Consider the following 59,635-nt stretch of genomic DNA (forward strand, 5'->3'; position numbering starts at 1 on the left):
CCATGGGGTGGCCGCCCACCAGGGGCGTATGTGGCCCTCTACGGACTCCTGGGAGGCTCCCGCAGTCACCACTCGCGGGGTGCCCGAGAGCCCTATGCCCCATGGCATGGCAGGCAGAGCGCGCAGCGAGCGGCCCTTTGATGATGCCACTCTGTCAGAGTGCGCAATGGGCCCCCCTAACCGATGCTCGCTTGCAGAGCACACAGCAGGTCATCCCCTATGCCCCTACCACTGCTGCTCGGACAGAGCGCGCAGCGGGCCACCCCCTTGATGCCACTCTGCAGAGCGCGCAGCGGGTCATCCCCCTGATACCATTTGCAGAGCGCGCAGCGGGTCGCCCTCGTTGCGATCGCTCACGGGGCCGCTCATTGCTGTGCCCCGGAGCGATAATGCAGAGCGTGAAGCTCACCCCCCAGAAAGGCTACCCACTGCCACAATGATGGGAGCCTGCAAGCACGGGTCCCCGTGCTTCAAACCCCGTCGTGGGACAGCCTCTCTCCTGCTCCCGGAAAAGCGACCTACTTGGTCGCTTCCAGGAATGGAACTGAGCCGGGTCTAGCGCCTGCGCGCTAGATCAGGCTCAGTCGCCCTGCCCCCCAGTGCTAGCCAGCCAATCATCTGGCAGCAAAGCCCTGCTGCTGGCTGATAGGGGGGGTTAGCTTGGCAATCATTGCTAGCGTGCCCATACAGGCACGCTAGCTGCCTTAATGCCTTCTCTTTTGGTTCAGGCATCTAATCCAGTGAAGACAGTAAAGCACTCTCCATTCCTTTTCTGGGTCCTCCCAGAAGGGGCACAGAAGGGGGGAAGTGCCCCTTCTGGGCACTTTTGGACACTCCCACCCTATCTACTCTTTATGCCAAGTCCTAAGTGTCCAAGCTGTACTGTACCTCTGCCCCAAAGCCAGAGAGCCTTTGAGGATGACATTGAAAGCCAAACCTGAAAGATCACCAGCTAATCTCCACCAGCAAGTCTCCAGGCTCTATCAATCAGTGCATGCCCACTGACTTTTGCTTACCCCAGACTGCATGCTAAAATCTGTCCCCTGGCCCACACAAAGCACGACACATGGAAGGGCTAGTCTAGTGCCATGGTGTAGGTCAGCCAAGAAAATATGAGAAGATAATATGAGAAGCCCTTTACGGCTTGGGTCCGGGGTATTTGAGGGACCGCCTCCTTCCCTACAATCCTGCCCGTGCTCTTAGATCATCTGGGGGGGCCCTTTTGACTGTGCCGCCACGAAGAGATGTGAGAGGGGCGGCGGCCAGGTAGAGGGCCTTCTCGGTGGTGGCCCCCGAACTGTGGAATACCCTCCCCTTAGAACTGAGAACTGCTCCATCGTTGCTAACGTTTCGGCATGGACTGAAGACCTTTTTATTTCAAAAAGCATTTAAATGTTGACTGGCTGGCAGGCGGTCTTGCTTCTTGCTTTTTATATGAAAATCCACGGGGTTTGTTTGTTATTAGATTTTTTAATTATTGTAAATTGTTTTTAATGATTGTTTATAATGTTGTATTTTTAAAGTCTGTATAAGCTGCCTTGTGTGCCCGTTGGGCAGAAAGGGGGGGTATAAATTATTATTATTATTATTATTATTATTATTATTATTATTGACACCCAAGAAGAGTGTGCTCTGAGTGGCTGGATGGGTGAAAACCACCCCACTAGCCTCAACCTCCTCCCTCCCTGTTCACTTTATATCTCATTCTCTCTATCCCAGTATAATCACACTAACTCCCTGCCAAGCTTTACACTGCAACAGATCTGATCAGCTAATTCACAGTTAAAGGTACAAAGGTTCTGGGTTAAAGTGTCTTTAACCTCAAAGACAAACCAGTCTTCTGGCAGACAGCATTCTCTCAAACGTGAATTAATAATAGGGGAATGCTCACTGAAATTGCAAACCAAAGACAACAGCTGGTTCCAAAGCCTGGTGTCTATCTTGCTATCCCAGCTGACTCTGGTCACATCACCCAACCCAAGCTGAGTGCCCATGCTGTTGTCCTTTGCTCTCTTGGGGGCCCAAACAATGAGGGATTTGTCTGCAAACAAGCACACTCATCAGCTCTGTCCAGCAGCAACCAGCACCAAAGCACAAGGATTCACCCTCGCGATGTGAAAACCACCATAAAAGACAACTACCCTCCAATATGACAGCATATTTAGAAAGACAAGCCATTTCACCACCAAGCATCAGTGTAAATCTACAGACCCACTCAGTTCATCCCCCTGACAGCAGATGCAACATGGTCTCCCTACCTGCCAACTTGCATATTTGTCTATGAGGTCTTATATCCTTGGGAACAGGGCCGACTTTGAGGCAAGTGAGGAGATTTCGCCCAATTGGGTCCTGCACTGCACATAGGGTTACTCCTATTGTGAAAGCCAACAACTGGAGAATAACTTGTGCCTCACTCACTTCCCTCTTGCTTTGCTTTCTCTGCTCCCTGCTCTTCATTGGCAGGCCTGAGACAGTGACCTGCCTTCTCCGTCAAACACTGTTTGGCATCATCTTCTCTGTTGCAGTTTCTTGCGTGTTGGACAAAACCATCACTGTTGTTTTGGCCTTCGTGGCTACAAAGCCAGGAAATAGGATAAGAAAATGGGTGGAGAAGAGGCTGGCTGGGTCAGTGATTGTTTTCTGTTCAGTTATTCAGGCTGGCATACATGCCATGTGGCTGGCAACCTCCCCCCCTTTCCCAGAGTTTGATGTGCACTCCCAGATTGGACAAATTATTGTGCAAAGCAACAAAGTCATCCTTATGTTCTATATAGTCCTGGGCTACTTGGGACTTCTGGCCATGATCAGCTTCACTGTGGCTTTTCTGGCAAGAAGGTTGCCAGACAGTTACAATGAAGTCCAGCTGATCACCTTCAGCATGTTGGTCTTTTGTAGTGTTTGGGTGTCGTTTGTCCCAACCCACCTGAGCACCAGGGGGAAGTACATGGTGGCCATGGAGATCTTCTCCATCTTAAGTTCAAGTGCTAGGTTGTTGAGTTGCATCTTTCTTCCCAAATTTTACATCCTTATACTGAGGCCTGAACTGAACACTAGAGAACAGCTAGTACACAAAAAGGCTATGTGTTCATGACAGATATCCTCTATTCTCTCTTACCTTTTTCTCCCCCATCCCATTATGCCTTCCCTAGTTTGAGCGTGTTAAGTCCGTGGAGAAGGGTTTTCATTTTTTATTATGTCTGTAAAGCATGTTGCAGGTTTCAAGCACTGAACTTGAACTCATAGTCACTGATGAAATGTCTTTTGAGACATGTTCATTGCAGGTTCATTTCCCTACTGGTGGTAATGAAGGACGTTCCATTGTTTTCTTCCCAAAGTGGAGGGGAAGAAAAATTTGACAAGATCTTTTGGCACTGAGCATGATACATTTTAGAGGAGTTGTTTAACAGGTGATTCCTTTTTGGATGCCATATGGACTTTTCATGGATGCCTGTGTCAGGGACCCCCAACCCAACCAGGGCCCTGATTCACCTTGAGGGGGTGCTCCTGGAAGGGCAAGCCGGCTAGCTGGTCTGAAGGGGAGCCCCAAAGACTCAATGGGGGAGGGCTGCCACCATCAAACACGTCCCTGCGAGACCCCAACAGGGACGAAAGGGGGGCAACCCCAGGTAGAGGGGGAGAGCAGAGCAACTGGGGCAGGGGCTTGGATTGAGGCGCAAGAGGCGCCGGGCAACCCCTCACCTGAAAGGCAGGCTGAGTGGTATGGGGGAAAGAGGATGCTGGCCATCGAACTGGTCGGGGCCAGGGGATTTCCCTTTAAGCCTCACCAGGAAGCGAGAGGCGGGGACAGGGAAATCAGAGCTGGCCCTATAAACAGGGAGAAGGGCAGTGATGAGCTGGCTGGCTGGACGGAGGCAGGAGGTGGTGTTTCTCCCCACCCTTGCCCAAGACCAGAGCTACAGCCACAACAGGGAGCAGGACCAGGGTGACACAAACTCCCTCCCCCTTCTACTATCTGAGGCCTTGCCCCAGGGATGCTCTGGGATCCACCCCGCTGAACCCAAACACCCCCACAGCCAGCACTGCATCCATGGTAACGTCAGACCAATCTGGCAGTGCCACACTTACATGGCATGTATGATCAGAGCATCATCATCTGTGTGATGGGGTATTTGTGACAGTTTGTGTGTGTTTGCTTATGTACATGTCTTGAGTGCTTGTTTAAATGGATTTGTATGCCAAGTTTCTCTCACCCATTTCCTACTCTCAGCCTGATTCTATGGTGCCTGTTTGTGCATTGTGAGCATCTTGAACGAGTACTACAAGATACTTTGACATGCATATTTATCCACATTATAAATGCTAGATAGAAATGCACATTGCTGTGTCATTAAAAAACATGCTTTTTAACAAAAGAGTCCATTATTATAAGAGCTGCTACAAAGACATTACAAATCGATGGTAAGGGCACACCTGGAGTATTGTGTCCAGTTCTGGTCACCGCATCTCAAAAAAGACATAGTGGAAAAGGAAAAGGTGCAAAAGAGAGTGTCTAAGATGATTGCTGGGCAGGGGCACCTTCCTTATGAGGAAAGGCTCTTGGGCTTTTTCAGCCTAGAAAAGAGACGCCTGAGGGGGGACATGATTGAGACATACAAAATTATGCAGGGGATGGACAGAGTGGATAGGGAGATGCTCTTTACACTCTCACATAACACCAGAACCAGGGGACATCCACTAAAATTGAGTGTTGGGAGAGTTAGGACAGACAAAAGAAAATATTTATATACTCAGCATGTGGTTGGTCTGTGGAACTCCTTGCCACAGGATGTGGTGATGGCATCTGGCCTGGATGCCTTTAAAAGGGGTTTGGACAAGTTTCTGGAGGAAAAATCAATTACGGGTTACAAGCCATGATGTGCATGTGCAACCTCCTGATTTTAGAAATGGGCTATGTCAGAATGCCAGATGCAAGGGAGGGCACCAGGATGAGGTCTCTTGTTATCTGTTGTGCTCCCTGGGGCATTTGGTGGGGCCGCTGTGAGATACAGCTCTCTCTCCAATTTCCAGGTACCCACAATGCCCTCTCTGCCCCTCCCCCCGCATCCTCCATTTTACTCAGCACAGCTCTCTCTCCAATTTCCGGTACCCACAGAGCAATCTCTGCCCCTCCCCCCGCATCCTCCGTTTCACTCAGCACAGCTCTCTCTCCAAGTTCCAGGTACCCACATGCGCTGCCTCCGACGCATTCTCGGCATCACCTGGCAGGACAAAGTTCCTAACAACACAGTCCTGGAAGGTGCTGGAATCCCTAGCATGTATGCACTGCTGAAACAGAGACACCTGCGTTGGCTTGGTCATGTCGTGAGAATGGATGATGGGCGGATCCGAAAGGATCTCCTCTATGGTCAACTTGTGCAAGGAAAGCGCCCTACAGGTAGACCACAGCTGCGATACAAGGACATCTGCAAGAGGGATCTGAAGGCCTTAGGAATGGACCTCAACAAGTGGGAAACCCTGGCCTCTGAGTGGCCCGCTTGGAGGCAGGCTGTGCAGCATGGCCTTTCCCAGTTTGAAGAGACACTTTGCCAACAGTCTGAGGCAAAGAGGCAAAGAAGGAAGGCCCATAGCCAGGGAGACAGACCAGGGACAGACTGCACTTGCTCCCGGTGTGGAAGGGATTGTCACTCCCGAATTGGCCTTTTCAGCCACACTAGACGCTGTGCCAGAACCACGTTTCAGAGCGCGATACCATAGTCTTTCGAGACTGAAGGTTGCCAATACAATGTGAGATACAGCAAGCTGGACTAGATCCAGTGGGGCTGATTTTATATTTTTATGACCCTGATAGATTTTACTAGCTAGCACAGATTTTTACCCTTTTCTTCCCAAGGTTGCATATTCAGAACAGCGGCCAAATGTATACAGCTGTGGGCCAGGTAGAAATGGATTGAAGCTGGTGGAAGAAATCATACTATGTCACACACCAGCTGGCCTCCTCTCAGTTAACCTCAATACCCAACATGCATTTCATTCATTTCATTTGCCTCAATGCAAAAGTAGGCAACTCATTGCAGATCATGAGGACATATTTTTTCTAACTTTGCAAAAGGTTGAACTTGTTGAGAAGGATGTAATGAAGGCTCTGTTCTCATGTTCTACGTAGTCCTGGGCTGCTTAGGACTTCTGGCTATGATCGACTTCACTGTGCCTTTTCTGACAAGAAGGTTGCCAAACTGTTTCAATGAAGCCAAGCTGATCACCTTCAGCATGTTGATCTTTTGCTGAGTTAGAGTGTCCTTTGTCCTAACCAACCTGAGCACCAAGGGAAAGTTGAGGTTTCCCATTATTCCGCTCCCAGAACTCAAGTGGATGGCAAAAAACACATTAAAGCAAATCAATTTAAATAACAAAGTCCTTTTGCTCAGGTGATTTAAAAACAGCCTTGCTGACCTTGAGTCATTAGGCAGACAATCCATCAATCAGTCTCTCTCCAGGCAGCTTCAGCCAGCGACCCCTCCCTTCACCCACAGCAAAGTGATCTTTCTTTCATGTGCTCAGGGGGAAGGGATGGGTTACAGGCTGAAGCTGCCTGGAGAGAGAATGACTGATGGATTATCAGCCAACTGCTCTCTCTCACATTAACAAGGCTATTGTTAAAGGACTGTTTTCCTTTAATTTAAAGGGCCCTTCTCATCAAGTTGAGATAGAAAAATTTGTTGAATCTGTGGATAATTAGGTTATATCTGCAATCCCTTGCATGACTCTCTCTACAATAGTGAGAAGAGCAGTTTTTAAACTGTGATTTTAAAGGGGTGCATTTTTCCCCTTCTCCAGGGATCAGCACATTCCTTCCCGTTTGCAGTGGCCATTCATGTTAAGTCAAATCCTTGTATAAAAAATCCGTGTATAACAAGGTTGGACCTGTATATGGTAGCCGTGGAGATTTTCTCCATTTTGGCTTCTAGTGCTGGATTGTTGAGATGCATCTGCCAAATTTTTACATTCTTATACTGAGGCCTGAGCTGAACACTAAAGAGCTGCTGGTATGGAAAAAGGCTACATATTCATGACAATTGTCCTCTATTCTCTTTCACTTTTTCTCCCCCATCCCATTGTTGCTGGCCTAATGTGATAATGTAAGTCTGTGGACAAAGGTTTTGTTCGTGTTTCATGTCTGTAAAAGCATGTTGCAGATTCCAAGCACTCAGCTCATAGTCACTGTCTTTTGAGATACATCCATTGTTGATTCATTTTCCTACCAGTGGTAATGAAGGACGTTCCTTTGTTTTCTTCCCAAAGTGGAGGGGAAGACAAATCTGGTAATTAAGATCTTTCAGCATCGAAGCATGTTATCTTTTAGAGGAGTTGACTTGACAACAAAAGTCGGCACACTTTTGTAACAAAAGTGTCTTATTATAAGTTGCTACAAAGACCTTGTAGTGACAAGGACAGCTAGGACAGCTCTTAGAACTGGTATAAGGAACTATACCACGTCATATACCAGTTGACCTCCACTCAGACAGTTATCATCAATACCCAATATGCATTTCATTCTTTCATTGACTCTTTGCAAAGTAAGTAATTGGTTAATGGATCAAGTAGGCCTATTTTTCTCCCTTTGCAAAAGGTTGAAATTGTTGAGAGGGATGATTATGGGACCAGTAATTATCATCATCACTGTTATCAAGAGGTGGAAGCCCCATGGCTAAAACAAAGCCTCCTTGGCATTTGAAATGCTCCCGTGCTGATTGTGGAGCTGACAAAATGCTCAGTGACATCAATAAAGACTCAATTCAGAAGAGTATCTGTCACACTGTTCTGCTTTCAGCATGACATATGGATGAAAAGTTTGACACCTACTGACGATCTTAACTAATAGATGAAGGCTGATGATTCCACCTGCTGAGTACATGTCACAATGTATGGGATTATTTGGGATTGGGGCCAAAGGGTCTTAGTCCTACTGATGCATTTGCTGCTGCAGCTGCCTTACGTTTGCAGCAATAATTGCAACCCAAGGTGGGGTGACCTGCCTAAATCTAATACGGAATTTCAGGACTCTGCAGATATCTTCATTGGTGAATATGTCTCTTTCCTCACTATGAAACTGAATGAGCGTTCTTTTATTCAAGGGTCAGATCTCACGTCCCACACATTGTAAGTTTCACTTTTATTGTTTTACATTCTACCTTTGTTCAAATGATAATTCTGATTAATAGGATATTAGTCTGAATACTGGCAAGTGTTTTGTTGTCCAGGATCTTCACAGCATCCTTACCCTTGAAGATCCTGATTTGAGTCAGGATATGATTTGTTTTGCAGAGATCTTTTCTGGAGAAAATGTGATTTTCCAAAGGTCCTGATTTTTTTATAGCAGAGGTGGGTGTCTCGACTTGTAAGACTTGAACTTGAGTCACCAAACGCTTGTTTCCTGAGCTTGTGTGGACACAAGACACACGTGTTGAGTCACAAGTGACTCAGGACTCAGAAGTTTTTCTCTGAGTGGATTGAAACAAGTGGAGACACGTGGAGTGGAAGAAGTGGAGACAAGTGAACGGAGGTGGGTGGGTTCGCTGCCGGGGTTCGTAAGGAACTGACTGGCACTTTCTGCACTGCTGCACCCACTCTAAAAACAGCAGAGCTTTTGTTTACAGATGGGATGGGGACATCAGGGGACTGTTAAATGAGAACTCTCTTACACACTCACAGCTCTCTCTCTCTCTCTCTCTCTCTCTCTCTCTCTCTCTCTCTCTCTCTCACTCACTCACTCACCCAACCATTCTCTGTTCTCCCGTTCCCCCATTTCAGCGGCTCTGTTTTTTTCCTGTGGAGCTGCACCTAATTCATTTAAAGACTCTGACTCATATAGAGTCAGTCCAGAAAAGGCTCCCATCCCTGTTAGATAGTAGCTACTTGCAAAATAGTCTCATTTTTGTTTAAAAAAAAGATGGTTAATCTAATGAAACTGTCATTGCAGTGCAATATCTAAAAGCTACCACCAAGTCCTTGCATTTGTGTTTGCAATGAAGGAGATCAACAAGAATGCTCACCTTCTACCCAACAAGACACTGGGGTATAGTATCCTAGACATTTCATCCAATACAATGGGCAACTGTTTGGGTACTATGGATTTCCTTTTCCCAGGACAGAGGAATCCTCTTAATTACCACTGTGGCAGGAAAAAAAGGCTCCTGGCCATCATTGGAGGACTGACATCCCATAATGCCAACCAGATGCCCCACATTTTAAGGGTCTACAAGATTCCGCAGGTATGTGTGTCCAGCTGTAGATGTCGGTATGCTCACAGCTAGAATTGATGAAGAACAGATGCATTTGTGATCATCTTTGCCGCTCCCTTTCCAAAGCGCAAAGAAGGAGGCAGAAGAACAGCAACCACCTCCAACATGCAAGGGAGACATTTGCAGCATGGAAAGATAATCATCCCCTTCCCTCCACTGCTCCTATGTTCCAAAATGTCTTTTGCACCAATTGCTTTTGCCTCTATGTCCCACCTCCACAGAGCAGGAGACAAGACCATTTGAAATAAAATTGAGCCATCAATTTCAATAAATGTCAATCAAATGCTTATAACATCTTGCACTTGGAGCTCTTCCTCAAAGAGTTGCTCAGTTCACTGAAGGGTAATTCCTAATGAAAGAGTAACGATGTATAAAGATTGGCCCACACTGATCCGGTGACCTAAAAGTGATGGTGCAGCTTATAAATGTCTGCCTTGGCATCACACAGTCGCCTCCACAAAGCCGTACCACAACTTTCCAGTGGCAACAGAGCATCAGTGACCACCTGTCACTTGCACACTTCCTCCAGGGCTTTGCAGCGGAACACTGGAGCGCATGCCACTCAGGCACCCTGAGCCTTTCAGTGGTGGATCATGAGAACTGGGCATCAAATAGGGAAGGGCTTCTCAGACTCTCTGAGTTTGAGCCCTGAGGGAAGTCTTTGCACTAGGAGTGGGTTGCGATAGCGATTTTTGCTTTCTACAAAATGCAGGGAGCCCTGCAGAGGGCTCTGTGGTGCTCCAAACCCCTCTTGGACCCCAGCAGCAGGAAGGGGACGTTAGCCAAAGCCCCCTCTTCCCCCACAGAAGAATGATTCTGGGGATCATGTTGCTGCCTTCCCCCTTTCCCCAACCCTTAAGGGGGCAGAGGCTGAGGTTCTCAGACTGAGGCATTGCGATGTCAGTTTCCAAACACAAAGAGTTCATTCTTTGGGGGAAAAATGACATTGAGGTGATTGATTTGCATATTCAGTAAACACGTAATTAGAATTTTGGCCATCTTCATATTGAATCAAAAAGATTTCAGTCAACAGACTACAGCTTGAAGAATAAGATACAATGAGTTCAATATATCCTGCAAGATCTTTGAAAGACTTTAGGAATTCTGACAGTTCTGTAGCAAAACAATATTTTTTCCTTTTAGTCCACTGAGGGATTTTTGACTCTTCATTGAGTGATATAATTCAATTCCCTTCTTTCTACCAGATAGTTCCAAATGAAATTCCTCCATATGATGGGATTATTAAGCTACTGAAGCATTTTGGGTGGACCTGGATCGGAGCCATAGTTTCGGATGACGATGGCGGAGAAATCTTCCTGCGCACCCTGAGGCCCCGGCTCCTTCAAGACAGTATCTGCTTTGCTTTTCAAGAAATTATTCCAACACTAGAACAACCCTGGAGTCAGCTAAAGATCCTTGATGAGGAACTACAAAGAATGCATTCTGTTCTCTCCCGGACTGAAAGTAACGTGATCCTTGTTCATGGGGAGTCCCGGTCCATGGAAGGTTTGCGAATGGTTCTATACTTCAGAGAAGTTGCCCAGAAGTGTCCACTAGAGAAAGTTTGGATCACCACAGCTCAGTGGGACATTGCAAGTGTAAAGCGACCAATTGCATTCACACCTCAGTCTTTGAATGGCACCTTGTCTTTTGCACACCACACAACTGACATGAAGCACTATGAAAAGTTTCTGGAGACTATCAATCCATATCAGTCTGAACTTCCTTACATTCATTTGTTCTGGTTCTTCTCATTCTTATGTAAATTCTCGAGGGTGAGTTTTTCTCTGCCTGGCATGAGAAACTGCACTGGGGAGGAAAAGCTGAGCAACCTCCCTGCATCAATGTTTGTCATGCAAATGCCTGGTCAGAGCTACAGTATCTATAATGCTGCTTATGCTGTGGCACATGCGCTCCATGCAGTGTATTCATCAAGGTTCAAGCAGAAAGCCATGAAGGACACAGGCACCTGGTACTCTCAGCATGTTCACCCATGGCAGGTAGGATGGCTATTTCTTGTCCTTCCTTACAGTTAAGGGACTTGAGTGGAGCTAGGACAAAATGCTTCCTCCTGGTGGGATTCAGAATCCTTGTTCCAGTGTTGCTGCTAATTGAGTTTTATTCCAGTCAGAAACGTATTTGTGCCACAGCATGCCCGAAACCAAATTCCTCTGAGAGACCCCACCAGCCCAGAATGTACTGTGCCACCAGCAGAGCTGTGAGTGGGAGGGGATTAAGTGACTGAGGAGAGCTAAGTAAAAATAACTTTTCACTTAGCTCTCTGTAGGGTCCGGCTTCCAGTGGGTCTCCTCAGACCTATATCAGCTGTTTACTGAGCTTAGGTCCAAGGAGACTCCTGGGTCAGATTAAAAGTGGGAAGGGAAAAGGGTCTCAGCGGCTGTGTATGCTGAGTTCCCTCCCTCCTGTCCCTGAACCGCCTCTGGCACAGCTCACTCCTTGCCCTGATCCACTCAAGAGCCTCCCTTGTACCACCTTCTCTGCTGAACTATTGGCAGCAACAGGGGTTGGAGGAGGTTCTGCAGGCCAGCGTCACCTGAACGGTAGAGCTTTAAATAGTTTTTAAATGAGTGGAAAAACTGTCCTGTCCCAGAAAAGAGGAGGGTAGAGGGGACCCTCTGACATCACAATGGCTACCAGCAGTAGAGAAAATTGTAGGCCGCAAGAGTTGAACAGAAATGTCCGGTCACTCATTGCTTGCTGAAAGTAGTCTCTGGGTCCACCACACAGACTATTATGGGGGAGGGAAGAACCAGGTTGTGTGGTATGAAAAATCTGGTTATGGTTTGTTTGTTTGTTGTTGCATTCTAGATTTCCAGTTCTGGAATTTTTGATAATTGATACTGATAACTATGCCCCCTACAGAGTGGTTTTATAGATGCAGTGCAGGGTACTTTGTGAGGCTTCTGAAGCCATCCATCCTTCTCTTGAATGGTAATGGTAAGGAACTAGGTGAAAATAAAATGGGATATTCCTGTGGGGAGAGGGGGAGAGAACTCTGTCAAGTTTCATGTTTTCATCTTTTCATCTGCCAAGTTTCATCATCTTTGTCAAGTTTTGACTCGAGTTTGAAATTCTATTTGTCCCTCATGTACGCACCAAACCAAGGTCAATGTGGATTTGGAAGACGTCTGCTGCATTTTTGAAAAGGACAGCTTTTTGAGGGGCAACTCCTTGTTTCTGGGAGGTTCAGGATGTTAGGTCTGCATGAGCAGTTTACAGACAGCAGCAGGCCTCCATTGGTTGTAGATGGTGGTTGCTTTTCCACTTTGCCTCTCCTCTTTTTCTGCTATGTTTATCCTTTGCTCTCCAAGTATAGTTGGGGGAGGCCTTACTTCATCTCCAGCACAACAGATAAGCTTAGCAATAAGGACATGTGAAAGTGTCCTTGCAAAGGGGCGTTGCACGACTATAGGACAACTCCACAGCTGACGGGGGGTTGAATGAGCCATTTATCCAGCACCACTTGTTCCCTCTTCATTGACTGGTTTCCTTCTCCAAACTAGCTTCACATCTTTCTTAGAAACATCTGCTTCAATAACAGTGCTGGGGAAGAAATATTTTTGGATGAAGATGGGAAGTTTCCACCTGGCTATGATATAATGAACACCATCACGTTCCGTAACAAGTCTTACCGTCAAGTGCGTGTTGGAAGGGTGGACCCACATGGTCCTATAGGATCCAAATTCACCATTAGTGGAAGTGACATTGTGTGGAATCACAAGTTTGATCAGGTAGGGGATGGTTCTTGGGAGGAAGTGTGTGAAATGTTTGGAAGTCCTGAAATCATCCCATTCGTTCCATCCATTGTTTATTCCTGGACATAAGATAGGAGATAAGGCACTGGGCTATAATAGGCCAGATTATGTTTTAACAATAAAGATGAGCTTACAGTGAAACTTAACACTCCTGCCAAATCCTACCCTAAATCTTTCAGTGCTGTTTCTGATGTGGAGGGAAATAACTCTCCTTCCCAATCTATATTTTCCACCTTCCTGTAGGTGTTCCTTCTCTGATTCCAAACTGTAGCACATCCCACACTAGAAAATGAGTGCCAGCGCTAGAAAGCGACAAGGCAACTGATGGCACAATCTTAGGCATGTCTACTCAGAGGTGAGCCCCATTGATTTCAATAGGTCTTACTGCCAAGTAACTGTAGGATTGTAGGCCATGCTTGGCATCATCCATCCAAAGCCAATTTGCTTTCAAGGTAGTCTTTGCATCCATTTCCTAATGGACCAAAAAGAGCCTCTTGGATGCTGAATGGGATCCGAAGCCACTGATGACTGGTCTTATCAGGACTGGCCTACCCGGGGGGGGGGGGGGTGCTGAAGTGGTTGCCTCAAGCAGCAGGCTGGCAGGGGGTGCCCATCTCCATCCACCTACTCTCCTCCACTTGTCTTCCTTGCCTCCCCACATCCTGGATTGAAAAGGGAAGTTACTTGCATGGAGTCAGTTATCCTGAACTTACTGGAGTCTAATAGCACTGTTCTATCTGAGCCTTCCACTGACGGAATTCACATTCTGTCAATGGAAGGCCTGGACCGCTGGCACAGCATCCACAGTGATGGTGTGAGGAATGGGATGGCAGCATGAATGGTTGGTGAGTACTCACTAGTACCACTAAAGAACCCAGCCCTTGCTGCTGCCAGTAAGTTGGATAGGGGGTGGGCCGTGGATGGGGAGGGTGGGATCAGGGCTGCCTGGGGAATGTTGATGGAGGATAGGGGGTAGATATCCACAGCAGCAGCACTGCTGATATCCTTTGCTCCCATTCTGGCCTTTGTATGACCTCAATACACTCCCTGACCCAGGAAAAGAAATTGTTAGCCCAACAAAAGAAGTATCACCAACCCTACTTGTTCTCAATAATTCCATGGCTAAACTCAATCAAGGAGACATGCTAATGAACCAGTGAGTCTACCACATCACCAGCCTTGAGGTTTAGTTTTGAGACTCTGTGCTATCGTCCCACCCCCCCTTGAACTTTCCCCCTCTCCTTTCATGGCTGTGGAATGGAAAGTGGGCAGGAAAGTGGGGCTGAAGGAACAAAGAAAAATTTATATGTGCGGAAATGAATTGAACCTTTGTTGGCGATTGACCAGATCCAAACAAAATCTAGAGAGAACAAAACAGTACTGTCAATTGTTTCTTCGCTTGTTTATTCACATGATTGCTGTACTGCTTTTCCAGTGCTCAGTATGTTTCACAACATAAAATATAACATAAAATTTAATAGGTGGCATGGTGCCACCACTAAAAAAGCCCTGCATCTTGGCTTCCAACAGCAGTGGGATCTTTCTTATGAAGACTTACTGCTCGTGCCTGAAGGAAAGCATATCCAAATATGAATTGTAAATATCTCAGAGAAGAGAACTGTCATCCTGTTACGTGGGTGTTGAGCCTCACTCTCGTCCTTCCACTTCTTCTTAGGGGCTGCCCAGATCCACGTGTGTTGAGAGTTGCCATCCTGGACAGAGCAGGATTGTTCCTCAGGGAAAGCAGATTTGTTGCTATGCTTGTGCTCCATGTTCTGAAGGGAGGATTTCAAACCAGAGAGGTAAGCAACAGAATGCAGAGCAACAAGGGGAAGACTTTATACACATTTGTCAAAGGTATTTGGATGTCGAAGAGTCTGGCTCACGTCTGTTTTTATTTCTTGATGAGTCTCATGTGATGACTTGCATGTGCTAATGGACCACCACAAATGGAGCATGACAGATAGAATGAAATGATCATATGAAAGGGGGACAGAATTAACTCATCCATATTTACAATGTAGCGGCTATAGAGTGCAATCCTGTGATGTGCATGCATGTTTGAATTATGTTGAGGTCTCTTCAACTTTGTTATAAACTGCAGGTGTGATTTTTCGGTGATAACAAAATAAAAACTCATAACACTGCTTTCTGCACTTCTGATTTCTGTTTATTATATATAAAGAGGGAACCCAGTGGGTTAGCACTGGGTATCTCCTTAAGGAAAGGGAATGTCTGCTTCCTTACCGCCATGTAATGCAGTCACAAGGCCATTGGGTCTCCTCAGATCTGTGCCCACATTTGAGTGGGCATAGGCAAAAGGAGGTTTGTTTCAGGATGCCCATTCCAGTAGGCAGGTTAGGATTCAGTGGTAGAGCCTACCACTGTCTCTGCCCCCTTCCTTCAGGGCCGAATCCTCCCCTCCCCTCCCATCCTTCACTCTAATCTGTTCCACCAACTCCATTTGTTCCCCTTGCCCTGAAAATACCACCAGCCAGTGCTGTAGGAGTGACATCTGCCCAGCACTGGCAGCTGCTCCTCTCCAGGTGCCGCAAACATGCTTTACATGCTTTACGAGACTTTGCGACACCCGGTGCTGAAGAGCAGCACAGGCACTCTGAGCCCTCCGGATTGGCATCTGATTCTCCCATTCCTTTACGGTTCTATGGATACACTTCATCATGTATTGCATCTCACCCAGAGTTTTCATATCACTAAACTTGTGGCCCAAACGGATTCAAGTGATTTGTTCGTGGATCTCGCAGTGTTCTAGTGTGGCATTTCTCAATGTGTGCACCTCAGAGCCCTGAGGCTCGCCGAGACTATTATTAGGAGTGGAAAGACTCCGGAGACCAAAACATTTGAGAACCCCTGCTCTAGTGTACTCTGTGAGCTGCCATTGCAAGAGATGTTCCACCAGTCTGAGGCTGGCTACAGACAATGCAGCAGCCACTAAATTATGCACTGTGAACAGCAGTCCTGGAGTGGAAGCCAGTTGGTTTTTTCAGATATGGATAAAATCCAGGAGTTTAGTTATGTTGTTTATCTTTTCAGAACTTTCCATAGATTGGAAGAAAAAGAGCTGTGCTAGCATCCTCTTCTCTTCTCCATCCAGCTATTATGGATTGATGCTATCTTGTTTGAGAGGACAAATGCCACTTCTGTCAAATATTAAGACTTTGCTTCTTTTCCTCAGATGCAGAAGATTGTCACACATGCCCTGAGGATCAGTATCCAAACATGAACCAGGATCGGTGCATCCCCAAACTTGTAACTTTCCTATCATACGAAGAGCCCTTGGGAATATCTTTGACTGCCATTGCCCTTTTCTTCTCGCTGATCACAGTTTTGGTGATGTGGACCTTCGTTAAGCATCGGGACACTCCTATTGTCAAAGCCAACAACTGGAGCGTCACCTGTGCCTTACTCACTTCCCTCTTGTTTTGCTTTCTCTGCTCCTTCCTCTTCATGGGCCGGCCAGAGAGAGTGAGCTGCCTTCTCCGTCACACTGTGTTTGGCATCGTCTTCTCTGTTGCGGTTTCTTGTGTGTTGGCCAAAACCTTCACTGTTGTTTTGGCCTTCATGGCTACAAAGCCAGGAAACAGCATGAGAAAGTGGGTGGGGAAGCGGCTGGCAGTCTCCGTCGTCATTCTGTATTCTCTCATTCAAGCTGGCCTCTGTGCTGTGTGGCTGGCAGCCTCTCCCCCTTTCCCAGAGTTGGACATGCACTCCTACATTGACCAAATCATTGTGCAATGTAATGAAGGCTCTGTTCTCATGTTCCACATAGTCCTGGGCTACATGGGGCTTCTGGCCATGATCAGCTTCACTGTGGCTTTTCTGGCAAGAAGGTTGCCAGACAGTTTCAATGAAGCCAAGCTGATCACTTTCAGTATGTTGATCTTTTGTAGTGTTTGGGTGTCGTTTGTCCCAGCCTACCTGAGCACCAAAGGGAAGTACATGGTGGCCGTGGAGATCTTCTCCATCTTGGCTTCTAGTGCTGGGTTGTTGAGTTGCATCTTTCTTCCCAAATTTTATATCCTTATTCTGAGACCTGAGCTGAATACTAGAGAGCAGCTAGTACGGAAAAAGGCTGTTAGTACATGACCAATGTCATTGATCTTCTCTCACTTTCCCTCCCCTTTTGTGTCTGGTCTAATTTGATAATGTAACTTTGTGGATCAGATTTTGATGATGTTATATGTTTGTAAAGCATTTTGCAAACACTGAACTCATAATCACTGATGATGGAATAACTCTTCAGGTATGTTTGTGGTTGATCCTTTCCCCTCCCAGTCAACTGAATCCTAATTAAATTCCTGTGCAAGGATGCAGAGGTGCCAGGCAGACTCCGCTGCTTAGGACTCCGCTGTTTTTGACTGCTTAAGTTCTCTTCTGCGTAAGGAGATGTTTGCATTCCCCAGCAGTCATGATGGGTCAACTTGGACCTGTGCTATCATTATCAATGGTGCAAGTCCAAATTTATCTATGTTGGCAGATCAGGCCTGGGAAGGGGGATAAGATATGGAAGGCACCAGCTCTGCTGATCCAACTGCAACCCAGGCGCAATCTGCCCACCCCACTCACTCACTGCCGCACCCCATTCTGTGCCCTCCCGCACCGTCCTCTGCCCCATGCCAGATTTACCTGGTCTGGTGGGGGTTCCCAGGAGTGTCAGCATACAGGGGAGGCTTTGGGGTTCCCACTAGTGTGCTGGCTAGAAGCTATGCAGCAAAGTGCTACCCTTGAGACAGTGTACACTGGGAAAACACTGTTATGCAGGTGTTCGGAATAACATAGGATTGCACCAAGTGAGAATGAGAGAGTTCCTTTGATTTCTTCCTAAAGTGGAGAGTAGGACAAATTAAGATCTGTCAATACTCAAGTATGTGATTAATGTTTCGGGGGGTGATCTAAATACCAGTGGCGTGACTGGGGTTTGCAACCCCCAGTGTGGGAGGCCAGAGCATCACCTCTGTAATGGACATCCTTCCATGCAGTGGGTGGGGCAATGCCCCAGGCGGTCGGCATGGTGATGTACCATTGCCCTGCCCCTCTGGGTTTTTGGCTACAGTTTTTGATAGAATAGAGCTATTTCAACGTGGTTTGTTTCATTGCATTCTGCACGAAATTGCACATCAAATGATATATAACATGATGGTATTATTCAAAAATAACAAGATGTAAAAAAATTTGGTGAGCAGTGGTGTCAGTCCTCCTTGTGCATGTCACTCGGTGTGGCCCGCACTGGCATTCCACTATGTCAGATATTGTAAATTTGTCAAATAGTCATCCTACACCCATAGGAATCCCGTGGATCTAAAACTCAAGAAATGCTGCTTTTCAGCACCAAACCCTATGAGTTCCACTGCAGCTCCACCCCCTGAGAGGGAAAGGCCATGTTCTCAGCCACCATGATCCTGCCCCAAGTGGCACCACCGTATGTGCATTTGCCGTGCATTTCCAATAAACACATGAGACTAGATGCTTGGAAAATAAGTAGGGCAACTTTTCTGGAAAGCCAATCTCAAAATTAAGTCACCTTCCAGGAGGCCAGTCATCAGAATGCCTTCTCCTTTGGTTCAGGTATCCAATCCAGTGAAGACAGTAAAGCACTCTCCATTCCTTTTCTGGGTCCTCCCAGAAGGGGCGCAGAAGGGGGGGGAGTGCCCCTTCTGTGCACTTTTGGACACTCCCTCCCTACCTACTCTTTATGCCAAGTCCTAAGTGTCCAAGCTGTACTGTACCTCCTCCCCAAAGCCAGAGAGCCTTTGAGGATGACTTTGAAAGCCGAGCCTGAAAGATCACCAGCTAATCTCCACCAGCAAGTCTCCAGGCTCTAGCAATCAGTGCATGCCCACTGACTTTTGCTTACCCCAGACTGCATGCTAAAATCTGTCCCCTGGCCCACACAAAGCGTGACACATGGAAGGGCTAGCCTAGAGCCATGGTGTAGGTCAGCCATGAAAATAGGAGAAGATAATTGACACCCAAGAAGAGTGTGCTCTGAGTGGCTTGATGGGTGAAAACCACCCCACTAGCCTCAACCTCCTCCCTTCCTCTGTTCACTTCATATCTCAATGTAATGGAAGATCAGAAGATCATCAGGTGGATGATGTGGTGTTGATAGTGATCCTATGTTTTGACAGCTGTTTGATAGCTTTGGGAAGGGCAGGGCTGGCTCCACAGCTGTAATCAATCAAAACCAATGGAGACCTGGTTGGACACCTTGACCTTGATGGAGCTTTGAATGAGCTAAGGAGGTAGCTCACAACTGAGCTGCCTTTGCACTTAATGGGACACAAAGGATAAAAAGCAGCTGCAGAAGGACCAAAGGGGCCGGAAGCTGGACGCTGACCCAGAGGGAGAGCCGGAAGCGGGACGCTGACCCAGAAGGAGAGCCGGGAGAGCCGGATTCTGACCCAGAGGGAGAGCCGGAAGCGGGACGCTGACCCAGAGGGAAACCCAAACCCTGACCCAGAGGGAGATGCTACCTGACCTGGAGGGAACAAGAGGGCTATCTGACCCAGACCTACAGGAGAAGGGGACTGCCAGGACTCTGCTGGAAGACACAGAAGACTGGACTGTGCTTTGTAGACCAGATTGGACTTGAATTGGAGGCTTCAGACCTTTACCCACTGAGTTAAGTGGAGTTTTGGGGAGGCAAAGCCTCTGGACAACAGGACTTGCAGGGAGGGTCTGTATTCATAGCAATAAATTTGGGTAGTTGCTCTAGATAAGGAGTTTTGTGCTCATTCCTTTGCACACCACAGCGGTTGTTCTAGAGATAAAGAGGGTTTTTATTAGCCAAAAAGTGGGAATTAGAAGTGAGTTCAGATAATTGGACGGGACACTCATTCTCTCTATCCCAGTATAATCACACTAACTCCCTGCCAAGCCTTACACTGCAACAGATCTGATCAGCTAATTCAAAGTTAAAGGTACAAAGGTTCTGGGTTAAAGTGTCTTTAACCTCAAGGGCAAACCAGTCTTCTGGCAGACGGCATTCTCTCGAACGTGAATTAGTAATAGGGGAATGCTCACTGAAATTGCAAACCAAAGGCAACAGCTGGTTCCAAAGCCTGGTGTCTATCTTGCTATCCCAGCTGACTCTGGTCACATCACCCAACCCAAGCTGAGTGCCCATGCTGTTGTTCTTTGCTCTCTTGGGGTCCCAAACAATCATGAATTTGTCTGCAAACAAGCACACTCATCAGCTCTGTCCAGCAGCAACCTGCAGCAAAGCACCAGGATTCACCCTCGCGCTGTGAAAACCACCGCAAAAGACAACTACCCTCCAATATGATGGCATATTTAGAAAGACAAGCCATTTTACCAGTAAGCACCAGTGCAAATCTACAAACCCACTCAGTTCACCCCCCTGACAGCAGAAGCAGCATGGTCTTCCTACCTGCCAACTTGCATTTTTGTCTATGAGGTCTTTTATCCTTGGGAACAGGACCAGCTTTGAGGCAATTGAGGAGATTTCGCCCAGTTGGGGCCTGCACTGCACTTCCGCCCACCTTTGCTTCCACTTGGCCTGAAATTGGGTCACTTTGGAAGCAGATCCCACCCACCACTACTGGCCTGAAATTGGAGTCATGCAGGTGGCAGCATGTGTACCTCCCTCTTTCCCCACTCTCACAGCTCCTGGCTCCATCCCCTCCCCTGTCTTGCTCTGGAGTGGGGTGGAATGGATGGGGCAGCGATAGGCAAGAGTTGGGGAGTGCTGCGCACTCCCTCCTCTCTCCAGCTGACCTCCCAGGTGTCTATTCTGCACAACCAATAAAAGTTCAGGAGTCCTATCCACTTGCAGAGAAGTAACAGATTTTTTTTTCTTGGTCTGACTCCATTCACAGCAAGAGCTAAAAAAATAGTAGAGGGGGCCCCGCAAAAGTGTTTCCAGTTGGGCCTTGCAGCTCCTAGGACAGGCTCTGCCTGGAAAATGAATAAGGATGAGTAGAGGAGCTGTGATCTTGAGGTTGAACTGCCACCTTGCCTGAAGAAATGAAGCAGGATCAGCCTCAGTCTTCCTTTGGATGGGCAACTGGGCTGCTGCTGCGGAAGCTGACAGAGCTTTGTGAAAAAATGTGGTGTAGACTGTGGAGGTGTCAACTGGCAAAAAATGGATAACATCTTGAGAACCTGTCTGAGGCTTGATTTGCAGCCTTCTCTGGAAGCTTTGATGTTAATGAGCTGTACAGTCAGAATGATAGCTGCACTAAGAAGGGAAACATCTGGAGAAGTAGAGGGTGCTATGAGTTTATCTCATAGAATAACACTTGTAAAAAGCCAGTTTGATAAAAATGGGATTTATGGTCAGCCTGCCTTTGTACACTATGAGTCTCATAAGAACATAAGAACAGCCTCACTGGATCAGGCCATAGGCCCATCTAGTCCAGCTTCCTGTATCTCCCTGTAGCCCACCAAATGCCCCAAGGAGCACACCAGGTAACAAGAGATCTGCATCCTGGTGCCCTCCCTTGCACCTGGCATTCTGACATAGCCCATTTCTAAAATCAGGAGTTTGCACATACACATCATGGCTTGTAACCTGTAATGGATTTTTCCTCCAGAAACTCATCCAATTCCCTTTTAAAGGCATCCAGGCCAGATGCCATCACCATATCCTGTGGCAAGGAGTTCCACAGACCACACGCTGAGTAAGAAAACTATGAGTTTCTTTCTGAGTAAAGAAACTATTCACTATGAGTCTATGAGAAAAGTAGTACAGTGGTGCCTCACATAACGAAATTAATTCGTTCCGCTAGTCCTTTCGTTACGCGAGTTTTTCGTTTTGCGAAGCGCGTTTTCCCATAGGAATGCATTGAAATTTAATTAATGCGTTCCTATGGGCAAGAAAAGTCAGAACAAAGTCAAATTTGGTTTACAAAGTGTTTATTAAGTGCTCTTTAAAGGCATACATACAGTACTGAGGATTTCAAAAACGGGGGGATGCTGAGTGGGGAGCTTGAAGGCTGTAATCCTGTGCACACTTTCCTGGGAGAAGCACAATGGGACTTACTTACATAAACTGACATGAAGATCCTCCCATTACTAGGGTGAACGGGATCATAAACTGACATTAAGATCCTCCCCTTACTAGGGTGGACGGGATCATAAACTGACATGAAGATCCTCCCCTTACTAGGTGAAGGGGATCATAAACTGACATGAAGATCCGCCCCTTACTAGGGTGGAAGGGAAACATAAACGGACATGAAGATCCTCCCCTTCCTAGGGTGAAGGGGATCATAAACTGACATGAAGATCTGCCCCTTACTAGGGTGAAGGGGATCATAAACTGACATGAAGATCCTCCCCTTACTAGGGTGAAGGGGATCATAAACTGACATGAAGATCTGCCCCTTACTAGGGTGAAGGGGATCATAAACTGACATGAAGATCCTCCCCTTAAAACAAACCAAACCAAAACAAAACAAAAAATTCGTCTTGCGAAGCAAGGGTCATAAAAATTTGTTGTGCGAGTTACCAAACTTCGCAAAACGCTTTCGGTCTGCAAGTTTTTCGCTGCGCGTGGCATTCGTTATGCGAGGTACCACTGTATATAAAAACAGCAATAAATAACTCAAATAAATTACAATTTATTCTTGAAAAAGATAGTAAGCAAAGTGAGGATTCAACCATATTACCAGAAATTGGATAGTTGCTTCCCCCCATTCAATATATCACACACATAAATTTGGACTCATTTAGAAAATGACAATATCCCCAAGTGGCTTTTGTAGATTTTCTGCCTGTGACTAGAAAATGTTCAGATAAAAAACATCCCCTCATATTCTTTGGTATTAATTTAAGAATTAATCATAACTTAACTTTGTTTGATGTACTGCAGTCGCCTGTGAGTTGCTCAGCTTTACACATGAGTAGTATGAGTTCGTGGGAATGAGAGTAAATTACACTGACCAATGAGAGGTACTTGAGCCCATTGCAGTTCTCAGTAGTCTAAGATCTCCATCTACTTCATTTCCTTGATAATGCTAATTATTCTGTAGTCAGTAATTAGGGGTGCTGTTTCAGCAGATATCCCTGGGGAGAAGGGAGTTTGCAAACAGAGATTCACAGGGAATATTCCAGAGGTGGTATTCCTAAGATGGCATTGTAGACCTGCTATCAAGTAAGGAACAAAGGTTTCTGATGTTCTCCAACATTATATAAGGAGCCTCTGGATGCAATATTGCTAGCTTTCCATTTCTCTACAGACTAAAAATAACACGGGCACACTGCTGCTCATAATTACTTTCTTACACTGGGTCAATCAGTGTTTCTACATTTCATGCAAATAAATGTGCATTTTTGTGGGGATAGGAAGGCTGCAATCCTAACCACACTTTCCTGAGGGTAAGCCCCATTGAACAAAATAGGACTTACTTCTGAGTAGACCTGGTTAGGCTGTGCCCAAAATTATCTGTCTTTCTGGATCTTCTCTGAGAACAGGTAAAAGAACAACATTGCTTAAATGTCTTGTTTGAAACAATGCTTTTAACAAGCAGTTACATTTTCTTTAATTGTGTATTTATTTTGCTGCCGTCTTATTATCTTTCCAAAGAGCTGAAAGAAACATATCTGAGATCATCTTCCCCCCCCCCCAAAAAAAGTCATGTGTGACTGATATGTTGATGGCAACCCAGCAAGAAGCAGAGCCAAGAAGTGATTTGAGTCATCCCTCTACATACAGAGAAGAGCCAGACATAAGGAAGTTGGTGAGATCTCATTGAACAAGGCCAAGCAGCAGATGGAAATGGTGGTGTCAGCAGAGGAAGACAATTTTAGTGATGAGATGATGGCTGTGCTGTTGTCTATTGATTGGAACTCTCTAGATGCTGCTATGCATCTTCTGTGAGAAACTAGGAAAGAATTTGCAAAAAGAAGAAAGACTACTTCAGGAGTTTGTGGGCAATCATTGTCCACTGCAGGGCCAGGTAAGAACTAATGTTCTCTCATTGTACATATTCAGGATGCCATACAATTTTTTAAAAAATGAGGAATTGCGTTGTTAAATTAGACCAAAAATAACACATTGTGGAATTCAAAATTGTGTCCGAAAGTACTGACAGAGCTTTGCACTAGTTTCTAAGTAACTTGAAATCACTATTTTTTTCTGAGAATTTGTTCCACCTGCATCTTATTGTATATGAATCTATCACAATAGAATTTCATTGGTAAGGATGGCAAGAAAAATTTCACATATATGTATAGGTGTATGTATTCCTTCCTAGCTTCACCTAGTACATATCAGAATAAGGATGCAATCCTAACCAACATTCCAGCACTGGCATAGCTGCGCCAGTGGGACATATGCCATATCCTGCAGTTGGGTGACAGTCACAGAGGCCTCCTCAAGGTAAGGCAATGGTTGTTCCCTTACCTCGGAGTTGTATTGCCCTTACTCAGTGCTGGAAAGTTAGTTAGGATTGCATCCTGAGTGAGTGAGGCAGTCTGTGACTTAGTATTTGAGAGTATTTAATTACATGCTTCAGTGCTGCTTGAACATGACTATTTGTGGATTGGGACATGTATCTTAGGATTTGGAGTTTCTCAAAGAGGTGCTTCAGAAGGTTGTGAATAAATTATAAAGCATATTTGGTGAAGCTACTGCATTGACATAAATTAATCTTTGATTTTATAAACATTGGATTAAAAAAAATCACACCTTTCCCAGGTTTTTTGACATGTTTATGGAATTCCTCATGTGTACAACCAAGCATGTGCAGATGACCTACGATAAATGTCTGTGTGGTGGAAGGAAGCCACCACCACAAGCAAATTTCATCAAACATCTGCAATATACCTACACAGGACATTTTTCTAATGGAACACGGCGGGGAGAGGACGGAGTTCCGGCACCTTTTTGCAGGGGCCCCTCCCCTTCGGAGGCATTCCAGGAGGGAGAGGGAGCAAAACAGAGGCATTCGCTGTGTGGGTGCTGGGTGGGTGCAGGGTGGGCGGGCGCCTGGCCCCTGCCTGACCGCACAAAGATCCCCTCTTGCCCCCATCTCCAAGCTCTCGCCTGAGCCCAGCCCGCCTCCCCTCCCCCCTCCGCACTCTGCTTCCCAGCCATTGGAGGGCATGGGGGACACACGTTGACACAGAGGAGGAGGACGGATAGCCAGCCAGCCAGCCAGGGAGACAGGCTGCGGCACCCACAGAACGCCCAGGTACTGGCTTGGCAGAGGAGGAGGGGAAGGAAGCTGGCTGGTGCAGCCCCCATGCCAATCTGCAGCACGAGCCTAGGTGTGTCTACTCAGAAGTAAGTCTCATTATGCTCAATGGGGCTTGCTCCTGGGAAAGGGTGCATAGCCTTGCAGCCTGAGAGCCCAAGCTTATGCATGTCTACTCAGAAGTAAGTCTCATTGTGTTCAATGGGGCTTACTCCTGGGAAAGTGTCATAGCATTGCAGCCTGAGTAGACAGGCAGAGGAGGGGCTCTGAGGCTGCAGTCCTCTCCACACTTTCCTGGGAGGAAGCCCCACTGCCTCTAATGGGACTGACTTCTGAGGAGACAAGCAGAGGAGGGGCTCTGAGGCTGCAGTCCTCTCCACACTTTCTTGGGAGGAAGCCCCACTGCCTCTAGTGGGACTGACTTCTGAGGAGACAGTCACAAGCTTTGGCTCTGAGGCTGCAGTCCTCTCCACACTTTCCTGGGAGGAAGCCCCATTGACTCTAATGGGACTGACTTCTGAATAGACAGGCACAGGATTGGGCCCTGAGGCTGCCATCCTATCCACAGTAAGCCCCATTCACTAAAGTGGACTTCTGAGTAGGCATGCATAGGATTGGGCTCTTAGGCTGCAATCCTAGGCACTTTCCTGGGAGTAAGCTCCATTGACTAGAACGAGACTTACTTCAGAGTAGACATACCTAGGATTGGGCTCTTAATCCTGGCAGAGATATATATCTGCACCCTTTTTCACATGCTAAGGGCAGGTGAAAAGGGATTCTACGTGTGTACAATGTGCTGTCCAGCCTTGCCAGAGATCCTCCTCATCCTTCCCCCACAAACATGCCAGTGCTTGCAGCTCCTCTCCAGCAATGCACAGCAGCTGCTCAGGGCAGCAGAGAACATACAATTGCATGCCAAGCGCCTTCCCAAAGACACAGAGTATTCTGATACCTGAATTAAACCATATTTAATTGCTTGTTTGCAAACGTAGCTGTTTCTGTGTGCACCTAAGGACCCCTCTCGTGTAAGAATTCCTTTTTTGTTCTTACTCCCACAGTTGCTTAGAGTAATTTTACTACATGGAACTCATGTAAGCCATTTTTTGGAATCCATTCACTGCTTCCTCTCCTCGAAGTAGTGCCACACTACATACTACACGCTACAAGTACACCTGTACAGTATTTTTCCCCATGTGTAGAAAAAGTAGCTAGGGGGAAGGGGATGTGGAGATTGACAGCCCAATCCTATGCATGTCTACTCAGACGTAAGTTCATCTTTAGGGGGGAAGCACATAAAAAATATTTTATTTCTCCAATAAAAAATGGTTTAAAAATAAATAAATAAATAAATAAATAAATAGATTAACAAGTTGTGAGTTCCTGCACCTTTCCTTTTACAAAAGAAGCACTGTACCTACATGAGTTCCAGTTTATTTGTGTTAGCATCTCTTCAGGACCCTGAAGAAAGAAAGAATTTTCATTCATTCATTTAAAGCATTTTATCCTGCTTTTTATTCAATTAGGGATTAGCAAAAGCTTGAATATGCCCACCCAAGAAAACTGAAATCCACTACTTCAAAAAGTTTGCAAAGGTTTGGGTACACTGGACTCTGTTTCCTTGTACTAGTGTGCCTCTAGCCATTACAAGTCTAGTGTTCTGTGCTTCCTTTTCTAAAAAAAACTTCCTTTAGCTTTGCAAACACATGTTTGCAAACAAACTGCACACTTAAGTACTGTATAGCTTTTGCTACTATCTGTGGTTTTGGGTGTTCGCAATAGCAGCAGGAATGTATCCCCCAGGCATGCAGGGAAGACGCCTGTAGATTTACATTCTCACTTTGGCTATTTGAACACTTTGTCTTGTAATTCCAACCATGATTTACAACTGCAATGTAGTGCTACCATGAAAGTTTCTCTAGACCAGTATTTCTCAACCAGTGGTACTTGAGGTGGTGTCTGGTGGTACTCGCAGGACCCCCAGACCCCTGCTGCCTGGCAGCGAGACCTGGAATGTGACATAACAAACTGCGCTAGGAGACTCCAAAACATGCTATTCTGCACTTGAAGAAGCCCTCCCATCCACCCTGAACCTCTTACTGGTGTTTGTTGCATCACATCTGATTTCCCAACCCAGGAGTAACTGGCAATGACGTCATCACCAGTTACTTCCTGTGGTACAAATAAGTTGACCATGTGAAGTGGTTTGGTGGAGAACATATATTGAGAAACACTGGTCTAGACTTAAATAAGAAGAAATTCTACTAATAAAGAAAGACTTCTACTCCTAATATTAATCTGCAATTACAATTCTGTACACTTTTCATAATTGTGCTTTTAATTTTTCAACCCTAGCCTTGAAGAATGACCTGGCTCAATCAGACGATGGTCAGTGAGTTCATCCTTTTGGGGTTCTCCGACCTAGGTGAGCTCCAGGTCCTCCTCTTTATGGTGTTTCTGCTTATCTACATGCTAACGGTGACGGGCAACTTCCTCATCATCTTGCTAACCAAAATGGATGCGGCTTTGCATAGCCCCATGTACTTCTTTCTCCGGAACCTCTCCTTTGCAGACCTTGGCTTTGTATCATGCATTATTCCTAAGATGCTCGTGAACCTCCTCTCAAAGGAGAAGACCATCTCCTTGTCAGGGTGCCGGACACAGATGTACTTTGCTTTCTTCTTTGGAGCCACAGAATGCTTCATCCTGATAGTCATGGCCTACGACCGCTTTGTAGCCATTTGCCATCCTCTGCGCTATACAGTCATAATGAACAGCCGGTTATGTGCCTGGCTGCTGATAGTAGTGTGGAGTGCAGGACTCCCCTTAGCGATTATAAACAGTACCTGGCTCTTTACGTTCCCATTCTGTAAGTCCAATGTCGTTTCCCATTTCTACTGTGATTTTCCACCAGTCTTCCAGTTGGCCTGTGGAAACACCTCCACATTTGAGTTATTTTCCATCGTAGGAACTTTTATAGTTATACTGTTTCCTTTCTCACTTATCCTCATCTCCTACGTCCATATTATCTCCACCATCTTCAGGATGCCTACAACTGAAGGGAGACGGAAAGCCTTCTCAACGTGTTCCTCACACATCACAGCAGTGACTCTATTCTATGGCACGGCGGGTTTGAATTACGTGCAGCCCAGGTCAAGCTACTCCCCAGAAAGCAAATACCTGCTTTCTGTCTCCTATATTGTCATCACCCCCATGCTCAATCCCATCATTTATAGCCTGAGGAACAGGGAGGTGAAAGGAGCCTTATGGAGGTTCTTCGGCAGAAAAAAATATTGACTCTGATGATGTCTAAACAGGGTTTCAAAATTGAAGGAATCGTGGCTGTGATTGTGAGAAATAGAATATTTTGTGGCATTTAACCATCTGATACTGAGGGCAGTAATATTCAGACCTGGTTTTGGGGGCATACCCATAGGATAATGAGAAGGGCAGTATCTTATAGCTATCCTGCGAACAATGAAACAATGTTGTCCATAACTCCAAGGGCAAGAGAAATATACATACTTTTTTTTCAGTAGAAGACTGAAAATATTGAAATTTGGGTCTTAGTAGTATGTCATTTCATAAATGCTTTCTTTTATCATGTATGGGGGTGTTTGCTCTCGTTTTGGATCATCTTGTCTTAAATAAATCTTTTTAAGGAATTTGGTGCTCTGTGTATTTTTTGTGGGGGGGGGGGAGGGAGGGAGATTGAATCTATATACACTGAGCTAATCTAAGCATCTAGAACAGCATTTCTGAACATTTGTCCCCTGCTGTACCACTTCACCTCCTTCTTCTGTGCTGATGGAATATGCATGTTCAGCCAGTACACCCTATTACCACAGTGTTGTAAAATGCTTTGCAACATTGTTACTGGCCAGTCCTCCAGTGGGGAAGGCAGGAACATAGTTAGGTTTGGGCTGTATAACACCTTACAGGGGGCCAATCATCACAACTCCTTCCCCTCAAGTCACTTTGAGGAAAATGAGCTGCAGTCATTACCACGTCCCTCAGTGATGGCAGCTTCTCTAAATCCAATCCTCCTCACTGGCCAATGGCAGCATCCCCTGAAAGTGCCACGGTGATGAATGACAATGTTTCCATCTGTAGAGGGGGATTACAAGCATAGCATCTCTGATTTCGAGCCTGATTTCAGGTTAGAGTGTGAACATATTTCTATCCCTGTGAAATTCTGAGTTGCTTAAAAATGTACCTGAGGGTGCTGATTCAATGACAATGCTCCTGAGATTATGCACAAATGAAAATACAGAGGAAGAAAGAGGTTTAAAAATGTCATCACTCACTTTCCAGCACTGGCATAGCGATGCCCATGGGACGTGTGCTGCATCTTGCAGTTGGGTGTCACTCACAGAGGCCTCCTCAAAGTAAGGGAATGTTTGTTCCCTTACCTCAGAGCTGCATTGCCCTTATGTCAGTGCTGGAAAGCACTGACATAAGGGGTTAGGATTGCACCCTAAGGAACCTAGCTAAACCTAGCCCTAGTGGGTTATGTAGATACATTCATAAGAACAAGAGGATAATCTGTGCATTCTCTAATGCTTCCATTCAGATCATAAAAAAAAATCCTTCACTATCACTATATAGCTATATCTATTAATCACTGCTTCATTTCAAATAATGAGGCCATCCTGTTATGTTGTGGCAGAGCAGAGAGATGGAAAATGTATTTTTCTTTAAAGAATATAATTTCAATAATTTCAATATATAAATTATATTTCAAAAGAATATAATTTCAAAAGCATATATATATGCTTTTAAACTAAACAGTAACCTGACTAGCTTCCTAGTTTCAGTTCAGACTTTTTTCTTTGTTTTTCATATTGAGAACTGAGCAAAATCCCTGTGTTGTTGAAAGAAGATGTTTCCTTGATTTGATGACAAATGCTGTCAATGAACATTCAGGTATTCATAGTTAAATTCTCCTTAGTAAATATATGCAATGAAATGGAAATGTAGGGAAACTTGAATAACACGTGCGAGTGTGCAAGATGCAATCTAGTTTGTGGGTGCCAGTGATGGAGCTGAAATGGAGTTGAGACAATGTTCCAAGAGGATATCTCAAGCCTTTGGTTAATCATAAACTGGATCTCTCTCAATGTTCAATATGCCCCAAAAAGTTTGCACCAATGCAAACATCGATTACTTGCATTTCCAAGGTCTGAAATGAAAAAGAACACTGGAAATCAGTTCACTTGTTTAAAAGTGACCTTAAGTGAGCACATTTTATGCTTGCCTTGATGATGCTTGACAATATCCAAGCAGGGATATTTTTAGATCCCTGGCAGAATGCTTCCCACATCTCAAATCTATGTAGTTAACCCAAATAACCATGGATAACCTGAATATTAGGCTGCCATGAGACAAGGCTCAAAGTGGAATATCTGAGAATTCTATTTTGTATTTTACTTCTGGCAATACAATTACAGAACTTTACCAATCTAGTCAGAGGAACCGTAAGACAGCTTTTCACTTGATATTGAATGTTCCATTGGTAACACTGTAATATTGGAGCTAGAACTGTCAGCATAGGTGTCATGGAAAACTGGTCACATTTTAATAAATAAGAAAGTTGGTAGTCAAAGGGGGACTGATGATGTATGCTTGTTATGGGCTTATATATGTCAGATTTTAAGAGCAATTTTGGTAAGTCCAAAATGAACAGGTAAACAGGATCTGGGTACATGAATTGAACTGAAAAATCAGACATCTTCTAAAATCTGTAATCTATCACATCTTAAATTAGATTGTGGTTTAAACTTTGAGATCCTTACCGCAATCTGTAGATGATTCATGTTCTTGTATTTATGGAATAGTATCCAAAAGAGAAAACAAAGCTTTGAATTCAACACATAGTACCCTTTCCTATAATGTTTATCAACAAATTAAAATATTCATTAAATAATACATTCAGAAACATTTGTAATTGTTGTTTGTGAATGTATTTTTTCTGTGATGTAGGATAAATATGCCTGCCACAACTGTAATCTACATATAGCCAATCACTTCTCAATTTTTAAAAATATACTAAAAAAAAAATACCAAAAAAACCCCTAAAATTAGATGGCGCAAAAGAATTGGGTTTTTAAGAAAACCCAAACATATGCGCTCCTGATGTGTGATTAGCACTCTCACGATGAGGTTGCATTGTCAAGAACAATGAAAGACAGAAAAAGATGAATGAATATAAATTAATGAATAATGTAAGGAAGGGGAACGGAATGTGAAGATTTGGTTTTCTGTTCTAGCATTTTTCAGCTCAAAATAGATACATTTTTGCAATATGTTCCTCAGATCCAAGTGACAAATTACTCAAAAGTAAGCAGCCACCTATTTTAAACAGTTTCCTACCCTGTCTAAACCGAAGTCTAAATACTGACCAACAAACATTGGGAAAGTGACTGTGGTCTATACTATATTTGAACTCTTCCCTTTTTGCATTCCATTTCAGATAACATTCAGTACAGGATATGGAAGGTGAAAATGAGACTACCCTGTCTGAATTCATTTTCATTGGTTATTCTGGGAGACCAAAAACAAGGATCGGGCTACTTATCTTCATGATAATTATATATTCTATAACAGTGGTGGGAAATGGCCTTATTATCTTGCTGACCGCAGTGGATCCTCGGCTCCACACACCCATGTATTTTTTTCTCAGTAATCTGTCCTTCCTTGACATTGGTTATTCAACATCATCAATACCACAGGCCATTACAAACCTTCTTGTGGACAAAGCCACCATGTCCTTCACAATGTGTTATGTTCAAATGAGCAGTAGCGTGTGCTTAGGGGTGACTGAATGTTTCCTTCTGGCTGTCATGGCTTATGACCGGTATATAGCAATATCCAGCCCTCTACATTACATGCTGGTCATGAGCAAGACCTCCTGCATCCAGTTAGCAGCTGTGACATGGACAAGTGGCTTCCTTTTTGGAGTGGTTCCCATTTATGCCCAGCCAGCTCACTTTTGCGGGAAAAATGTAATTGACCATTTTGTATGTGAACTCAAAGCTGTTCTGAAGCTTTGTCTGCTCAGATACCTATTTAAGCCAAGTGGTTATGTTCATCAATGGAATGCTCACACTGCTTGGCCCCTTTGCCTTCATCCTTTTCTCATATGTGCGCATTCTTGTGGCAATTTTGAGAATCCATTCGACAGATGGGAGATAGAAGGCTTTCTCCACTTGTGCCTCCCACTTGATTGTGGTGACCATTTTCTATGGAACTGCTATATTCTCCTATCTCCAACCCCAAACTAAGGAAACCCAAGAGTTGGACAAGATAATTTCTCTTTTCTATGGAGTAGTGACCCCCACATTAAACCCACTAATATACACACTCAGAAACCAGGAAGTTTTAGGAGCATTAAGAAGACTTGTAGGGAGGTGGTTTGGGGTTTGTGATGAGCTGGATCAGGATTAACACAGTGAAATCTGGACAAGGCAGAGGTAATATTGATGAGGAGATATCTGACCAAGGTGTTGAATTGCCAACTTGTTCTGGATAGGGGAGAACTTTCTTTGAAGGACCAGATGCACATTTTGGGAATGTTCTTGGGCTTGAATTTGAACTTATCTGTCCAGTTGATTGCTGTGTCCCAGAATTCCTTTAGCCATCTTAGCTTGATGTGCCAACTTCACTCTTTCATTGTGCAGTCAGACTTGGCTATGGTTACCCATACACTGAAGACAACAAGACCAGCCTATTGTAACACACATTTATGAAGAGTGTCTGGCAAGTTGTAATGGGTAGACAAGGCAAACACCAGGCTACTGGCTGTTGCTAGTAAGAATAATCAAATCAAAACCCCATTTATATCTCCTTCACTGAACATTTGTGAGCACAATTCAACATGCTGGTAATACCCCATAAAGGTTTGGGGCTTCTACCCCAAGAACCATCTCTTCCTAAATGAATCAGCCCACCACTTGAAGCCAATGAGGAAGGCTCTGCTACAGGTGCCATCACACTGGTTATGCAGTTGACCACCTCTCATGACAGGGCCTTTCTTGATGTGGTGCCTGGCCTGTGGAACAGGCTGCCAATTGAGATTAGGACTGCCCTTCTGTTCTGATGTTTGGAAGAGGAGTTAGGACATATTTGTTTCACCAAATCATTGATTTTTTCCCTCCCAACTCTGGAGGTTTTGTTGCCTATTGCTTATTATGTTGCGGCCTTGATTTTTTTTTTTGTTCTGTTCCCTGTTACTTTTCACTGTTTTCTGATTATTATTTTTTAACTGTTGTAATCTACCTTTAATTTTCCAGTTTGTTTAGGAAAGGAGGGGTAGTCTGTTTTTGGGTTATGAGTTGATGCCTGTCCTCCATGCCTCTGAAATAGTGCTTTGGTTCTGCTGCCTCTCTCTGGAAGAAATTCTTACCCCCTTCCATGTTGTTGTTGTTGTTGTTGTTTTTAAATTTATGACTTTACTCACAGTTTGTGTAAATTACTATTGAACCTTGTAAGACCCCACTGGGCATTTGCGTCCGCATGGAAAAGGTGGGGTATAGCAGCCCAATCCTGAACTGCCTGGCTCCCAGGCTACAGTGGTGCAGAAAATAGCTGCTACTGCATCCTGCATGCTCAGACTTTTGTTCTCTTCCCCTGGGTAAGGCGAGCGCCTCGCAATGGGGGCTACTTGATTCTACAGCGAGCCAAGGGTTGGTGTAGAATTAAGAGCCTCCGTGCTGGGCTGGCGGTCGGACATAGAGGCTCAGGATCCGTGCAGCAAAGCTCCACCGGTTCCGTCTTCCTCCCAGTACTCTGATTACCAAAAACTTGAAATTCCTTTGTGATTCATTAGAGAAGCCAAAGAAACTAGTTTCCAAAATACATATATCATTATATAATATTCTAAGGGCATTATAGTGTTAAAAAAAACACTGAATGAGAAAGAAGTCTATTTGATTGTTACTTTTTTCCTTATGGGATATAAAGTTGATAATGAATACTGCCATCTCCCTTTGGCATCCCCCCTAAATCTCCCTAAATCTCCCTTTGGCATCCCCCCTGAGAAAATATATTTCTGCAAGCAATTAACATGTCTCTCTTTCACACAATCTTAATTTAGACAATAATGTTAATGTATTTTCTAAAATTATTTATTTATTTATTTATTTGCATACTTTCTCTTCTATTCTACTATTCATCAGACTGTCCAAAGGAGGTGCACAAGAATAGAAGAGCATAAAAAAGTGCAATAAAACTAAGTACAAAAGGCATCATTCCAACAGCAGCAGGCACACAAACCATTCTTGAGGCCATTGTGTGCACTCTTATCTGGACCTAGAAGGTGGTGCTATCTATAGGTGTAACAGTGAAATTAAGGATGATACATTGTCTGCATATCGCCAGTGGTACATAAGAACATTATATCATCAAGTCTTACAGAAGTTACTAACTCCCCCGGCACTTCACCCCAGGAACAGTGGAAGATAATCAGTTGCTTGATGTGGCCTCCTCTACATGGTACTCTCTCCTTTTTGTGGTCCCTTTAAACAAAACAGGAAGTCTGGAATATGCACTTTTAGAGAGCAGGAAGTGGATTGAAGCAGCTCCATACATGGTAGGCAGCAGGGAGGCAGCATCCAACCCAGTGTGAAAAGCAACTTTAGGGCCCAATCCTGACGTGCTCTCAAACAGGCAGGCCACAATGGCCTGTACTGTATCCAGTGCAGGTGAGCAGCAGGATGGAGGTCATCCTGGGTTAAGGGGATATTTTTCCCCTTACTCCATGTTAAGCCCCAGTCTGTCCTATGGGCCCTGTGAAGCTACTTGGATCTGTGCCAGCGATTTCGCTGGTGCAAATCTAAGAAGCCCATATAAAGTTGCCAGACCCATAAGCAGGGGTTGGGATTAACTCACACTGCTACAGCTGATCCCATCCCCCTTCTGGGCCCAATCCACCTCCCCTTCCACCTTCCCCCTCCCCCCCACTCAAAAGCGCCCCTTGCCTCTGTTCTGCCTTCCTCTACCCTTTCCCACCTCCTGCCCTGGCCTGCCCCAGCTGGCACAAACCTACACTGTATAGATCCATCCTTCGTGAGCTGGCGCAGACCCCTGTGCCAGCCCAGTCAATTCCCAAGTCAGTGCAAACCTGCCTAACAGCACCTTTGCAACACTCGGGAGCCAGCACAGGGAGGATGCGCCAACTCAAATCATGGTCTGGATTGCTCTGTAGGTCTTTTTACTATTCCTAACCACTTGATGCACCTTTGATGCAAGTGCTGATCAAGCTCACCACTTGATGCAAGCTCAGCGGTTGCTTTACCTTTGGGCTGTCTCTTCACCACCAGAGATTTAATATGGGCTATTATCTATTTTCCCTTTTGCATGTTCTTACTCTGACTCAAAGTTGTAGATCAGTGGTCACCAAACTTGTGACCACTGTGTTTCCAAAAACCAGTCACTGTTCAGACCAGACCTTACCATTCTGCCGTGTCGCCGCATGACTTTTGCCATGATCAGGGGACAGGGATGCTCAGGACAGTCACATCTGTTGCCTGGTGTTCCAGAAGACTGTGCAACAGGACTCTGGGCAGATGTGACTGCCCAGAGCATCCCTGTCCTCTGATCTTGGTAAAAGTCATGTGGCACGCGGTGGAATGGTAAGGTTTGCTCATGGGGCAGATAGGTTAGACCAAACCCCAGATCTGGCCCCTGGGCCGGAGTTTGGAAGGCCTTGCTGTAGATCATCTGCTGACAATCCAAGGTTCTTTACACCAACCCATGAAATATGTTGAAGGAGTTCTGGATTGCACCACACCATTCATGCTGAGAAGGCTTTGAGGTTTACTTTGCAATCCTTGTTCAAGAGGTTCCCAGGAAGCATCCCTCATCCAAATATCATCTGGAGATTGGTTCCAGTTCCCCTTTGGCCAGTCCATTTATCTCAGGTGCACAGCAATCCTTGTTCTTAATCCCTGACCCGTGCTATTCCTAAAGCAACCAAAAAGCATGCTCAGGCAGCATGCTGAGTGGCACAGTGCCATACCTCTGGCAGGAAGGCTAAAGCCTTCCCGCATGTACCACTGGACTGCTGGCAGCTCATTGGAGCAGGTAAGCCATCAGGGAAGGCAGGAGTGTGCAAAAGGTGGAAATGGAAAAGGCGCAAAAGAGAGCGACTAAGATGACTGCTGGGCTGGGGCACCTTCCTTATGAGGAAAGACTACGGCGTTTGGGCTTCTTCAGCCTAGAAAAGAGGCACGAGGGGGGACATGATTGAGACATACAAAATCATGCAGGGGATGGACTGAGTGGCTAGAGAGATGCTCTTTACACTCTCACTTAACACCAGAACCAGGGGACATCCACTAAAGTTGAATGTTGGGAGAGTTAGAACAGACAAAAGAAAATATTTCTTTACTCAGTGTGTGGTTGGTCTGTGGAACTCCTTGCCACAGGATGTGGTGATGGCATCTGACCTGGATGCCTTTAAAAGGGGATTGGACAAGTTTCTGGAGGAAAAATCCATTATGGGTTACAAGCCATGATGTGTACATGCAACCTCCTGATTTTAGAAATGGGCTGTGTCAGAATGCCAGATGCAAGGGAGGGCACCAGGATGAGGTCTCTTGTTATCTTGTTATCTGCTGTGCTCCCTGGGGCATTTGGTGGGCCACTGTGAGATACAGGAAGCTGGACTAGATGGGCCTATGGCCTGATCTAGTGGGGCTGTTCTTATGAGGGGGTGAGGGATGGCAGAATGGGTTGGGGTGAAACTGGGCAGGGAGTGGGAGTACTAGGGGCAGGGAGGCTGCAGGATCTGGGACTGATGGTGCATGCCAGATCCTGTCCCCTCCAGAAACTGCCCCCTTGCCCCCTTTCTCTCCTTGGACTTGCACCAGTGAAATTGCTGGTACAGGTCTGAGGAGACCCATTGCCAGCCAGGAGGCTTACAGAGCTGTAAGGAGATTTGAATCTCCCTTTGGCTCTGAAGCCTCCTGATCTGCCTCCCAGATTTAGCATGTCCATTTTTGCATGGCTATACCAATGGGGGTGGGTAGGAAATGTAAGACTAGGCTGTAAGTCCCATTAATTTATCTTTGGTATGCTCACCATATTGTCAATGGTAATTTATTTATAATGTGAATACAATTGATTGTAACTCAGATTTGTTCAAGGTTACAGATTCATTGCCATTAATTGTATGCGTAATGAGAGTAACAGAAGCAACAAGAAGAGTATAAGAATAAAACATCATTGTAATCTCCTTATTAAAGGCTTCATTGTTCTGATTTCCTTTTAATCCTCATAATTCTTGTCAGTGCCCCTATAACCTCTTGATTTCTGAGTGTGTAGATTAAAGGGTTAAACATGGGAGTCATTACTCCATAGAAGAGAGAAATTATTTTGTCCAAATCCCGGGTATTCTTTGTTTGGGGTTGAAGATAGGAGAATATGGCTGTGCCATAGAAAATGGTTACCACAGTCAAATGGGACCCACATGTAGAGAAAGCCTTGAGCCTGCCCCCAGAGGAATGGATTCTCAGAATGGCCACAAGAATGCGCAAATATGAGAAAAGGATAAAGGCAAAAGGACCAAGCAATGTGAGACTACCTGTGAGGAACATGAGCAGTTGGCTCAAAGAGGTGTCTGAGCAAACAAGCTTCATAACGGCCTTGAGTTCACATGTTACATAGTCAATCACGTTATTTCCACAAAATTCTGCTGGCACGGCATAAATGGGGACCACTCCAAAAAAGACCCCACAAGTCCAAGTAATAGCTACTAGCTGGATGCAAAGCTTATTACTCATGATGACCATGTAATGCAATGGACTGGAGATGGCTATGTATCGATCATAAGCCATGATGGCCAACAGAAAACATTCAGTCACCCCAAAGCACAAACCACTGCTCATCTGAACATAACACATTGCAAAGGGCATGGTGGACCTGTCCACAAGAAGGTTTGTAATGGCCTGTGGTATTGAAGTTGTGGAATAGCCGATATCGAGGAAGGACAAATTACTGAGGAAAAAGTACATGGGTGTGTGGAGTCGCGAATCCACTGTGGTCACCAACACAATGAGACCATTTCCCACCACTGTTACAAAATATACAATGGTCAAGAAGATAATGAGTCCTATTCTTGTCTTTGGTCGACCTGAATAACCAATGAGAATAAACTCAGTGAAGATAGTCACATTTTTCTCTTCCATAGTCCAGTTCAGGATTGACTATTATCTGAAGTGAAAGACAAAAAAGAAAGAAAGAAAACAAGATAGAATTAGTGTAAATACAAGTCATGACCATGACCAAGCCAACAAATCAGTTGCATATTATCATAGAATCAAATACAGGTTGAGTCTCAGTATCCACAAGGGTTCTGTTCCCAGAACTCACGTTGATGCCAAAAACTGCATTAAAGCAAATCCATTTACAGAACAATGTCCCCTTGCTCAACAATTTAAAAATAGCCTTGCTGACCTTTGTAATGCAGGATCGAGGCAGACAATCAATCAATCAGTCTCTCTTCAGGTACTTAGTAAGGCTTTACTCTGAGGAAGCAAACCCTCTCTTCACTGGGAGTGCAGCGAAGGGGAAAGAACGCAAAGAGGAGGCGATACTCATTTCCACTTTGCATTCTTTCACATGCTCAGGGGGAAGGGAGGGGTCTCTTGCCTTGGAGTGAAGCTGTTCTAAGAGCCTGGAAAGAAAAGAGAGAGAGAGAGAGAGAGAGAGAGAGAGAGAGAGAGAGAGATGATTGATTGATTGTCTGCCACTGTTACAATGGTAAGTGAGGCTAATGTTAAAGGACATTTTTCCTTCAATTTAAAGAGCCCTTCTCATCCTGTAGAGATAAAACTGCTGGTGAAAAATCAGTGGATAATTAGGTTATATCTGTAGTCGGAAATGATCTACAATGTAATCTAGTCCACTCCCTTCCTGTAGCAGTTAATCTTCTTAGAGCAGGGGTGCTCAAACTTTCAACTTTAGGGATGCTGGACCTTTAACAAGTGTATAGAAGAGAGAATTGCAGCAGGTGCAACTTGTCATCCCACAGATGACAAGCTACACCTGCTGAAATTCTCTCTTCTATACACTTGTTAAAGGTCCAGCATCCCTAAAGTTGAAAGTTTGAGCACCCCTGTCTTAGAGCATCGTTTGCAGGTGTTTGCCGAGGCTCTGCTTGAAGACTGATTTTAATGGCAAGAGTGGGAAGCTCTTCCTGTCAATATGTATGTATCACTTGTTATAATTATTTATTTCTCACAATTTTTTATTGCCCTTCCTCCAAGTTCTTCATAGTTCCTTTCCTCCTCTTGTCCTTATAACAACCCTGTGAGGTAACGAGATAGTGACTGACCCGGGCTGAGGTCACCGAACCACTACACCATCCTGGGTGTTTACAAGGTTGGGGGAAAGCTGCAATCTTTTAGTAATGATAACATTCACAAAACTTCTCCCCCTTCCCCCTGCACAAACCTTCACATTTACTAATTAAAACCAAGCACCAAATACAGGAAAATATTTTTGGCTGCTTTCTTTAAAAAAAAAAAATATTCTTCTGGATTGTATCCTAAGGTTTTGTGCCTCCCGTGGAAGGAGCTTTCTCCTGGGGAAGAAGTCTTTGCTCTGAAGACAGATTTTCTTCCACACAGGAGGAAGCTCCTTCCAGAGGAGGAAGGGAAAATTGGTATACAACCGGTTTGAAATGAGCAATTATATTTCAAGATTTGTCTTACAAATATTCAGAATCACACAAAAAGACAAATCTTCAAATTCAATTACCCCCCCCCCCCTTTTGCTGTCATTCTGTTCTGGCAGAAACAGAACTCACACAATTTAGGCATGTGTTCCTATTGCATGAGGTAAGTCCCATCAACCGTCCTATTTTAAAATCTGCTGCTCTAGCATGTAAGGGTTTAACATGTAAGGAAGGTCACAAATAGGCTATAGACTTGCAGCACTAAGATTATAATCATATTCTCTCTTTCATTCTCCCTCTCTCGCTCTCTGTCCTTTGTCATTATCTGTCCTCACTCTCTGTCTTTTTTCATTATTTAATCTAGAAGCAGCATTCTTTAAACACAAGCATTAAAATCAGTCCTCAAATGTAGGAAAAATGAGGAAAATTAAAAACTGAATAAAAACTCCATCAACTCAGTATTAATATGACACATTACAATTCAAACTACATACCATCAAGAATAATGTATTTTTATCTTCTCCTTTGCCTGAACATAATCATTAATTGTTTGTAATCCACGGACAGTTCTGTTATTCTCATGATCCACATCAGTGAATGAAAAGCCAAATAGGATTTTTATTTCAGTGAATTTTCTTAACTGCTGGATATTTTTGCACGATGTTTGTTCTGTGTATTCCCATTTGTGCATAATCCCAGTAGCAGCATTGAGAGCACCCTTAAGAACATTTGTAAGCAAGGAAGAATTTTATGTTGCTGGAAAATATGCTTCTGCTATAATCTAATAGAAAGCAAGCAAGTTCTAATTATGTGTTCCATTAGAAATCAATGTGTCTCCACATGAACCACAGAGCTATGGTCCAAACCTCCATTCATTCTATGAATGAAGTTCAAAAGTTAAGTAACGGTGGACACCATCAACAGTTACACAATGTCTAGCAGTATGTCAGAAGCTTTATCCCCACTACTGTGATCTGTACCTCCACAACTCTTTCCTCTCCAGAACAGTGTTTGTCTGAAAGAAGGACCCTATGTAGAAACTCTTTGCAAGAAATAAAATGATGGCACCCAACACTCCACCCTCATGGGGAGGATCTTCAGGCAAACATTGTCCCTGAGGAGAGTGGGGGAGAACATTCTATGATGGGGACAGAGCTTTGTGGTATGGTCCTATGCATGTGGTAATTGTGGATGCATTGCTGTCTACAGTTGCATCATATCTGAACAGTGTATGGTATTATTTATGTTGGAACATAAACAAGTAAACCAAAACCATACCCATGAACACTACTCCATACTCCATGCCCAAATCTCCAAGGAATAGATACATTTAAAAAAAATTAAAACAATAGTAGATAAGTACCGCAGATACTCGCCTATAAGTCAATCTCACAGATAAGACGAGGGCAGGTTTTGAGCCCAAAATCATGGAATTTGCTATGATCCTCAGATAAGTCGGGGTTTAAATTAGGGAGGTGACTGCCTATAATTTTGTCTGATTTTACCAGAAGTCAGATCCTGGAAAATGTCCAGTAATTGTTATCTAAGAACTGTACATCTAATTTATTAAAAATAAAGTAAAAGATCATAAAATACATTTGTATTCAGTAGCTTTTTTAATTCCAGTCTCCACAACCTTTTTGTAAACACTGTCAGAGTATTAAGTGCACTGTAAACAACATACTAATAGAACAGTGGTTCCCAACCTGGGGTTCATGTACCCCCAGGGGTACTCAACAGGACCTTTAGGGGTACTTGAAAGAGAATGGAATCATGGCAGTACTCCAGAATGCCTTGCAGGGCCAGCAAGGCAGGAAGGGAGGCAGCTAGTTGACTGTGAAAGCCCCACCAATAGCTAATTTTTGGTGATCAATTCATGTTTGAACCAGTGATTGAAGACCAGCACAGGAAAAAAACTAAAACATAAAAAAAGTGATCTATCACTCAGAATTTCTCAGGACATATCTGGTGCAAAACAGTGCAAAGGCAGAGTCTTCTGCTCTTAAGCCAGAAGCTCTACATATAACATACAACTTAGAACACAACTGGGAGTATGCAATTCAATTCACAGCAGATAAAAGCAACAGCAAATGGCTGTGACCAAGTATAGCTGCACATAGCTGAAACCCTATTTACTCAGAAGCAAACCCATTGCTTTCCCTGGGTGTTATTCCTAAGTAATGGTACTCTGAATTGTAGTTTGTGAGACATTTGATGGGAGTGTTTCCACTTTCAGGGAAGGTGCATCCTGCAGCTGCAACAAGCCCACCCTCACCTGGTCTGAGGGCTGTTTCCTCCTCTTGATTTACAGCAGGATCAAGGCTGTCAGGGGAGTTTCACTCTTAAAGAAGTGGGGTGATTCTGCCCTTTTCCTTTCACCCCCACCCCCCACTGCTGGCTTAGCTTCACTGTCATCTTTTCCTGGGAGTAAGCCCCATTGACAATAATAGAACTTTCTTCTGAGTAGGCATGCACTGGCTTGGGCTCAAAGGCTGCCATCCTACACGCACTTTCCTGGGAGTAAGCCCCATTGACGACACGCATGGAATGTGCTCCAGGTTCCTGCTCCCCTTTCCTGTCCTTTCAAAGACTAGCAGGGGCAGAGGAGGAGGAATGCCTGATTGCCTGGGGATACTGCAGAAGCAAGCATGCTCTCCTAAAAGCTTACTACATAAGCAGCTGTTGCAAGTGCTTCCTAGCTCCTGCCAGCATGCAGCTAAGATCTCTGGCTAAAATACCTGTTGCTGCAGAATAATTCTACTTTAAATTCTACTCTGTGCTTTTCCTGTGTTTTGCATCTTTGCAAGGTCTCCAGGACTCTTCCAGTGAAAAGGACACACACACACAGGGAGATTGCTTCTCTCTCTCTCTCACAGATGCTCCCCCCCCCCACATACACAAATGCAGGGACTTTTCCCCTCCAGTCCAACTTCATTGGTGAGGATAGGGGGAAATGAGGTTAGCAAAAAGTTTTGCAAAGGAGAGACTGAAGTGTGACTGTATACAGTAAGGGGAGAGGTGGAGAGGAAAGCAAGAGGAGGGAATAGACTGGGAGCCCAATCCTAGGCATGCCTACTCAGAAGCAAGTCCCTTAATAGTCAGTGGGGCTTACTCCCATGAAAGTGAGGCTAGGATTGTAGCCTTAACTGTTTTAAGTGCTCTCTCTGTCACACACACTCATACAAACTTTTCCTTTTATAAAAGTTAACTCTTCCTCTCCCCCCCAGTACAACTTCATCAGTGGTGAATGATTATGGGGAGAGGGGTTAGCAAGCCTCAGCTTCGCAACAGAGAGTTTAAAGTTTAGATTCAACAAGGGGGAGGGGCAAAGAAAGAAGGAAAGATGGACTTAACCCTTTCAATGGCTTGAGAAACAAAGGTACAGCCTTCTGCAGGCTGCCTCTCTCTCTCTCTCTCTCTCTCTCTCTCTCTCTTTAAAAAGATCACTCTCCCCCTTCCCCACCATGTCCAACTTAATCTGTGGGGAGATGGGAAGGGGGTTAGCAAGTTGAGTTTTCCAATGGAGTGCTTGAAGTTTAAATACAGTAGGAAGGGGGGAAGGGGGAACACGAAGGAAAGAGGAGATGGACTCAGCTGTTTCAAATGACTGCTTCTCCCTCGCTCAGATGCCCCCTCCCACACACAGCTCATTGTCTCCTGTTCTGTCTTGGGTGCTGCTCCAGAGATGCCTCCGTGGGTGCTGGTGCTGAGCTAGGGTGGCTGCTGATGGCTGCGGTGGCAATTGCCCTGCCCTGCCCTGCACTTGGAGCTCCTGTAGCTGAGCAACAGCCTGAAGCAGCATGTAGAGCACACCTGCACTGCAAACGCTAAGCAGCAACCCCAGCCTGCACAGCCTCCTCTCAGCAGAAGATCACTTGCTCCCTCGCTCCCTCCCTCCCACAATAGTGATTGGCTGGCTCCCTCACCTCCCCCCCCCCACCCTCGCAGCTTGCCTGCCCCGGAGATAAGGCGGGGCAATGACTTAGGCTGCTTTTCTGGGAAGAAATTTTTCACCTTATAGGCGAGTATCTAAGGTAAATAAAAGCTATAGATTCCCAGATAATAGTGGCACAGTAGAGAATTCCAAGCATAGTTAGAAACCTCCATGGTTTTTCAAGTTTCCTGGGAATAAATGGGAAACAAGCAAGGAGCCACCCACTGTTCCTAGTCTTTCCAGCCTTCCTTCCTACCAATTTCTTTCCTTCTCTCCCTTTTCAAAGTAAATAAAGCAAAAGGTGAGGAATTTGTAACAGGGAAGGCTAGAAATGGCTATCATTGAGCACAGCTAATTGTAAACGGAGCCCAACTTTGTGGGAGAATTTAGCTCGCTTCATATGGTATGGCTTTCCTAAACTGGGAGAAATGATTTATTGAGTCAGGGGCATGGCATGACTCAAGTTTCCTACAAGTTGTGAAAACCCACTTTTTCACGACTAGAGTTCGAGTCTCAGACTCAAGTTCCGATCCCTGAACTGAGGTAGTAAATCTGTGTATTTTTGTTAACAAGGTAAACAACGACTTCAAACTATGTGTTGGGGCTCACACAGTAATGTTCTGCACACAGAAATAATCCAGTGAAAAACTGGGAAACATATATTTGCAACTCCAAAATAAAACCATATAACCTTTCTAGTTTCCTAAAAGTATTGATTTTTTTAAAAGAAGCTTTGATAAAAATAAAGGGTGTCATGGGAGAGAGAAAGGAAGACTTGCCCTCATCCAGCTTGTACAACTCTAGAAATATACATATGGGGCCATGATGGATTCTGACATTGTATCACCTCATTAAATATACAGTATTTTGTAATATGGAATCTCAAAGTATGAGCTGGAATCTCTAAGCATCACTATATAACTTTTCGAATTACAGGTTTGGGTTTCCAGTATTGTCCTGTTAAAGGAGCAGATAATGCCCTGTGTGTGTCAAACACTTGTATTTTGGTGTAGCAGTTCTAATCCCTGCTGGAATTTTATTTTGTGTTGGGCTGGTTTCCAAAGTGGGAGTCAACATACAAATGTGAGGCTGCATTACATAATTCAGTACATTGGTCCATCAAGGTTCATATTGACCCAACAAACCAACACTGACATGGGTTCAGTCACTGAATCTGGGGTCTTCCGAATGCAAAGTTCAAGTTATACTACTGAGCTACAATTCTTGTCGACTTCTCCTAAATTCATTTACCTGACATGAAGGGTCATTGGCATGAGTGGAATAATAGAACTACATGAATCAGGCTGCAATCCTAAATACACTTATCTGAGGGTAAGTCCAAAGGGACACAATTCCAAGCAAAACTGCATTGGATTGTGCTGTACATTTTCTTGAACATGCTGCTAATATTTTAAGGCTCTTATTGTTTTCAACACATTTTTTTAGATAAAAAATTTTTTCCAGGCAAACATTTATTTGCAGCAATAATATGAGTAATGAAAGTTAAGTAATAAAAGTCATGACATACAGTGTGTAATAGTTCCATCAGATCTGTGTTACCCCCATGGTGTTTATAAATTCCCTTTGCTTCTCACAAGTCTTCTCAGTGCCCCGATAACTTCCTGATTTCTCAGTGTGTAGATCAATGGATTTAACATGGGAGTCACTATTCCATAGAAGAGAGACACTACCTTGTCCAAATCCCGTGTGGTCTTAGTTTGGGGTTGAAGATAAGAGAAAATAAAGGTCCCATAGAAAATGGTTACCACGGTCAAATGGGAAGCACAGGTGGAGAAAGCCTTGAGCCTTCCCCCAGAGGAATGGATTCTCAGAATGGCCACAAGGATGCGCAAATATGAAAAAAGGATGAAGGCAAAAGGACCAAGCAATGTGAGACTCCCAGTGATGAAGGTAACTAGTTGGTTCAAGGAGTTATCTGTGCAAATAAGCTTCATAACAGCTTTGAGTTCACATGTCATGTGGTCAATCACATTATTCCCACAAAATCGAGCAGGCATAACACAAATAGGCAACACACCTAAAAAGAAGCCGCTGGTCCATGTTACAACTGCCAACTGAATACAAAACTTCTTGCTCATGACTAGCATGTAATGCAACGGTCTAGAAATGGCTATATACCTATCATAAGCCATGATGGCCAAGAGGAAACACTCAGTCACGGCTAAATAGGCACCACTGTTCATTTGAAAGTAGCACCTTGCAAAAGGCATGGTGGGCCTGTCCACGAGAAGGTTTGCAATGGCCTGTGGTATTGAAGAGGTGGAATAGCCAACGTCAAGGATGGATAGGTTACAGAGGAAGAAGTACATGGGGTTGTGAAGTCGAGGGTCAGCTATGGTCACCAAGATAATGAGACTGTTTCCCGTCAGTGTTACGGAATATACAGCACTCATGAGGATAATGAGTCCTATCCTTGTCTTTGGATGACCAGAATAGCCAATCAAGATGAACTCAGTCAAGGTAGTCTCATTTTCCTCTTCCATGTCCTTTATTGAATATGATCTGCAACAAAATAAAAAAATAAAGAGTAGATTATTCTACAGATAAGTTACAGTTAATTTTCAAAGAGTTATCTATCAATAACTGGGATGCTGGTGATAAGAGTAGGAAGTTTCTTTTCTCAGTATGAGAAATGTGCAATGATGTAGTAGTGATAAAATACAAATGAATCGTTTGTTAAAACATTTATTAAATAAACATACAGGTTTCATTAAAGACAACAAAAGAACAAATATGGGGAAATAGGAATTTGTCTCTTTGCAAAAGGATCTCTCTCTCTCTCTCTCTCTCTCTCTCTCTCTCTCTCTCTCTCTCTCTGTGTGTGTGTGTGTGTGTGTGTGTGTGTGTGTGTGTGTAAGGTTAATCACACATCAACTGGGCTCATGTTTGGAATTAGGTCACATAAAATTCCAACACAACCCAATATTATTCATAGTCGTATATTAAAATTTGTTGCATTTACATCTAAGCGTTATTATGTTTTCATTGTTTATTTTATTGAAGTTTGACTGAATTGACACCCACTTTTCATTAAAAGAAACAAAGTGACTTAGGCTAAATGAATGTAGTCAGTGTCTTCAAATTAGTACTTGGGAATAGAAAAGGCCAGAATGAATTGAAAAGATAAGATTCGTTATTGTTAGAAAAGGAAGAAACTATCTCACACTTCTGATGCACAGAATTTGAGTCTGTAATTCTAAAGGCACTTACTTGAGAGTAAATCCCATTGAACTGAACTGGTCCTTAGATACCTCAATTCTCCAAAGCATTCCAGATGTCCTTTGTCAGCATTTGTTATTAAATTGAGAAGCAGCATTCTTTAAATGCACAAACTGTAGTCAGTCCTCAACTGCACGGAAATTAGAAAGCTTGAAAACTGCTTGAACAAAACTTGGAAAACTAGATCAGCTCATGAACAAAATACATTATAATCGTAAAGAATGGTGCATTTTTGCATGTCCTTCCCTTGCCAGAATGCAGTTGGTTTAAACATTCGTAAAGCATAGAAAACTCTATTACAGGCTATGTAAGAGAATGAAAAGCCCAATGGAATTTTTTATGTTAGCAAGTTTCCTTAACTGGAGAATATTATTGCACCATGTTCTTTCTCTGTATTCTCACTTGGGAATAATCCCAGGAGCCCCATGGAGAGAACACTTAAGAAGATTTACAACCAGAGCAAATGTCATAACTTGATAAGAATATGTACCTGGAGGAATAGCCATGTTCAGCAAGACACTGAAATTACTGCCTCTTGATTGGATGGCTTCTGCATTTCTTTCTATCCTACTTTGTCATCCCATGGTATGGGCCTACCAGGTGATTAACAAAACGCCCTGCAATAATAGTTACATGATATTGCATATACACACATTTGCAATTTAAAACCGACAATAAGAAGCAGCAAAGTCCTGAATGACCCTTTGCTCCCAAATAAGAACTTTGGTCAATAGCCTTAGTGGTTCCTCACAAAATAAATGATCAAAGTCAAGGATCAGTATGAAGTCTCCCTCTTCCTCCAGTGTTCCCTAAGAATTTAATGCAAGCAAGACTGAGCACATCCTAAGAGAACTTTTGTATAGAAAGAGTGGGCTAGACAACTCCAGTGCCAGGTGCAACATTGGACATGCACCCCCAAGCTTACATGCAGTGGGTGATAGGTAGCAATGCCAACCAACCCCCCTCCCTTCCTCACAGGTCACATGGAACCTCACTTAGGGCTCAAGTCTGTCCAACTTTCCAGTGCCAATACAGCTGCAGTGTAGCCCTGAGATAAGGGAACAAAAGAGAAGGATTTCATGACTGCCCCCTCACTGCAGGATGCAGCGCACACCTGTTGGTACAGCTGCATCAGCGCTGGAAAGTTGGATAGGATTGGGCCCTTAGGCCTTAGTGCCCATTACTGAAGGGCACCTAAAGGCCATGCCTATTTATAGACAGGGTGACAGGGACTGAACTGGCAACTTGTTCCACTGCTGCCACAGGTTCAGGGGGTCAAAGGTCATCCTGGCCTAGTTGACCCTTGGCTAAGCATGAGCTCTCCAACAGTGCCTAGCTTGGTGTTGGCCTTGGTGTTTTTCATCTGAGCCACATATTGTCTAAGTATGTTTCTGTTAAGCATTTGCAGATTTTGTGGTACAGACACTGGACAAGAGCAGATATCAATGAAAGAGAGGTTGCTGAGAAAAAGTACATAGATGTGTGCAGCTGATGGTGAACTCCCACACCCAAGTGGTAAAACCACTTCTAATTAAGGAAGAAATGGGGGAGAGAGGAAGAAATAAAAGCTATCCTTTTTCATTGGAATAGCCAATAAGGATGAATGGTTAGTTTAATTGGGATATCTTCTTGATAATCAGCAACAAACATCTTTCATACAATAATACTAGCACTATACTCTGTACATATTTTGGTTTTTATATTGGGTCTTATCCAAAGAAAGTGACACCTATCTAGGCATGACCTAAATCAGGGATGCCCAAACCCTGGTCTGGTGGCCATTTACAGCTCTTGGGGACTCCCATTCTGGCCCGCAGGGAGCCCTTAGTCTCCAATGAGTCTCTGGTCCTCCGGAGACTTGCTGGAGCCCATGCTGGCCTGATGCAACTGCTCCCAGCATGACAGCAACTGTTCGACCTCTCGAATGAGTTTTGGGATGAGGGCTCCCTCCACTGCTTGGTGTTTCACATCTGTGATGCAGCCGCGGCAGCGAAGGAAAGGCCAGCCTTGCTTTGTGCAAGATCTTCTTTCATTCATATAAGTTCCACCTCTAATATATTCATTTATGTAAATTTGTGTAAATTTATTCAAATGTGAAATGTAAATTAATTATTTTTCCCGACCCCCAACACAGTGTCAGAAGGATGATGTGGCCCTCCTGTCAAAAAGTTTGGACACCCCTGACCTAAATCAATGAGAAAAGTTAGTTGTGTGACAAACGGGGCCCATTAATTTCAATGCAACTTACAACCCAATTCCATCAATTCCCCCGCCAATGCGACAGTGCCAACGGAGCTTGTGCTTCATACTGCAAGGGGAAGTCCTGGAGGTCTTCTCCCTAAGAGAACATTTGTTCCCTTGCCTGGGGGTAAGCCTGTTTAAATTTGTACACCCAAATTCCATATAGATGATCCATACACACATCTATCTATACTATGCCAAAGTCTCCAGGAAAGGATAAATACAAGAAATAAAAACTATGGTAAACAAGTAAATAACACCCAAATCCTAACCAGCATTGGAACAGGCAGACTGGTAGACCCTCCCCCACTCTCCCCAAATCCCTGTGCTGACAGCCTGCCGCCGAGGCAAACTTACCCATCCACATTGGTGCGGAGGTCAGATCTGGCCTCCGTGGGGCAGCGCACATTCGTGCACTGGCTTGGCTGACTCTCATGGAGGCACAAATGTGCCCTGGGGCACGTTTGCTACACTCCCAGGATGGCATAAGGGACTTACGCCAGCTCAAAGCAATCTTAGGATTGCACCCTCAAAGCTATAGATTCCATCAATAGTGGCACAGTGGACGATTCAAAGCATGGTTAGAAACCTCCATAGTTGCTCTAATTTTCTGTAAATGCAATGGGTAAAAAATATGGGCAGCCAACACTTCCTAGCCTTACTAACCTTCCTACCCACCAGTTTCTTTCCGTCTCCTCCTTTTCAAAGTAAATATTGGAAACGTGATAAATGAGTAACAGGGAAGGCTGGGAATGGCTGGCATCGAGTACAGCTAATTACAGAATGAGCCAAATTTTGGAGAATTTTGCTCAGATCACAATTGGCCTGGTTTTTCTAAACTGGGAAAAAATAATGCATAAATGCTTTTAATCCTGCCATTGGATGCTACGTATATCTATAAATTTTGTTCTATGGAAACCATTATACATTTACTATTTTTTTAGGGAAAGAAGTCACACCTATGCATATTTTGCAAAAAGATAAAAGTTAATAAAAGAAAGTATGAAGTTTTTATTTCATTCAGTGGATACCGGTAATTGAGAAGTGGATACCCAAGTCAAATGTGATTTCTTGGTGCACGTGTACCCTACTTTTTCATTGAGGTAGTAAATCTGTGTATTTTCATAAAAGAGGTAAACAAAAAATTCAAACCTCAGGTTGGGTCTCAGACAATAATGCTCTGCATACAGAAAATAATAAAGTGAAAAACTGGGAAACACTGAAAGTATTGATTTTTTTTTTTAAGATGCCACCACGAAAATAATGGGTGTCTGGGGAGGAAGAAAGGAAGGTCTTCATCTAGATTGCATAATTCCAGAAATATATATCTGGAGCAATAATGGATTCTGACATTGTTTCATTTCATTGAATATATCTTGTAAACTGGAACCTCAAAGTCTGAGTTGGAATCTGTAAGTATTTCTATATCAGGGGTGTGCCGTGTGGGACAGGTGAGGCAGAACAGCACCCTTGTTGTCCATGGAAAAGTGTTGCAGCCGCCCACCCGCTTACACCAAGGAGGATATCCTTATACCCAAGAAAGATCTTCATACACCCACTTTCTTGGGTGTATGGAGAGCCTCCTTGGATGTAAGCAGTCAGGGCAGCTTTGGCACTTTTCCATGGAAAACATGGGGATGGTTCTGCCTCACCTGCTGCTCTGCATCACACGTCCCCATTCTACATAACATTTTGAGACACAAGTTTGGGTTTCCAGTATTGCTCTGCTGAAAGAGCAGGTAGCCAACAAAATCAAACACATGAACTTTGGTGCAGCAGGTCTAATCCCTGCTGGCTTTTTTTTTTGAGCTGGTTTCTGAAGTGGTAGTCAACATATGTCAAAACATGAAGCTACCTTATAGAATTCAGTTCATTGGTCCGTCAAGGTCCATATTGATTCAACATACCAATGCTGATCTTCTACTGTCTTAGATAGGGATATTTCCAAGTCCTGCCTAAACACCAGTGATTGAACCTGGAACCTTCTGTATACAAAACATGTGCTATATTACTATTCATGCTCCATTTCCTTCCTATATTCATTTACTTGAAAGGTTATTGACAATGAATGGAATTGCCTAATACCATGAATAATCCTATTCACACTTACCAGAGATTAAGTCTAAAGGGACTAAATTCAAAGTAAAAATGCACAGGACTGTGCTGTAAACTTTCCTGGCATGCTGACAATATTGACAATATCAGTAAGGCTCTTATGATTTATCAATGCAACAATTCTAGATGAAACTTTTTTTCTGAGCAAACATTTATTTGCAGCAATTATATGAATAATGAAAGTGAAGTATCACAACGCACAACATACCAATGTACAATATTTCCATCAGATGTACCATTCCATCTGTGTTACCCCACAGTGTTTATAAATTCCCTTTGCTTCTCATAAGTCTTCTCAGTGCCCCGATAACCTCCTGATTTCTCAGTGTGTAGATCAATGGATTTAACATGGGAGTCACTATTCCATAGAAGAGAGACACTACCTTGTCCAAATCCTGTGTGGTCTTAGTTTGAGGTTGAAGATAGGAGAACATAAAGGTTCCATAGTAAATGGTTACCACAGTCAAATGGGATGCACAGGTGGAGAAAGCCTTGAGCCTTCCCCCAGAGGAATGGATTCTCAGAATGGACACAAGAATGCGCAAATATGAAAAAAGGATAAAGCCAAAAGGGCCAAGCAATGTGAGACTTCCAGTAAGGAACATAACTAGTTGGCTCAAAGTGGTGTCCGAGCAAACAAGCTTCATAACGGCTTTGAGTTCACATGATATGTAGTCAATCACATTATTCCCACAAAAACGAGAGGGCACGACACAAACAGGTAACACACCTAAAAAGAAGCCACTGGTCCATGTTACAACTGCCAACTGAATACAAAACTTCTTGCTCATGACTAGCATGTAATGCAACGGTCTGGAAATGGCTATATACCTATCGTAAGCCATGATGGCCAAGAGGAAACACTCAGTCACTGCTAAATAGACACCACTGTTCATTTGAAGGTAGCACCTTGTGAAGGGGATGGTGGGCCTGTCCACGAGAAGGTTTGCAATGGCCTGTGGTATTGAAGTGGTGGAATAGCCAACGTCAAGGAAGGACAGGTTACAGAGGAAGAAGTACATGGGGTTGTGAAGTCGAGGGTCAGCTATGGTCACCAGGATAATGAGACCATTACCCACCACTGTTATGGAATACACAAAGGTGATGAGGATTATAAGGCCTATTCTTGTCTTTGGGCGACCAGAATAGCCAATCAGGATAAACTCAGTCAAGGCAGTCTCATTTTCCTCTTCCATGTCCTTTATTGAATATTATCTGGAATGACATATGAAACAACAAACAAAAAAATAAAAAAGGCAAGTCTTAAAATAATCTACAATTACTTTCTGAAAAGTTGTCTTTTGGTATATAAAGAGTCCTGCAAGGGACAATTGGGCCGAGCTTTCTGTAGCTCACAGTAGCTCACCAGATGCCTCTGGGAGCACCCAAGACATCAATATTCTATTGCCGCTCCTTTGCACCTGGCACTCAGAGATAGTCTACCTCTAAAACACATGTTCATTATGACTTATAACCCTGTGATGGACTTTTCCTCCATAAATCTGTCCATTGCCCTTTTAGAGGCATCTAGGCCAGGGACTATCATAACATTCTGGGCAATGAGTTCACCAGATTTACAGATAAACTAACAGGGAGATTATTCCAACATCATAGGGAAATACACAAGCATCCTGCACCAGTAATTTAATGGAGGAAAATGGTATTAAATGAATGCAGTCCCTAAGAATCCATACTTGGGAATAGAAAAGGACATTGTGAATGGAAAAGACTGATGCATTATTGTTTGAGAGAGAAGCAACCATCTCCCATTCTTTTCCACAAACCAATTTAAGGCTTAGTACAGTCACTTGATATTAAGTCCCATTGAATTGAGTCTTAGTTTTCTCAGAGACAGCAGTGCTATACAGACTTACCTGGGAATAAGCCCCATTAAACTCAGTGGAGCTTATTTCTGAGTAGACATGCATTGGATTGCTGTGTCAGTTCTTTGAAGCACCCTGGATGTCCTTTGTCAGCTTATGTTCACATACAGCATTCTGTAAACACAGAAATCATAATCCATCCTCAAATGCAGAACAATGAGAAAGATTTAAAATGGCTTGCATCAAAACGAGAAAACTAGATCAACTCACTATCTATTTAAACCATATACCGTAAAGAATGATGCATTTTGTATCTCTCTCCCTTGACAGAATGTACTAAGTTGGCATAATCATTTGCAATGCATAGACAGCTCTCTTATTCTTGTGAACAGTAAATCACAATAGGATTATTTTAATGGCTTTCCTTAGCTGATGAATGCACAATGTTCTTTTTTGGTATTCCCATTTGTGAATACACCATTCCCCGGAGCACCACTGAGTGCACCCTTAAGGATATTTGTAAGCAAGCAGAACTTTGTAACACTTGATAAGAATATGTACTTGTAAGAAGACATAAGAAGGGAATAATAATAATAATAATAATAATAATAATAATAATAATAATAATAATAATAATAATAATAATAATAATGGTATTTATCTACTGCCATTCTGGCCATTGGATTGCTCCTTTGGCTTTATTTAAGGTGGTTTACATGGGCAGTCTTTCTCTAAATCCCCGAGGGTTTTTTTACAATAAGCAAAGAAGCTCTGGCTTTCAAGAACAGACTGCTTTCCAAGTGGATCTTTTTCTGTCTTGTCTTCATTCTGGCCATGTTGCCTCCCAAACTGAGAGCTACAGCCAGTTTCTTGTCTACCACTCAAGAAAACTTCAGCTCAGCTTATCAGCTTTGAAGTATTGCCACACACAGAAGCTTCTGGTGTTCTTGAACTAACAACCTTCAGATGTTATCTTCAGGTTTAATGGCGGCTCTACCCTCAAGACCAGACCTTCTGCCCTCAAAAAACAACTCAATTTATGTGTCCAGTAGAAACGAATGTGTAAAAGGCTTCTTAACCCCCTACCCCCTGACATTCATGGTGATGTTTAAAATGAAGTGTACACTTGTATGTCCAGATGGGAAAGCTGGATCCATCAGCAAGGCACATGCCAGATATTATCCCCTATTTTAAAACCTCCCCATCACTTTTAAAACCTCCCCAACACACTGCAATCTGTGCTTCCAGCATCTCATGTCCAATCAGCAGTAGCTATTGGTTCTTCCACCCGAGGCGGCGATTCCTGGCACAATCACACCAAGTGTGCAGACACGGAAGTAATTTGTGATAAAGTGATGATGTCACCACAATACCGCCAATTACTTCAGGGTTGCAATTGCTCCAAACTTTTGGCAGGATGCTGGAGGGGTCTGAGGAGCCAACTGGGGCAGACCGAAGAGGGGGTGGTCAGCCCCCTCAAGCTGGAAGGGGGGCCCACCCTGATTAGAATTGGACTGCTGATGGCACTTTCAATTGGGTATTCAGGGGCTCAGGATGCACAGTTGTTACTTGAGGGGTTTTTTATAAGGGATTTAGGATTCCTGTGCCCCTCCTTTGGGGCCTATGTGGGATAGAAATCTGTCTTCAGTCAAGGGCAGGGAGGAAATAGTTCAAGCTAAGTTAGATAAGGAGGTTGGAGCCAGCCGTGTGGTAGGTCCTTTCCTGTCCCCCTCGTTGCCCATTGTTCAGATGTTGTCTTCCGGTGTATTTACCAGCGCACATAGCAGTCCACGCGGGTAATGAGGCTGGTCAGGGTTTTGTTATACTGTATTACAAATAACACCTTCTTTTGGCTAAGCACATACCTGGACAAAGGCATAGCCGTCGCCTTATCTCATTTTCAGGTGGAGCATTTTGTCAGCTGCCACCATGGGCACTGCGGGACCCTGACCTGATGCCATTTTGGCTTTGAACCCTTGACTTTGCAGAGTGCAACATGTAATTTGGTCTGCGTTTGTGCTTAACAACCCAGCAGTGCTAACATAGTAAGGCAAGGGAATTTGAGGCCTTTCGGGCAGCCCTGCCTGGCCTTTCCCCAGGTCTGGCCTATTTAGCCAGAATACCTTATTTGGTTTCTCTTATACCTGCATGGGATCCATTTATTTTGTAGGTCTTTATCAGTGTACTTGGCAGCATTGGCAATTTTGCGCCAAGGCTTCAGGTTTTGCTGATGCTATTACAGAGTTTATGGAACACAAAATGATTGAGGGTCTGAAACATGCATACCCCCTCAAGCCTGACCGGCGTAAGCCCATTATCCCTGGGATTTTGGTTGGGTTGTTAATCGTTTGAGGTGCTGTGTTCGACTCCTTATGAGTCCTTGATGTTCAGAACCAGCAGAATTATTATGTTTTGGTGCCTTCCGCCCGAGTGAGGTTTTATGTGCCTCAGCGGGTGATGAATCTGGGAGGCCTTATAATGGCACGACATAGTTATTATGGCTGGAACGCTCATTATCACCTTCCGCTGTTCGAAACTGATCTGCGGGGGGTGGAATTTCAAGGTGTGGTTGGTCAAACTGAGACCCTGGTTTTGTGCCCTGTTAGAACTCTTTGGTCCAGTTTGGCTGTACGTCCTGAAGTTCACAGTACGTTGTTCTGCCATGCTGATGCCTCACCTGTTATATTTTTCCACTTTAGGGTTCTTTTCCTTACGGAAGTGGTGGACCTTGAGTTCCAGGTGGATGACTACGGCCTGCATTAGTTCACGATTGGGGCTGTATTGGCAGCAGCTGATATTGGCCTGCCGGCCCGTGATGATAACAACATTGGCCGTTTGTGTTCTTGCGCGTTTAAATACTATGTCAGCGAGCCTGACGAGCAGTGAAGGATTTGGCTTTGGCCATTTCCCCCCCTCCCCTGGTGGTAGGGGTGTAACAGATAACACAAAAATTTCTGGGCTTGGCCTGTGACTGCGGTTGGGCACTCCTTTGCACTGGTGTTGCCAGGTGCTTTACAGATGGCATTGGCCAATCAGTTCATGTAATTGCATGAAAGTTTTCTGGGCTTGGCCTGTGACTGCAGTTGAGCGCTCCTTTGCACTGGCGTTGCTTTACTAATGGTACTTGCCATATAGTTTAAGTAATTGCAGGTTGAATAGTGATTCCTTGTTCTGCTTGTCCACAGGTTCCTGGGCAGGGACAGTTCAGGTTCTTATCTGTGGACACTCCATCGTTTTCTGGGCACGGAAGAGGGCTGCCTCCAGTTTTGGCACACAGCTGCAAGTTGGTTCAGCGACCAGAGTGCGCTGGGTTGCCGGGAGGGGCAGGTTGTGGGATCAGCTTCTCTCCGCCTCTTATGAGTTTGTGTACGCACATGCCCCGCCTCATGTGATTGTTATACAGTTTGGGGAGAATGACCTGGGCCAGAGGATGACGTTGTCCTTGAGGCTCCAGGCCTGCAGTGATATTCTCCACATCACTCAAAATTTAGTGGGATGGTCATCTTACAGTCTGACCTCCTGCCTCCTGGTGTTACACCATTGATGTTAACAAGATTGAACTGGCTAGGAAGATAGTAAATTCTTATCTGAGGTGGGTTGTTTTTCAATTGGGCAGTAATGTTTTCCCTCATATGGGCATAACTTTTGATGCACCATAGTTGTTTAGAAGCGATGGAGTACACCAACACTTCGGTGTTGGGTAATGATGATTTTTTCTTACTGATTTGCAACAGGGCCTGTGGAAATTGTTTTCCGTGTGGGGTGGAGGGGCCAAGCGCTAGGTTGACCCCTCCCCATGTGGCAGGTATCGTGTGAGTTTTGGGTAGGTAAGGATCATCTCGGTGTACACCACAGGGTGGCAAGGGCCGGGTGGACTCCACGCTTGGTCCTGCTGGCATTCCCGAATGGGTGATGCAGGTTGGACGAACCTCGGCCTGGTGGCAAAGGTGCATCATGGGTTTGCTCAGGTGGCCTGAGCTAGCTTGCCACCTGACCCTTTGGGGTGACAATGAAGGGGGCAGCAGGCTTGTACTGACACTGCCCAGAGTCGGGTGTGGTTGCCCAAATTGCTATAGGGGGTGGTAGATGGACAGCTATGTTTCCCCCATGTAGAACTCGCTCGACCTAGTTGTTAGGCCCTGCTGCAATTTATAGTGTAATTAAATAGTCAATAAAGTGGCCCTTTGTACCATATGCCCATGCCTGTGTCTTTATTGGGAGGTGCTGGGTAAAATACATGGCGGTTGTGGAAATTTTCTCCATCGGCTTCCAGTGCCAGGCTGCTTGCTTTCATCTTTTCCCCCAAATGCTATGTTATCATTCTAAGACCTGGTCTCAACACTAGGGAGCAGTTAAGGCAGTTAAGACACTTTCTGGAGAATGAGTCTAGGCTACTTTCCAATAACCATTTCTTTTGATAGCAAAGAAGCGAAACACATAAAACTATTTCTGAGATGATTCTGATAAACTGTTCTTTGGTGATGTACTGTGAGGGTCCTGTGTGGGCTACTGTTTCTCTCTTTAAGAAGTGCGTGTTCATGTCCTCTTGAAAATAATTACTCTTACTATATATATATATGTTGCAATTTATGCTTCACTCGGTAAGTGAATACTTAAGTTTCTGCTGATAGAGTGAGGTAAGGTGGGGTCAAAGGTCAGCCAGAGGAAGACTCAGGCTCACCCAACCTCACAGGGTTGTTGTGAGGACAAAAGGAGGGGAGGAACTATGTACACCACCCTGTGTTCTTTGGAGGAAGGGTGGCAGAAAAACTTGAAAAATAAATATGATAGGTATAGTTGAATGCATTGTCATGTATGTTCCATCCTAATTAACTTCTTTCAGCTTCTTTCCATTGCTTGAGCTTCCTGTGACCCTCATCCATTCGAATGTCCTCACCCATTCAAATGAGCCCCCTGTTCCTTTCCCTGAAGGGCACAATTCAGTTGTCTTCCCCAGTGCTTCCTGGTGAGACTGGGCTGTGTATGTATTGTTTGGATGTAACCATGTCTGTATGTTTATGATGTACAGTGGAAGTGGACACAGAAGTAAATATCTCTGGGTTATCCCATGTCCATACTGGCCTTATAGTCGAGCAGTTGCATAGTTGTGTTCCTGTTGATTGTCGCAAGAGAGACACTGAGAAGACAAAAGAGATCAAGAATTCTCTACCAAAATTCCCTAGTGTGGCAACTTGCTAGAAGTCGCCATGGGATATGGTATGTTTTCTTTTGCTTTGTTTAAAGAAAAAAGATTTAACATTTGGTTGGAGCCGATTGGGAATCTCTTATGCAGAATACAAATTCCGGTACCACACTAAATATGATGCACCATTGAATGGAAGATATGATGTGAGTAGAGAAACTGAAAACAGAAACCTGATGTTGAGAGTTGGATTCAGACAATTTGAACCAAGAAGCAAACATGAAATTTCTTAAATAGTGGTGACCCAATTATATGATTTCAGTCTCTTCAATCTACTGAAAAAAACTATCATTTATTGGGGAGATTTCTGGTTGCCTGAATTCTACCACTGAGTTGGATTGCAATATTTCAGATATTCTAGAAGCCCAATCCAATGCATTTTTGCTCCAAAGTCAGTCCCATTAGAGTCAGTGGTGCTTATTTTCAGGTGAGTGTGGATAGGATTGCAGCCTGGGTCTTATGAAGAATGTATGTATGTTCCTCAGATCCAAACTGTATTATTATGGGGAAAACTTGAAACAAACGTTGAAAATTATGTGAAGTTACTTTGGAATAGCTTTTGAGGTTCTGTACTTGAGAGTAGCAGAGTCATTCAGACATACATAAACTATCTGAACATGCTTTTTTCCTGATAGCTGGCATGGCTGTTGGTTCCTATTTTAGTCCCAAAATTTTGTAGAACTAAAGTAAGCAAGATGTTCTATTGCATTATGTTTCCTCCTGGTATATGAATATGCAGATTTTTTTGCTATTATGCTGGATCATGAACTACAGAAGACAATGTACATGGCAAGGATTATTGGCATTGTTAATTTCAGTAGCTGTAGTTTCCTCAGAGAAATAGCAGGTACAGATGTACCCCCTTATCCTTGGGGGTTCTAGAACCCTCCCCCCCACAGAGAGCAGAAACCGTGGATATGGGTGAATGCCCATCTCTAGACCCTCTGGAGGCAAAGGGAGCCCAGCTCCTCTCCCCTCCAGAGAGGCTTCTGAGCTTAGCAGAGCCTTCAGACATCTGTCCATGGCCTCTGCTGGGCTCTGTGCTAGGCAGCTCAAAACATGTGACTTCCAGTTTCACAGACATTCATGGCCTCTGCTGAGCTCAGAGGACTCTTCAGAGGTAAGGAGAGCAGAGCTCCTCTAGCCTCTAGAGGGGACGTGTGGGGGAGTGCATGTGGGATGTACCC

The 59,635-nt window shown here is 44.3% G+C and overlaps 5 protein-coding genes and 1 pseudogene across 5 annotated transcripts; 3 read left to right on the forward strand and 3 right to left on the reverse strand.

Moving 5' to 3' along the window:
- The first annotated feature begins 9,086 nt into the window (after window positions 1-9,086).
- Window positions 9,087-17,143, forward strand: LOC136652676 (vomeronasal type-2 receptor 26-like). Its single transcript, XM_066629600.1, has 5 exons — window positions 9,087-9,230; window positions 10,466-11,260; window positions 12,785-13,012; window positions 14,712-14,838; window positions 16,233-17,143. The coding sequence occupies exons 1-5, from the start codon at window positions 9,087-9,089 to the stop codon at window positions 17,141-17,143; spliced, it is 2,205 nt and encodes a 734-aa protein (XP_066485697.1).
- Window positions 17,144-27,579: 10,436 nt separating this feature from the next.
- LOC136652677 (olfactory receptor 10A4-like) lies at window positions 27,580-28,512 on the forward strand. Its single transcript, XM_066629601.1, has one exon. The coding sequence runs from the start codon at window positions 27,580-27,582 to the stop codon at window positions 28,510-28,512; it is 933 nt and encodes a 310-aa protein (XP_066485698.1).
- Window positions 28,513-31,706: 3,194 nt separating this feature from the next.
- Window positions 31,707-32,661, forward strand: LOC136652678 (olfactory receptor 13H1-like; annotated as a pseudogene).
- A 4,802-nt stretch (window positions 32,662-37,463) lies between these two features.
- On the reverse strand, window positions 37,464-38,402 carry LOC136652679 (olfactory receptor 13H1-like). The gene has a single exon (XM_066629602.1). The coding sequence runs from the start codon at window positions 38,400-38,402 to the stop codon at window positions 37,464-37,466; it is 939 nt and encodes a 312-aa protein (XP_066485699.1).
- A 6,995-nt stretch (window positions 38,403-45,397) lies between these two features.
- LOC136652680 (olfactory receptor 13H1-like) lies at window positions 45,398-46,330 on the reverse strand. The gene has a single exon (XM_066629603.1). It carries the CDS (start codon window positions 46,328-46,330, stop codon window positions 45,398-45,400), a length of 933 nt encoding a protein of 310 aa, XP_066485700.1.
- Window positions 46,331-51,685: 5,355 nt separating this feature from the next.
- On the reverse strand, window positions 51,686-52,618 carry LOC136652681 (olfactory receptor 13H1-like). The gene has a single exon (XM_066629604.1). The coding sequence runs from the start codon at window positions 52,616-52,618 to the stop codon at window positions 51,686-51,688; it is 933 nt and encodes a 310-aa protein (XP_066485701.1).
- Window positions 52,619-59,635: the final 7,017 nt, after the last annotated feature.

The sequence above is a fragment of the Tiliqua scincoides genome, chromosome 5 (genome assembly GCF_035046505.1).
Source record: "Tiliqua scincoides isolate rTilSci1 chromosome 5, rTilSci1.hap2, whole genome shotgun sequence".
Taxonomy (NCBI): Eukaryota; Metazoa; Chordata; class Lepidosauria; order Squamata; family Scincidae; genus Tiliqua; species Tiliqua scincoides.

Excerpts from the sequence above, each read along its gene's own strand:
- LOC136652680 (XM_066629603.1), bottom strand. The coding sequence starts at position 46,330 with ATGGAAGAGGAAAATGAGACTACCTTGACTGAGTTCATCTTGATTGGC.
- LOC136652676 (XM_066629600.1), top strand. The coding sequence starts at position 9,087 with ATGGATTTCCTTTTCCCAGGACAGAGGAATCCTCTTAATTACCACTGT. Across the intron at positions 9,231-10,465 it reads GGGTCTACAAGATTCCGCAG|ATAGTTCCAAATGAAATTCC; the intron begins GTATGTGTGTCC and ends TCTTTCTACCAG. Across the intron at positions 13,013-14,711 it reads GGAATCACAAGTTTGATCAG|GGGCTGCCCAGATCCACGTG; the intron begins GTAGGGGATGGT and ends ACTTCTTCTTAG.
- LOC136652677 (XM_066629601.1), top strand. The coding sequence starts at position 27,580 with ATGACCTGGCTCAATCAGACGATGGTCAGTGAGTTCATCCTTTTGGGG.
- LOC136652681 (XM_066629604.1), bottom strand. The coding sequence starts at position 52,618 with ATGGAAGAGGAAAATGAGACTGCCTTGACTGAGTTTATCCTGATTGGC.
- LOC136652679 (XM_066629602.1), bottom strand. The coding sequence starts at position 38,402 with ATGGAAGAGAAAAATGTGACTATCTTCACTGAGTTTATTCTCATTGGT.